The 72,089-nt window shown below is 38.2% G+C and overlaps 3 protein-coding genes across 3 annotated transcripts; 2 read left to right on the top strand and 1 right to left on the bottom strand.

Moving 5' to 3' along the window:
• Positions 1-15,194: 15,194 nt before the first annotated feature.
• LOC139696117 (U11/U12 small nuclear ribonucleoprotein 48 kDa protein-like) lies at positions 15,195-21,096 on the top strand. The gene is made up of 6 exons (XM_071594719.1): positions 15,195-15,449; positions 15,521-15,680; positions 15,864-15,929; positions 17,487-17,655; positions 17,748-17,871; positions 20,229-21,096. The coding sequence occupies exons 1-6, from the start codon at positions 15,300-15,302 to the stop codon at positions 20,958-20,960; spliced, it is 1,401 nt and encodes a 466-aa protein (XP_071450820.1). The 5' UTR covers positions 15,195-15,299; the 3' UTR covers positions 20,961-21,096.
• Positions 21,097-23,813: 2,717 nt separating this feature from the next.
• Positions 23,814-37,796, top strand: fu (STKc_STK36 domain-containing protein fused). The gene is made up of 11 exons (XM_071594711.1): positions 23,814-24,022; positions 24,142-24,255; positions 24,341-24,486; positions 24,593-24,775; positions 26,701-26,845; positions 27,786-27,885; positions 29,586-29,682; positions 30,684-31,807; positions 33,416-33,609; positions 34,497-34,582; positions 35,868-37,796. The coding sequence occupies exons 1-10, from the start codon at positions 23,912-23,914 to the stop codon at positions 34,554-34,556; spliced, it is 2,274 nt and encodes a 757-aa protein (XP_071450812.1). The 5' UTR covers positions 23,814-23,911; the 3' UTR covers positions 34,557-34,582; positions 35,868-37,796.
• LOC139696119 (hatching enzyme 1.2) lies at positions 34,737-51,365 on the bottom strand. Its single transcript, XM_071594720.1, has 7 exons — positions 51,328-51,365; positions 49,880-50,037; positions 44,172-44,351; positions 40,175-40,432; positions 39,860-40,015; positions 39,360-39,493; positions 34,737-34,823 (listed from the first exon to the last, which is right to left on the bottom strand). The coding sequence occupies exons 1-7, from the start codon at positions 51,363-51,365 to the stop codon at positions 34,737-34,739; spliced, it is 1,011 nt and encodes a 336-aa protein (XP_071450821.1).
• Positions 51,366-72,089: the final 20,724 nt, after the last annotated feature.

Below are 72,089 nucleotides of genomic sequence, written 5' to 3'. Positions count from 1 at the left end.
AAAGGAGCTACTCGAAGGACGATGTAATTCATCGAAACTCTGTGGATATGATTAAATAATGTGGAAAAATTTCTACTTATCTCCGACTATTAAGTGAACCCTTTGACCTATCTCATCACGTAAATATGTATCCTTTTCATGGGCTTGGATGAGATGAGACAACTGAGTTGAAAGTATGTAAGAGGTACATTTGTTTCATGAAAAAAAGGGAAGCTAGAATGAGACACCGCTCGCTCTTACTACGATCTTTTAAAAAACCATGACACAGCGAGGTAAATATGTTTGCAGAAATATGTGCCATTTTGGTTATATATGTACATATATTTCCCTTCCTTCAATGACTCAGGTCTGTTTCCCCACAAATTGCCACTACGTGCGTCAAGCGCGTTCAGGTTGCTGGGAGACCAAACTCGTGGTTTGCGCACCCCGCAGGTCTACATGGCGGTGATTCACGCGGTTCTTCCGAGGGCCATTTGCGCGCGTCGCATTGCCGTCAGCATTAAGTGAAGTCAACGGCAATGACCCCTTTCCCTCGTGCATTCTCCCATTATCTCTCCCCTCTTCGACTCGGGAATTCCAAAAAGAAAAAGCACCTTCGGAAATACTCCCACAGGAGGAGGACCTCGAGGCTCGCCGGTGGACGCGGACGTGTGAAAAAATGCAGCTGCTTCCTTGGTTAATATCCAGCACTGATAAGGGGCGGGCGTCTCCGGGCCGTCCGCTGTTTCCTATTGGTCGCGCTCCGCTGAACCAAAGCTTCCAACCGCTCCTGCAGCCAAGAGCGTCCCTTTTGGTCGCGTTCGACTTGGGGCACGAAAGACCCGAAACAGTCGCACTTTCCACCACGTATTAAATGAAATGTAAGGAAGGGCGAGGGACTGCATACACCTACGCATAGCCCTCACAACGCTCCCTTTCGGAGAGGGGACGTCCGAAATACCAGAATTACTTATACATTTCATTTCTACGTAGATTCTCTTCGGCCATTAAACTTTCTCTGCCCAGCTTTTCGTCGTCTCAAACAAACCCCTCCTCTTAGCTCTCGTTCTCTTAAATAAACAAATATACATACATCTATATAAGAATGGAATGGAGAAGGATGGAATAAATGAAATGGGAAAAAAGGAAAACGAACAATTAAGTTAAGTTCTGGGAATGATAATGGAAAAGAGCAATGGTAATGGAAGAGAGGTCGGTGGGAAAAATTCGAACAGGCAGAACAATTGGATGCAGGAAATTCTGAGAAGCAATGGGATGCTGTAGACAGTAAGTAATTATGATTATAATATTGATTAATATAGGGAAAAATGGTGGGAAAGGGAGAGGTAGGGGAAGGAAGAGAATATGAATTTTGGATAAAATTAAGGGAAGTAGAAATTATGTAGAGCTAAAGAATGAGCTAATTTAATGTGGGATGTAAGGATATTTTGCTTAATGTTAGTAAGGGTTTTAGGAGTACGAGTGTGCCCAGTTTCAGGGTTCATCAAAACCTTCCCCAACGCGCTTTATTACTTTTATTAATAATAATGCAAATATTAATTGTTTGAAACACTAAATCAACCACCTGCCGGAATTTCGCACCTCCTTATCCATCCTACCATTTTACGAAAACATTCTTCTTAGATACCAAGAAACCATCCACTTGTTCAATCGTATCGCCATTTATACTCGCTATGCAATATTTATTCCCATCTCTTCACATAATGCAACTTTTTCAGACGCATTGATCCTCCAGTTTATTTACTGTTACCTCCCTGGGGCTGTACAGAGCATCCTGTGGATTTTTCGGCTCGCATTCAGCAATGCTGCACATCCTCGGTGCATAAGACGGTTCCAGTTGCATTTCCGATCCCAAAACCTACGTGAAAATTGAAAACAGCCTCCCCGATGATATGCCTGTAGCCTCAACTACGAGGGTAGGCTGAAAACTAATGCACACATGTTTGTAGACCACAAACAAAATGATCTATAGAAGCACTTCTGGTGGTATGTGGAAGTAACATTCCCCCTCAACACGCATGCGCAAGTTGGAAGTCGTTACATTCATCCAGAACATTTGGAGAAATGGAAGTATGGAGACGTGTTCTACTGTCAACGCTAGTGAAACAGCGTGCTATTTTTTCATTTTTTACTGCTGACAAAGTGACTCCTACTGAGATTCATCGTCGTTTAAAGGCTGTTTATGTTGAAGATGCTGCAAACTCGTGGAAGATTCGATTCAAAGTGACCAGCGAATCACTCAAAGGTTAATCGCAAACCATATTGGAATATCCGAGGAAGAAGTTGGTCGTGTTAAAGGCAGCCTGGCGCCAATAATCTTGCAACTTGACAACGCTCGTCCACACATCTCGCGCGCAACTGGAGAGACTATGCGAAACCTGAAATCCGAACCGATTCCACTCCCTCCTTGTTCCCCCGATTTTTTCCTCTACTCAGGAGACACCTCAAAGGTAATCATTACACATCGGACGATGAGGTGAAGGCATCTGTCAAGTCCTGGATTCGAGAAAAGTCGGAAGAGTTTTTCAGTGACGGAGTGAAAAAAACTTGTTTACACGTTGGGAGAAATGTGTTAGCCTTAACGGTGACCATGTTGAAATATAAATATATGATTTTTAAACTTAAGAATTGTACTTCAATTGACTTTTCACCCCATCTTGCTATTGGTTTTTGTATGTGGTCTTCAAGCATGTTTGCATTACTTTTTAACCTACCCTCGTATTTTGCAAACTTTAATTAGTCGATCACTGAAGACTATACGGTGAATTATGTCAGTCATTTTGGAGGAAGTCACTTCCACGGGATATTCCGAACGATATTCACCATTTTCTGATGTACGGTCATGTTTAAAATGATTAAAACAATTATAAACAGTCGCATACACAGGATCAGATGTTCCATTAACTTCAACCAACTCGACTTTGATCTCTCTCGAGGCTGAGAATTTTTAAATATAAGCGTTCATTCACCGCACGAGACTAATTTTTTTTCCTATAAATAATGAAATAAACAAAGGTTTGTTCCTACAAAATCGACACTGAAAATGAAACCAAGAGATGGATATAGCTTAAACTTTAAAGTACAGTCTAGTGAGAGACGATACTCATCAAAAGCAAACCTTTTCCGATATTACGGGCACTATTTCTTGGAGTTTCTAAAGAATTATTGAACGACCCACGTTGATGAATCACAGTAATTGAAAGTTCCACGACGCACGTGTCATGTCCATCATCCATCTCTCAGAGATTCAATAATAAGACATCTTAACAAAACCGAGGATTTGCGATCGAAAAGACGTTGGACTTCAAGTGCACGCATTCTTGCTGATGACGATTCCTCAAACCCAAGTTTGTGGTCAATGCGCCAACCCACCGAGGGGCAGTGGGAAATACTCGCAGTATTACCGCCATTCGGAAGGATCGCTGAATAAACTACACGGTTACTTTTTACTCTCTTTTTCGATAGTGCACTCTTTACCTGTCAAGGATTCTTCCACTGGCAGAATGTTTTTCATGCTCATAGATTGTCAGTGAGTTTATTTGCATGTTTGGCATCGGGCCGCGCAACTGATGGAGCTCTCGATCGCTTCTTTTCCTAAAGTCACGATAACGGAATGCACTCTGGGAGGAGTAATTGCGTGCATACGTCTCCTCACCTGTCACCTTGGAGATTACGGAAAGAGATAAACCGGAAACGGGGGAGGCAGTGATTTAAAGTCAGAAATAAATTACGCACCAGTTATTCGGAATATTGTTCGCTCGTACGTTGTGGGTTTTTCCGATATATATATATATATATATATATATATATATATATATATATATATATATATGTATGTATATATATATATGTATTTATATATATATATATATATATATATATATATATATATACATACATTCACACCAACACACATACATATATTTACAACTAGTCAAAAGTATTGTGGACGAAGTTAGATGTACGCATGCAATATCGAGCAGAAGAATGGAACTAGGGGTGTCTCTCTCGTGATCCGCTAATGAACCGGAATACAGAGTCAATGTGAGTGAATTTAGAGGCAAGATTAGTTAAGAATTGAGACAGCTAACATTTTTCCACGCAATAAAATCACACTTAGACAGCAAGCGGCTCCTTGGTCCAGACCGCAAACTTAAAAACTTTGTTCGGAAGGGTAAGAAATTCTTACCTTTGACCACCATTAACACCAGCGTCGGCGCTTTCTAACTGACGCACCAAGGAAGTCGTAAGTAAGACATGGGAGGAAGCGGTGGCAGGAATTGAATTTGGCAGTGCGCTGGTTTATTCAGTTAGATTTTGGAATGATAATGAATTAATTATCCAGTCACCAAAGGGATTGAGGTCAATTTTTTTTATGACTGAATCAGCGTGAGAAAAAGGGAATGGAGATAAATCTTAAGAAAACGAAAATAGTGAGCTTCTCAAGATAATGAGAAGGATGTGCAGAATATTGAAATAGGAAGGGCATAAATTAGAGAGTGTGGGACAGTTCATGTGTGTGTGTGAATATATATATATATATATAATAAATACAAATATAGATAAATAAATAAATACATACATATACATGCATATATATATATATATATATATATATATATATATATATATATATATATATATAGGGAGAGATGATTTCGTCGAAGCAACACGGAATTGTAGAATAAAATACTTGGACAGCTGCAAACAATATAAGAACACATAAAAAGAAATAACGTGTGATTGCTCTTATTATGTGTTCTTATATTATTTGTTGCTGTCCAAGTTTTTATGTATATATATATAATAATATATTAATGATAATTCTGATGATGACGGCCGTGCCGTCGAAACGTCCAAACTACATATGTATATGAGTGTCCTTTCTTTGTGTTTCTATGTTTTCAAAATCTATATGAGTGTTAATATATTTTGTATATGCATATATATATATACATATATACATATATATATATATATATATATATATATATATATATATATATATATATATATATACTTTGCACACACACACACAAACATACACACATGCATACATACACACGCAGACACACAAAAAGTTATAGGAATACATTTACGAAAAAGACGAGCAGATGAAAGGCGGGGAAGGCGGAATCGAGCAGATCACAAGCGCAAAAATATTTCCTTGACTCGGATTTGATCCACGGTTCTTTTGACTTGCCGGGCGGATACTCGAGCATCAGAAATATAGAATTAACAGAGGGGAGGCCACGGGTGGCTGGTACTCTCTCGTATAGATGGAAAGAAAATACACATTAATAAAGATTTTGATGAGCAGCGTATCGTTGCGTGGCTCCTTAATAAGGGAAAAGAGAATGCGCCTGAATTGGTGGCTTTTGAGACGCATGGAGAGAGAGAAAAAAACGAGTAAATGAGCTGTATGGAGAGAAAGATGGACGAGGAAGTGTTACACATGGCTGGAGACGAGATGACCAAGGGGAAATCCGAAGCTGAAAAATGTGAATGGAGGAGATATCGAGAAGTAGCGGGATTTTGAACGCTGTAATGGAAGGGAGAATGCTATATAATCAAGGGAGATGGGGTAAAAGTACAGGAATCTTGAACGGGAATGAGAAAATGTTCTAGGTTTCGTAATCTTAAGAAAAAAAATCGAAGTAACATTCGCACTTGCATTTGAAGCACGCGGTGTGCTTTCTTTTACTTAAAGGGCTATAGATGATCTGTTCTTCCTTTCCAAAATGAACTACCATTTTGTCCTGCAGTAGCCATTTGCTAATCTTACCGTCTACCTTAATACGTAATACGATTCTAACACACGTAAAGCAGAAATCTTCGCGCGGATATTTTCAAATTATCTTTTCGGAACAATGAGTAAAATTTAAATGTGTCGTGTTGAATCAATTAACATTGCGTATTTATTTTCTGTCAAACATGTCATTGAGAATTTTAACGTAGAATTCTTTTTCTAATTTCTGCTGATAATAAATTATGGATAAAGGATAGGCATGTATGATAATATTCGAATAAATTATTTTATTTCCTCGGACAAATTGTTTAAAGATTTCCCCAAAATCGTATGAAAATAAGTTTTATTAAGTCTAAAAAATACATGTTATTACATATTTCAAACGGAGGAATTGAATTCCTACAGCATTGGCCGGATAGAATTTTGCGTAACCTCACTACATGCCTTTTTCAGTGGTTTGATTTTGACCGAAATATAATTATTTCTTCCTTCTCCTCAAGGAAATCATCGTTTTGATTACATTAATGATTTAGAATTATTCGCACTCACATCTCTTAGTGACATGCACAAACACGAACTGATATGATCGAGAATAGAGTGGAGGCTTGCTTACAGGAATTTAAAACAAGAATGTCCGTTGAAAATCCATACGACGAGTTATTTCTTGAGAAAAATTCTTTGAGAAAGGTTCTCGGACAATATTAATTCAGGGGAATTCAGACTAAATGTGATTGCCTTGGGGGAAGGGAGTTAAAATCAAACTTCAGAGTGTGCGTAATACGCAAGGGGTAGAATCCATTTCCCTCTGTCACACATGATGAAATTGTGACATATTTAACATAAATGTTGAACGACTAAAACTAGCTAATTCTCTAATGCCTATAACTCGCGAAGGCATGACTCAAGCTACGTCCAATGACGCCTCGGTCGTAGTCAAATGTTTCATCAGTCCAACTTCTTATTCATTTGAAATGAAATGCATGCAGACAATTTCATTTTAAGAATTAGTAAATCCCTTAAACAATTACGTAATGTTATCTCCGAGTTCCTAAAATTATCACAAAAATCTCCCGATGAAATACGTAAAACATTGAATGGGGAAGTATTTTTCTGCGCAAATTTTGTTAAATAAAATTTAGCCTTTTTCAAATAAATAGACTACATTTGTGTTGTAGAAAAAATGACAACAAGGAGCATAGAATAAAAGTTTAAGGGAGACTCGAGTAGGGAATCAGTTCAATGTTCGAGGTGAGGAAAGATTTATAAATTGAAGAGGTTGCTTCCGACCGAAAAACGGCGAATGGATTCTTACATAATGCATTTGGAGAGTTAATATTAAAATCTTCAGGGTCTTAATGTCAATTCAAATAAGTTCAAAATGTAGTTGTAGTCAAAGAAATATTCTGTGATCGTAGTTCCGTTGAACAAGAAACAGGTGAATATATTTGTTTATTCTTACGGTTTATCTTTTTTTGCCCTCGGAGGAAATAAACTGTAAAAATCTCCTACAAACGCCTCTCTAATCTATCTCCTTATTTACAAAAACCGATGTCTCAGTCACATAAATTTTGCATAAAAACTGAAAAACTGGATTGATGTGAAAATAAATAGATGACCAATAATCGTAGCAATGAATTATTGAGAAATTCATGCGGAGGCTACGGACTAGGGACGTCCTATTTTACATTATTTCGGAAATCAAACCACGTGGTGGTCGAAAAAAAGTCAGTGTCGATTAAGTCTTCAGTCTATTCATCTAAATTGGATTCTGTCACAAAATTTCGGGATTGAGAGTTCGCACATGCAGTTTTCATTATGACAAAATTCACAAATTTCCCATTAGGGTGAACAACTCTTTAGAAGGGGAGTTGACGTAGCATTTGGCGTTAGGGGAACATTTCGGTAATTTATGCTGGCAGTGCTCCAGCGTCCGTTTTTAGAGGTTTGTGGACACCCCGTGTTCCCTTCGCTCTCGACGGCGTCCACATATCGTAAACGGGGCGCGCTAACTAAAACCAGTACGTGCTTACCATCTCTTCCCCGAAAAACCGGTTTTTCAAACACCCAATACAGTTAATCATCGAAAATTTTATCGTCGGAAATTTTTAGCACCCCTGAAAGTCGCCTGAATTTGATGGCGCCGAAGTCAGCCTACTTCGAGAGTGGCGCCCCCCCCCCCCACTGCATCCTCCCCACTTATTCCTAAAGATAAGTACAGACGGCCACCCCCGAACATATATTTTCATCGTAATGTGATAAAACTGTTACACATAAAGGAATAAAGCAATACGATTAATTCTTCATGATTATAAATTCACGTTATAATTTCAACCGTGTGAAAAACGCTTAATGTGAAATATTTTTCTCACGTCGTGGGCATTTAGAATGTTTGAATTTGAAGTAATGCCAGAAAATACGTATGCACGTATTTTCTAGCATTTCAAATGAAGACGCATGAATGTCCAAATTGGAGGTTCTTTGAATACAAAAGGTGTTGTACTATCAAGGTCAAATAAATCTGGTAGGTTATCCCTTTGAAAAGAGTGGAATTCCGGAAAATTTTGAATAATAATGGATTGTTGGAAGTCTCCAGATCCGTTTTCATGATCCAAAACCGTTAATTTGGTAATAATTTCAACGCTAGAATTAGGAAGTGTTTACTGTATCAATGATTTAACAGGTACATTTTGGAATGGCCCTCGGCAGAAGATTAAGATTTTTACGAGGTCTTAAATTAATTTCAACCATGTCGAAGGAGTTTTTTTATTGATGACTGAAATATACCTTTAAACCACAAATTTTCACTCCTGGACCGATAGGCATATTCCTTTTCTTACCTCTCGACTTCTTAGTTCTATCTTGAATGCTCAAAAATTATATATATATTTTTTATTTATTTTTATTTATTCAGTATGAGTCCGAAAACAGCACATTTTGGCCTTTACATCGAACTATTAACAACGATAACAATAGTCACATTTACAAACACGCAAGCCCTCGGTGGAGGAAAACTCACCCAGGCGGGAATCGAACCCGCGACCCTTGGAATGGGTCGCGGGTTCGATCTCCCCGGACTACAACCTTGACGTGGTGGAAGGGCTTGTGCGTTCTGATGACCCCTAGAGCTGTGCTGGCGGGAGTAATAATAATTGCTCCTGGTAGGGTCACCCATGCCAGATAGGTCGAAGGTTAGGAGCCAGACGAAAGGTAGTCCACGCAGCGTCTGTTCCTCAGTGAGGCGGCTGCAATGGCGTCTGGCCCCAGTGGGGCGGCTAGTAAGTGATGATGTCACGTTAAAAACACTATTGAGGAAGGCAACGGGAAACCACCTCAATTATCATTCCCTAGATTAACATGATGGACTATACAGAGATTTTGAGTCCTGGCAACTACGGGGCTCGGCCCAATCGGCCGTGTGTCGTGCCCGGCAGCGGGGGAGGCAAGGCTTCCGCGGTCGTCATCCCACGAAACCCTTGCAAGGGAAAACCAGCAGCAGTAGGACAGAAGACGCAGGAAAAGAAGACCAAAGTAGTTAGAATAGGAACGTGGAATGTTAGGACAATGATGAGGACAGGGAAATTGGAGAATGTTAAGCGAGAGATGGAAAGGAGAAATCTAGATATTTTAGGTCTCTGCGAGGTGAGATGGAAGGATAGCGGGGATTACTGAAGTGATAATTATAGAATAATATACAGCGGTGGGGACTAGAGCCAACGAGGGGTTGCCATAGTATTAAATGAAAAGGTAGGAAGAAGCGTAGTTTACATAGAGCAGGTAACGGATAGATTATTACTAGTAGTGATAAAAGCAGAACCGACGAATTTGGTTATTATTCAGTTATACATGCCACCGAGCAACCATAAGGAAGAAGAGGTCGATGGGATATACGATCAGTTAGAGGACATAATCGGGTGTGTTCCTGCAGGGAAACATTTGATAGTGATGGTGGATTGGAATGCGAAGGTAGGCGAAGGAAGAGATGGTGATGAGGTCGGGGACTACAGTTTAAGCACGAGGAATGACCGTGGGGAGAAAGCAGTTGCATTCTGCAGGAGACAGGGATGGCTTAGTCATCACCAACACTTGGTTTAGACACCACAAAAGGGGCAGGTATACATGGAAAATGCTAGGTAACTCAGAAAGGTATCAGCTAGATTATATCCTGGTTAGACACAGGTTTAGGAACAGTGTGATAAATTCACACAGCTTCCCGGGAGCGGATGCGGACTCTGACCACAATTTAGTTGTTATGAAGTGTAGTTTCCGTTTCAAAAGGATAAGGCAGGGGCGGCAGGTTAGAAACATTGAAATCATTTAAATCATTTCAACATTCAAATCATTTAATGTAGAAACATTAAATGATTTGAAAGGAAGGTATATAAGCAGGTGGTAGAGGAAATTATGGAGGATGGTAAAGAGCTAAGTACTATCGAAGAAAAATGGGAAAGGATCAAGAAAGGTTTATCGAAAGCCGCAAAGGACACTATTGGAACCGTTAACGGTAAAAGGGCTAGGAAACCATGGATCACGGATGAGATGATTACAAAGATGGATGAGCGGAGAAAATGGAAGAATGTAAATACAGAGTTAGGAAAAATGAAGTACATAGAGTTAAACAATAAATTGAGGCGGGCAACAAATAAAGCAAAAGAAGCATGGTGGAGGACGCAGTGTGAGGACATGGAATGTCTGCAGAGAAATTGGTGCGCTGTACAGAAAAGTTAAATCTTTATCGGGAAATAAGAAAGGAAGAGCTATACTAATAGTTAGAGATAAGGCGGGTAAGGTAATAGTTGACACAGGAAAGATCCAAGAGAGATGGAAGGAGTATATAGAAGAAATGTATAGTAAAGACGTTCGACCAACAAAGTTAGACATTAAAAAGAATATGACGTACAGGAAGATAGCTTAGGTCCAGGCATACTAGACGGTGATATAGAAAGGGCATTAATGGAGATGAAACTAAAAAAGGCCGTGGGGTGGATAACATTCCCGCGGAACTCTTGAAATGTTTAGGAAAATGTGGGAGGAAGAGGCTATATGGGCTGATTCGTAGTATTTATGAGGAAGGAATCTGGCCGGAAGACTTAGTGAGATCAGTTTTAGTTCCTATTCCGAAAAAGGTAAAGGCTACATCATGTGAGGACTACAGGACGATAAGTTTGATATTTCACGCAGCTTAAGTTGTTCTCAGGATCATAAACAAAATGATAGAGAGAAGGGCAAATGATTACTTAGGGGATGATCGGTTTGGGTTTAGGAAGAGGAGAGGTACGCGTGATGCCAGGGCAGTAATGAGATTATTAATCGAGGAGAATATAGAACACAACCAGGAGGTTGTTTCGTAGATTTCGAAAAAGCATTTGATAGAGTGAATTGGGAAAAACTAATGAGTATTTTGCAGAAAATAGGAATAAATTGGAGGGAAAGGAGGCTAATCCGCAACCTGTGCACGTCTCAGAATGCTCAGGTACGAGTGGGGAACGGGGAGTCCGGTTGGGCAGTATTAGGAAGAGGTGTAAGGCAGGGTTGCCCATTATCAACCATGCTGTTCAATCTGTATGCAGAGGAAATAATTAAAGAGGCATGGGAAGAACTGGAGTTAGGAATGAAAGTGGGCGGGGAATTCGTAAAATCAGTTAGGTTTGCTGATGACCAAGCTTTAGTTTGTCAGTCAGCCAAGGGGTTGCAAGCATTGCTTAGTGAATTGGAAATTCAGTGCGACATGTATGGGATGAAAATCAATATTAATAAAACCAAGGTTGTGCGATATTCTAGAAGGAAAAAGGCTACGCTAATCATTAAAATAGGAGGGCAAAAACTAGAGCAGGCAGAACTGTTTACGTATCTCGGAAGTGTTTTGGATCAACACGGTCAAAGTAGTAGGGACGTAAGGAGAAGTATTGCGCCAGGCAAAGAGGCTTTCACAAGGAGGAGGGAGTTGATGACATAGAAGTTATGGATGTTAAGAAAAGACTCGTAAAAACTTTTATATGGAGCATAGCTATGTACGGTGCGGAAACGTGGTCATTGAAGCAGGAGGATAGACGTAGATTGGAGGCTTTTGAAATGTGGGTGTGGGGAAGAATGGAGAAGGTGAAATGGACCGAGAAGAAAACAAACGAGGAAGTACTTTGTATGGTGGGCGAAGAGAGGGGTTTGTTGGGAGAAATCATATGGAGGCAGGAAAAGTGGGTGAAGGGGGTATTGACCGGCAATGGGATGTTGAAGACTGTGATAGAGGGGAGAACGTTGGGCAAACGAGGAAAGGGAAGGAACAGGATAGGGATGTTGGACGGGATGAAGGGAGGAAGGCAGTACTCGGAGCTGAAGAGGGACCTGACGTAGAGTAGGATTTTGTCTTTTGCTAGGGGTCACAAATTATTTCATTAGTAATTATGTCCATCCAAAAACCTACCTTAACCGGTAGATTACCTAATAATAATAATTCTATATTCGTCACCGCAAAATTGATGAGCCAATGATTTTAAAATTTTTACATTTTTAAAGCAAAATCGGGAGTTATAGAATAAAAAACCCACACTTAAATCTCTGACTGCAGTGTGACCTCCATCCTTGTAGTTGTATTAATTAATAGTTTATGCATTAATGATGTTCCGTCGTTCAGGGTAGATTTTGGTTGGACACACTTCTAAGCCTCACTTTGTATGACGCATCATAAAACCATTTACTACAGTTAACCCATCTTCGATTCTGCACACTGATTCCTCCCTTAATTCCGTCCAGCATACGCGTACCTATTCTCCCCCGCCCTTCCTCGTTTACCCAACATTCTCACCTCCATGCCTCATTCTATCGCCGATCAAAATCCTCTCCATCCATCTTCCTTGCCTTCTTTGGATTTCTCCCAACAATCCTCTCTCCCCCCACTTCCCCCCCCCATACCATGCTTAGTAGTACATCTTCGCTTGTATCCCACCTCTTTCATTTTACCCTTTCCATCCTCCAAACCCGCATCTCTAAAGCCTCCAATGCATCATAAACTATTGCCTCAACGACCAAATTTCCGAACTTTACGGGAAGACTCTCCATCATAGCTTTCACTTATATTTTCTACGGATCCTTCCTCAAGTCCCTTGCCATCAACTCCATTGTTATTCTTTGCCAACTACAATTACGAAAATGCTTCTTCCCTACCAATACCTGATCGTCATCGTTCAAAATACTTCCCATGAAGGTGCGAAGGTGCGAGTGCGCTTCCCACGAATCCCATATGCTTTAGTTGACCCCATATATTGTTAGCATGCTTCTAATTGATTCATGGGCTAGTTTTACACCTGATCTCTGACTCAATTCCTCGAGCAAAAAAATTTCAATGGAATTTCTATTTATATTCCAATTTTATAAATAGATTTCACCAGCAACACATGGAAATGTCATTTTCTGTTGGTAAACACATTTCCCCTTCCGATCGAATGGACGTAGTTTTTTTATAAGGTAATTGAATTCCGGTGCGTTTGTTATGCTATTAATTCTGAAGCGTTATTTGCGACGTAATCAGGTGAACTTGCAAAGGGAAATGCCTACGGATGCAGTCATGGTCTCGCCTAAGGTGACCACCCTCTACAAGTTATGACGCGCCATTAATGTCTCCGGAGAATTTGTTAATAGCGCAATTGTCTGAATAGAGAATAGAATGATTTTGACGGGAAAAAACAAACGAGGGGTATATGCTGAAATTATATATAGTATAGTATATATTGAAATTTTAAAAGAGTTTCAAAATTTAACAAATTACCAGTGACAGCGAACTTCACTGTTCAATTGCCGACTGTCATGAGATATAATGTTACGAGTGAAAAGGGTTTTTAGACAGGAAGGATGTTTCGAATGTAAAATTAACATTGAGCAGAATAACAGTTATGTTCGGCCAAAATACACGCTTCTTAGTTTGGAGAGGGTTCCGAACTGAAAAAAATCCTTTGTAATGTTAAAAGCTATGATGTGTTTATTTTTTCTGTTGATTTTGACACTGGGGTTTCATGGTTCAGTTTATTATTACACGTGAAATGAAATACTGCATATCCAGCAGACATTATGATAAGTACAAAATTGATTGAATAGGTTAACACAACTGAAACATATTGTCACAAGTGCCGAGGATATGTCTGGATGAATATTTTTTGTAATATTGATTAACTTCAAGTAAAGTAAATCGGGCAATGGTTCTTTAAAATGGGGCGAAATTGTCGTTTCCTCATTTTAAAATATTTTCCTGTCGTTTGTGTCTTCACCAATCACCTAGGAATTCAACGTGAGTATTATCCTTTCTTTCTAGACACATGACTGGAAAAATTGGGCTAAGATGATCTAACAATGAAGGCTAACGCGAACGCAACAGTGAAGTTGCGGCAAGGAAAACTTTGTCCAAATGAATACTTGATAAACTAAAAAGCAATACAAAATGATTAAAATTTTGAATAATGAATTATGTCCATGCATTCAGATGGCTTCAGTTACATCCCATTTAAATGTATCCTTTCATTCAGCTTTTCTAAGAATGTTAATCCATATACCCTGGGAATTCCATTGGAGATGGCATGTTCAGCTTACCCTTAAACACAATTTCATAATTCATATGACAAACTTACCGAAGTGACTGGGATTAGTTGTCGGAGAATTTTTCCACTGTCAGGGATCGAGTATCCAAAAAGAGCCGTTTCAAAATTCCTCTTGAAGTATGATATTATCAATGAAGCACATTTTAGCACAGCGGGATTTACCAGACCTTCCTGCACTGCTGAAAATTATTTCACGTGAAAACTTCAGTATCACTGTGATAAATACTAACTGCAGAGTCGATACTCTCGTCTGCTGACCATAAACGACGTGCGTCGCGCCCGAAGGATTGCCGCAGACTGACGAGGACTCCCGCGTGCTCTCTCCGATTCCCACCAACCTCCCTCCACCGCCCAAGTTCACATGCGACAGACCTCCAGCGGAAGATGGTACAATAACAAACCTGTTTTGGAGTATTAGCTCGTCAGCTCGTTGTCTAATATCATCAGATAAATAAGAGCATGTAGGTGAAAACATTTTATGCTTGTTTATTTTTTCCAGTTTTCCATTTTGAATTTATGCGCGATCAACATTAATTACACTAATATATTGGATTCGCAAATATCATATTTGAGACAACAAATTGAATTTAAAATTATTATAAATTTTGTTTCCTTTACATCGAATGGAGACACCATATTGGGCGCTGATTAGGTGTTTTATCAAAAAAGATTTAATTAAAATTTAATCTCCGTACTTTTGGCGGGTGATGCATACGTATTAGTTCAAAATTTTCACTCTAGGTAGTCTCTGCCGTGAACGGCACGATGAGCGTGAAGAACACCACATTGCACAAGTTAATTTTTCTTGCTACAGATGTCGCATGCGAATTGTTCACAATGCGCAGTGCTATCTACTTTTTCAAAACAAGACGATTGCGATTTTATGTTCATTTGGTTTCATTTTCATTAATTTGTGGTACGTGGGCAATGGATAATATGTAAAGTATCGGGCATAAGATACGAGATAGATGACTTCTCTTTCCGATATGAATATTGACTTGGAAAAAAGGAAGGCGCAGCTGAAAATTCTGAATCGATATATTAGCGACGCACGGGGTATAGTATTTGATGTTACCAAACAACTTCAGTGGGATGTCAAGTCTTTGGATCAAAAACAGGTCAGCCTGATGATTTTATAATTTCTTATGTTCATTGCTGATGGATTTATTGATTCATCATCTTTTTGCAGGAAATGGTTTGCTGTCCATTTGATGATGGTCATGTCGTACCAAAGTCGAGTCTTCAAAGGCATGTTGAATGTTGCAAACTGAGCAAACAATGCTATCATCCGGAGGACATCCCTTTCCCTCCCGTGCCAGTTGATTTAAATGCTTCAAGTGTTTTAAAAGGTGATATAATTTCACGATTGACTCGTGCAAATTTCAGGGCTCTCCGAAACTTCTGCCATGACAATACTCAAAGATATCTACAAAACTGAGAATGATAATTGTTTCATAATGAAAGTATTTATTGAATTACTATTGCCCTGGATTTCCTGTATTAAAGTATGCTATTGTTTTCAAATTATGCAGTGGACAAGGATCTTCAGGTATCGATCTTGAGGCAAGCAAAGGAAAAAAATCCAGCGATGCTTATAGGTATGTGTTTTAACATTCATTTTAGGTTTGTCAATGCCATTCTATTCTGGAATGAATGATTAAACTGTATACTTAACCGGGATGTTATCCAGCTGTATAATTCTTTTGATTTTCAGCCAACCTCCTGTGAGTACATTTGGCCATATCTCGATATTTCTGGAGTTTGCGTGATATATCCTTTGAAAATTTAATTTTAAGATTACTGTGCTTATCATCTATCAAAACTGGGTTGTAAGAGGTTTTTGTTTTAAAAGATGATTTCAAAATATTGTAGTTACTCTAATTTTATGACTAAACTTTTTAATATCAAACTTAGGAATTGGCTTAAGATTTCATTGGTGTGAATCCTTGATAATAACGTAAGATAAGCTATGAAAGGTGTTGCTGGTTCATGGAGGCAAAGGAGGCGCCTCTCATGTATCCTTTGTTAAAGAGTTATATCATAGGATATTTATGTTTCTCACAAGTGAACTGGTCCAGTGATAAAATTTATTTATTTTTTTAACGGGCAACTTGATTGATGAGGTCGGATATTATATCCGTTAGGGACCATTATTTGGGTGTTCTACTAGAACTAAACTGTATGCTTAATCCTGTGAATGGGCCACTGTTGGACCAATTTAATTCCCCATGATTCACGATTAACTTGTTCATCAATCTCTACTGAAAGCTTAACATATGTTTAACACCCGTTTCACTGCATTGGCGAGGTTTCTATCCACTCAAAAGAAGTGATGGAGCAAATAAAATTTTCTTATGAATTTTGGTCATGCTCCTCATCAGGGTGGACAATTTTCTTAAGGGACACCTGAGAATAATGCAAAAATGGTTTTTCCATTCCTAGAGTGAATAGATAGAACATTTCAAAGAGCTCCATCTGCTTTTTTCTCAACCAGTGTGCCTTGCAAGCCAAATGGGTGGTACTTGACTGAACTATGACTGTTGCTGTAAACCTAACTTAACTATGGAGCCTAATTACCCATTAGTAAAAATGATGTCCTCTTCATTCTAAATCTGGCGTTTGATGGCTTTACATTTTAAAAAATAAAGTGTCAATCGAATTTCTGTTCCGTTGGAACTTCACCTTTCTTCTTAAAACTTTCCCTTGTATCTTAATTTTCGTTCATCAAGGCCCAAACTGCAAGTGAAAACCTGTGATCATCTGAGAATTTACTTAAGAGACCACCTTTCAACCTGTGAGAGATCAGTGTTTTGAATTCCATCTGGGGAAAATATTGTGTTATATCATTAGTGCAGAAACCTGAATATTGTTTCAGAAAGAAACCTAATTAAAATGAGTGTGATGAGATTTTCTGATTTGAATGGAGAAAAATCTTTGGCGTGACATTTACATTGCAATCAAAGGCTAGAAAATATTTTTTTTCAGCAGTAATCAGGCAATATTCTTATCGGTTGGTCTGTGCCAGGAAAACTTGAATGCAATTCATACCCACTCTGTTATCCATGTGGGTTGTATGAAGCTGGATTTTTCCCTTTTTTTAAAGGCTGTGTTACCATATTGATGCATAATATTTGTATTAAATTGGCCATTTGTAGGATTTCCTGGTGCTGTGGATGACAGAGATGTAGCCATGACTTCTGATAGATTCATGTCCTCGCTGACTTCTGATGAAAGATCAGCCATCCATTCATATGTGATTTCAAAGACTGTCAGCCCAAATGAAGGCAAAGACATATCTCTGCTGGAACAAGATTTGGAAAAAAAGTAAGTCCGTTGCACAAGGATAATCCTCGCCAGATGGTATAGTACCCTTAGCTCTGCCTGACTAGAGACATTGTTTTGTCTTCATTCTTTAGTTTCAAGAATAAGAAAGAGGAAACGAGAGACAAGACACCTTTGGAAAGGCTGATTGAAGAGAGAGATGCAAAGCGGCGAAAAGAAGGGAAAAAGGTTCATATAAACAGGAAGAGTCACACCGAGGTAATGATTCAGACAGATTTTTACCAACCTGTCCAATGCCCCTTTAACTGTGTAACTCTTACCATTAGTACCTGTGCAGAGAGTTGCATGTCTCGGATAGCATATGATTGAACTTGTGAGGCTATTCAACCTTGATTTTATTTTCAGAAGAATGGTCATGTTGGTGGACTAATTGGAGATTAATAATGTTTTATGCTATGAGTTTGCAAATATTTTGATTAGTATAACTGAGCTGCTCAAAAATTGTGACGTTTCTTTTTTCAACACTTAACCACCGATATTTCATTTATGAAATAATAGATATTGGTAATTATGGAGTGGGTCATGGTAGTCCAGTAGGTAGAGCATTGGACTGCTGACTGGAGGGTCCTGGGTTCGATTCCTGGGCAAGGCACCCTGGGCACCTGCAGCTCCACCCAAGCTAAAGTGATTTTTCGGGTACCAGATCCTCCTGGGAAACCATAACCGGCACAGGGAAAGGAACTGGCCACCCTATCCTGACGTGTGAATTTCACACGCCGCATAGGGCTTAGTACTGGGTGAACTCTACCATCACCTACTAAACCGACCCTCGGGTTGATTACTGAGTTTATGGTTTTTTTTTTTTAATGGGGATCGAGATGGTGCAGGGGCTAACGTACTGGCTTCCCACCCTGAGGGCGCGGGTTCAAATCCCAGCGGTGTTGAATATTTTTCAGAGGTATCTCGATCCCTACGTGAGGTGCTTTGTGGAGGGCACTTTGAGGGAGTACGCCGTCCGTCGGATGGGACGTTAAACTGCGGACCCCTTTGCGCCTTTCTTAAAGAGTAGGCTAATGCCGACGCCGGGTTTCTCTCCACCCTTCATCCTTTCCTGTCCATCCCCTATGGCGCAAATGACCATAGCTGTCGGTCGCCTCCCCTCAAAACTACTACTACTATGGTTTTTTTATGGTAATTATTGGTAATCTACCGGTTAAGGTATGCTTAGAATGGGCCCAAGCTACCAAGTGATACAGCAACGATTCCCTTGTCCCCCCAAACAAAACTTAATCCAACATCCTACTCTGCGACAAGCCCCTCTTCATCTCCATATACTTCCTACCACCCTTCATTCCACCCAACATCCCTATCCTATTTTTGCTCTTTCCTTTTGTCTAACGTTCTCCCCTCTATCACCATACTCAACATCCCAATGCCAATCAATGTGCTTTTCATCCATATTTCCTATCTCCTTTGGATTTCTCCCAGCAATCGCCTTTCCTCCCCCACTGTACCTCACGCTTCCTTGTTTGTTTTACTTTCTGTCCACCTTCTGTACAACTACATTTCAAAAGCGACCAATCTATGCTTAATGTCCTGCTTCTATTACTGTGATTTAGTACCATGCATAACTACGCTCCATATCTAAGTTTTAATGAGCCTTTTCTTAACATTCTAACTCAATGTTCCTGTCATTAATGCCTTCCTCCTTGTGAAAGCTCCTTTGCCTAAAACAATTCTCCTAATATCCTTAGAAAGGAAGTGAATTGAATGGGTGCTTTTTTAGCTTTGGATGTGTTGGAGTCAGGTTTTGTTTTTGTTAGGAGAGGCCAGGAAAGTGTTGTATCATTATATAGGCTACTTAGTAGATAACCAATAATAATCGTGAATAAAGAAGTGATAAAGTTTGAATGACTGGTAAATCATGGAAGCCTCCAGTTAGAATTATGATAGTTAATTTTATCTGTCTACTATTAGGAAGAAATGGTAATCTGCGTATGGATTCCTTCTCTAGATGATTTTATTTTTCTTTAAGTCCATATTGATGGGCTGAGGTTCTATGGTTACAGGATGCTTCCATGTTGTTAAGTTGAACAACAAATCTTGTAGGTCCATACATGACATTTCTCCGGTAATGTTTTTGTTAATGGACCTAGTTTTCTTGAGTTTGAAATATAATTTCAAATGGGGGTTTTCAGGACAAGGCATGTATTTATGAAGGAATGCAAAGGATTAACTATTTCAAAGCATGTCTCCAATCATCTCAGGACAGTTCATTTGTTACACAATGTTACTGAACAGAGCCACACTGTTAACTGTACTATTATTTCAATGGTATGTTGAGGAGTTCAATTTAATTTTATGTTTAAGATCCATGATAAAGTTCATCATTTATTTTGTATGATTTTTAAACTACATGTAAAATATTTATAGTTGGTATTTTTCAAGTAATATTATACGTATCATAAATTTCTTTGGTAAAGCTTGTGAGTTGTGGATTTATTTGATATTTGCAGTTTAACAACCATGAAATCTAGTGTAAAATAATATGCATAGGCTTAGTTTTTGTGGTTAAAAAATTTATTTTGATGAATTTCATTTCTATTTCCAATTAGATCATCCGGGAAGTCATTGAAAACCAAATGGAGGTGTATGTGGAGTGGTTGAAAGATGAGAAAATAATAAAAAGGGAAGAGGCTGAGCCTGCTCAGTTGGTAGAATCTGATAACCATTCCGAGGGAGAAATAATTGAACCTCCTATAAAACAGGAGTGCATCTCTGGAAGTGGTTTCTCTGATAATATGAAGTCATTCGATTGGAATGAGAGACAAAGGAAGCCCCGAGATTCCAGCGACAGGAAGAGAAGTTATCAGAGAAGGGAGCTTTATGAATCTTCTGATGGCTGGAGGCAGAGTGACCAGCACAAATTCCAAGAGTCTCATTCTAGATCCCATCATTCAAGGGATTCTGGAAGTAAAAATTATTGGGACTCTGAAAGTACATCGTGTAGAGAGAGTGAGAGAAGGAATTATAAAGAGCATGATTATAAAAAGTTCAGCAGCAAGTATAGTGCTGATGAGAAAGGGAGTTCCCAAGGTATGAAACATAGTAGTGAGAAGTACTGGGATGGTGGTACCCATGTTGTGAAAGAGCATGCTTCGAGTGGTGAGGAGGTTGAGACTGAGAGCAAAGGGAGGAAGAGACGTAGGGAGAAGACGGACAGTGGGAAAAAGCAAGAAAGAGAGAAGAGGCACCATAAAAGTAGAAGACGACATCATAGTATCGAATCGGATGGAGATGATAGAACAAAGTACTGCAAAGAAAAGGACCGCAGGAGATATAAATAAAATTTTGTTTGATTTCTTGGCAAAAAAAAGAAATAGCCTTCTCTCAGGGTGTGGTTTTGTCCTATTGGTATAGGCATATGCCGATCCTATATGAATACATTACCTGGTATATACAAATAAAGCATTTTGATTTATATTCAGCATTTATTTTTATTTTTTCCCTAAGAATTTTGAATTGCATGTTTTCACATGTTGGGTTTTTACCATTGGAAATTTTTCCTTTGAGATGTGGATAGCTAATCTTTACAGAAAAATTCTTGATTTCTAACAATAGGACTTTTCAAGGTATTTTTTTGGGCATTACCAGGGTAATACCAAAAGTAAGATGTACATTTTTTTTGGAAATAGAAGCAAGAGTTTGTTTTCAATGATAGATGCATCATTATAAAGCTTGAGAATTTTATATTTTTTCTCGTAATTTCCATTTTGGATGGTGCATTTTTGTTGATGCTGGGGCAGTTTCTGATTGCCCTATGTCGTACGTGCTCACTGTCATGTTGTAAAGGAAGTGTTGGACCTCATCTTGCACTGAGTCATCACCACCGAAGCGACTGTTGGCCTAATATTTTTTTAACTTGGGACACAAGTGGTGGTCACTGGGTGCTAAGTCTGGACTAGAGGGTGGGTAGGTGGGTGATCCAGTCCTGTGGGGTTGAGGTTTGTTGTGGAAAAGGCTTATGCCCTTGCTCTACATTCCTCTTCTCCAGTTCTGAATAACCCAGATGAGTTGTTTGTGTCTCAATACCTATCTGCATTTATTAGGCCCCAAGTGCCATAACGTTGATCTACAAAACCTTGTTTCAATCCTATAATACAGTTTCAATGATTTAGTTGGCAGATTGTTTGAATTTTCGCGACTTGGGCAAAAGGTAATGCTACCACTCATGTCATTACTGTTTAGTCTCTGGTGTGGTTTCACACCTGAGACACCCAGGTTTCATCACTTGTCACAAGCAATGATAAGGAGGTGAAAGATAAGGCCCAATGCTTCTTCAATGACATGGTGGTGAGCTGGTATGACATGGACAATCAAAAACTGCCCCAGCACCTCCTAAAATGCATTGAAAAAAATAGCAATTATTTAGATGATTAGAGGAATGTTCAAGATTTAAAATAATGTATAATTAATTTTAATGAAATGTTTCCATTTCAAACAAAATGTTGACCTTAATTTTAGGATTACCCTTGTTATCAAAGTAATTCTTTGTCTAATTCGCTAATGTGAAAGTTGCATTTGGCTCATTTACTCAATAGATAAAATATCGTATGCTCTGCAATTAATGCCATTGGGGAAAACAAAAAACTCTGGTAACGGAAGGCACCTTAATATGCCTAGTTGGCCTTCATTTTTGGAGGTGAGGGAAGTAGTAGTATGATCTCCACTTTCAACTCCTATGAATATATTCCTATTATCCTGAATGAAGTATGGAAACTTCAAGAGCTTATGATGATTAATATAGATTTTCAGTGTTTCCACTGCTTTATCCATTTTGTGGACAATATTTGTGAGTTGCCTCTTTAGCTTCTATGGACTCAAAAAGAAGCTAGTGAATTATTGTTCAAGGTAGAACAACGACCTGGTGGAAACATCATAAGCAGGAAATTTTTGTTCTTTAATGACTACTTTGAAGCCTTTCTTTAATTTTTCATTTTGTTTGATACTAGCTGGCATGTATCATTTTTTTTAATAGCCCCTTCACAACCACCTTACAGTTCAAAACGTCAATACTCCCCCATCAATGAAATTTTTCCCATTTGTGCATACCCATTCCAAAATATTTTATATGCCCTGTTGGTTTGGTACCTCTATTATTTCTTTTATCGATAATTGCATTTCATTCATCAAATTAGATTTATTGTATGACATCTCTTCCATTCCATACTTATCTGCATCACTCCCAATTTTCCCTTAATGATAGTGGGCCAATCCGGTAGGAATATTAGCTGATATGTCTAAAATTAGCCTAGTAATTCATTATTTCTTTTATATATTTTCGCTCAGCCATATAAATGAATATATCTGAATGCAAATATTCTAAAAGAGGAGTTGAGTCAGAACACCCTAATAAAATTAATTATTTATTATCAATTTTACTTCTTGAATAAGTGTAATAGATCTCTTATTTTATAAATTGATCTTATATGTCTCTAGAAAATTATGAAAAATCTGGTGGAACCTTATTTGCAACCACAGTCGACTTAAGGTAAGCACAGATTACTGTTCTAATTTCATTAAGGGCTTATTCTTTATGGGAAACTACATTAACATGGAGGCCAATCTCAAGAAAGTAAATGAATCTCCAAAAGGTCAAATATAAATCATATGCTTTCTGCAAATCGGACGACGAACGAAAATAATTCATAATGTGACATTTTAATCTATTGGCTGGATTTTCATTCAAGTCCGATGCTCCTAGCAAAATCATTTCATATTTTGATGAGTGAATGTACATTATTCTGGGGAAAATTATAATTTTTCCTATTAAAATATTGAGAACGGTAAAATTTCGGGATTAGAATCTGGGCCTGAGAATACTTAGTTTTGAATATGCCTATGTTGAAGGTGGTGCCCAATTATGCTCAAAGCAAGGTTCGGTCCATGTGTGCACTGAATTTGCCGGAATAGTTAAACAAGATAATAAATTTCAGAATGATATGTTATTAAGGATTATAATAGCTTAGAAGTTTTTCTTTGGATTAAATATTAAGTCCGTCGGCCAATAAGTGTTGGCTTGTACACTATTACTATCCTGCGTATTTTAAATGAAGCGGTAGGTTGAAGTTAACCTGATTGGTCCGAATACTTTATTAAGACATGAGCATCTAGAACGTGAACAATCGACTGCGGTTCTAAATAGCGGCATTGTAAAGTAGTATGCAAGGTATCGCTTACTTTGAAAGGTTGACTTAAAAGGGGGGAAATATGGTATGTTTGGATTGATGCGAGCAGAATGGAGAAATATAAAGTCATTAAAGTAGTCGGGGAAGGATCTTTTGGACGAGTGTTTAAAGCCGAGGAGAAGAAAACTTCCCGCATCGTTGCTTTTAAAGTCATCAGCAAGGTATGCTCGTATTTTATTGACTAACATGTTATGCTAATGTATTCGCGTTGATTTTTCTCTCATTGTTACGTATTTTTCGAAATATTTTCATCAGTTTTATTTGTCTATCCGCAATTTAGCATGGACGAAGTGAGAAAGAACTTAGGAGTTTGCGGCAGGAATGTGAGATACAGCGACATTTACATCACCCTAATATTATTCAGATGCTGGATTCTTTTGAAACAGAAAGCGAGGTATGCTATTATACTCTTTGAAAAGAATTACGTTGATATGTAAAAATGTGACTACCTCTTAATGTAATATTTTTCCCTTGGGCAGATAGTTGTCGTGACTGAGTTTGCTGGAAAGGAATTGTATACCATTTTGGGAAAGGAAGGTTATTTGCCAGAGCATCGAGTTAGAGAAATAGCATGTGATTTGGTGTCGGCTCTTTACTATCTTCATTCGCATAGGGTACTGCACAGGTATGCACAGCATTGATTATATTTCTTGATGTCAGATATTATTTTATAGTGATCCATCTTGGTGTTGTGCCTTGAAAAAATATGTTTTCGAATTCATTTTATACAGGGATTTGAAGCCGCAAAATGTTTTGCTACATTCGGAGGATGGTGGCGCCAAGCTATGCGACTTCGGATTTGCTCGAAATATGACAACTGGAACTCATGTGCTTACTTCGATTAAGGGGACTCCTCTCTATATGGCTCCAGAATTGATTGATGAACGACCATATGATCATAATGCAGACCTATGGTAATATTAGTATTGTGGTTATACTAATCGAGTACTCATATATAAAGGAGTTCTAATTGAGTGACCTATAGCTAAATTCTACCAAACATTCTTAAACCTAAGTGAAGCACTAAGGCATTTAGTAATAGTGTATTGATTTCAGTACTTAGTTGAAATCAGTACACTATTCCCATAAAGCTTAAGTTTTTCATTTAGAAAATACCTGTGTATTGGCCACCGTCAATGGTAATAAATGATTGCCATGCCAAAAATTGTATGCATATTACATTTTGAGTGCTAAACAAACATTCTAAATTTAGTAAATGCCAACAAAAGATTAGTTAGAAAGGTAAATAACCTTGAAACCATTTGTCGTCATTGCCGTCTTTTGACAGCACCCAGGATTATACCATCCTAGGTACTAATAACTCAGTTAAGCTTGTCTTATTTCTTTGGGTAACATGAAGAATCTTTGGACTTAAATAAAGTACCGCACAAGTGATGTGAGACTGAATGTAATTAGTTCTGTATTTCTCTGCAAGTTAACCACACAATCAGATATGGTTTGCATATTACCATATATAACAAATAATGGATAAGAAGGGTCATATGTATTTTTTAGAAGTTATACTTCTAATTATCCTTTTAATTGATGAATTATTGCTTGCAAAATGTACACACACTACCTTAAAAAGCAAGTTTGTAACAGTTGACTGAAGAAATGCATAAACTTTCTCCAAGGACAATTTACCCTTGTTATGAGTGAAGTAGAATTTTGATTAACAATATCTGGAAAAAATGGAAACTACTGTGGCAATATGTTAATTCCATTTCATTGAGTTTACTCCCAAATACTTTATATTAATATCTCTCTGAATTTTTAAATAATTTCGTACATTTTTGTGTAGAGTGATAGACCACTTTTATATTATATGAGCACTGACATTTATCTATTGAAGCATATATACTTGTTTTTCTATTTTGCATAACTCCAGGACATAACATGCAAACAGATTGTGTAAAAAGGCAGATTGTCTTGAATATTGTCACCAAATTTATTCCCAATTGATTCCATCATATAACAATGCTAAACCATAAGCAAAGGATGGTAAATGTCCTTCGGATTGATGATTACACTAGCCATTGATGCATGTACTAGAGAAATAAGATTAGTCCAGAAAACCAAACCTTTAGGCTCTCATGTTTTGATTAAATTATATTCAATGTAGCTATTTTAATACATTGCATCCTGAGATTGCCAAGAAAGGTGAGTTTAAAACCATTTTGATCGAATTCCATGAGTTGTCATGATTGATATTTGCTCTTCTCATTTGGTTAAATATACTAAAAGAGTGTGGCTCGCGGTAGTCCAGTGGGTAGAGCGTTGGACTGTTGATCAGAGGGTCCCGGGTTCGATTCCTAGGCAAGGCACTCTGGGCACCTGCAGCTTCACCCAAGCTATGTGATTTTTCGGGTACCAGATCTTCCTGGGAAACCATAACCGGCACAGGGAAAGGAACTGGCCCCCCCTACCCTGATGTGTGAATTTCACACGCCGTCGGGCTTAGTACTGGGTGAACTCTACCGTCGCCTACCAAACCGACCTTTGGGTTGATTACTGTGTGTATGGTGTTTTTACGAAATGGGTGTCACTTGGACCTGGTGATTGCACACATTAGGTTTTTATGACCAAAGTGTTTGAAAAATTGGTTTGATATTGTTTAATGCGTTTATGGCCAGAGCTATCTTATTAGATGGCACCAGAGCTATTGGTGCAAATGCGATAATTCACTTCATGAAGCTAATAATGTGACAAAATGATGTTTCACAATACATATTCATTGTTTTGGTGGCAAGTGATGTTTAAGTTCTATGTGAAAACCATAAGGAGATTGGCATATGTGCATATTTTTATATCCCATTTTCCTCTTATTTTATATGTTCAGGTCCTTGGGCTGCATCATATACGAGCTGCTTGTTGGCTCACCGCCATTTTGCACCACCTCGATTCTTCACTTGGTTCGTCTAGTCTGTCATGGTGCCATCAATTGGCCTGATTTTATATCAGAGACCTGCAAAGACTTCCTACAGGTAAATGCATAATTGAGAATAGATTTGAATTCCATATAGATAAAGGACTTGAAGAACTGTGAACTTAAGTTGTTAATGGAACATTTTGGATTACTTTACATCAGAACAGCTTTTCAATCTGTTATTTCTGATAGCTATTAGTTACATGTGATTATTGTTTATCTAATCTTTTATCTTATTAGAATAATTATAGATGTGATTATCCTTCATATTCCAATATGCTTACTTCATACTATGTAATTCATTGAAGTCAGTCCAATGACTAAGTTGACATTGAAGTTGGTATTGTGTCCAAGGTCATGTTAAGTGATGCCATCTAATGGGGAATAATTTCTTTCTTTAATATGCTAACCTTAATCATCAAGGATTCTTATGTAATGCGTTAACAGAGGTAAGTACATATTTACTGCATCATTCGGTGCATATGCTGAATCAAATTATTGTTATGTAGACATTTTGAAGTTATTTTCAATTTCGTTAAACAATTAAAAATGAATAGTTGAATGAATCATTTTTGTTTCCTTTGAAGGATAAAATCTGTGAATCATATAGGGGTCTGTAATTGCTTAGGGTGAAAATATTAGATATAAATTTTTAGCAGTTAAATTTGTTTCTGTCATGACCAAATAATCTGCCTAAAAATAAAATTGAGTGCATGCTTATTATAAGCATTCGTTAGTCATACTGGTAGCATCCAGAGTGATGCACTAAGACATTTGGGTTTTTGGTTTACTTTCACATTTTTCCGTCTGGTTGCACGACGGTTTCCTTGGCATTACAATCAGCATGTTCATGGCTGTAGTCTACCTGATAATGCTGAATCCAACACTAGTGAAACCATAGTCCAGCTGAATGGAATAATGTGTGAGCAATCTGACAGCCCGTGCATCATTCCAGGTATAATAGTAGTAATAACAATTCTTGGGGTTGTATGTTTCAGGGGCTTCTTCAGAAGGATCCAAAAAAGAGGTTAACATGGCCAGAACTCCTGGATCATCCCTTCGTTAAAGGGAGAGTGATTATTGCAGAGAATGAAGAAGGTTAGTGAAAGATTGTGATCAATGCAGGTAGAAATTGGAAAAAACTATTATTTCGTATGAATCTACATTTCAATGATGGTTTAAATAATTACTGTACAATTTTAGAGGCTAGCTGATGTATTTTTTATACTTTTAACTGTGGGTAGCCTCATAATTGGTGGTTGAGTTTGGATGGGACATGATAACGATTACAGAAGACTTTCTATTTCTAAAGAATGTTTGTGTGAAGTATTGCTCAATTTAAATATGTTGAAAATGTCACTTCTTTCCCCATTCCTCTATGCTCAACCTGCGTTCTTCTTTCGAATACGGCTTTGATTTTCTTATAATATAATATTCCAACCACATTTTTTGCCATCTTTAAGTTTTTGGTGAAAAGTTCTGTTCACCCATAACGTTTTCAATTTGTGTCCTCTATGCACAGATTATTTGTTTTCATATCCAAATGGCAGCAGATTTTATGGTGATATGATTTCCTAGGTTTTTAAACGAAAAACAGTAGGCTCCACATCTGCGTTAATAATGTTTTGTTGATGTTTTCTTCTGTCTTTCGTGTCAGCCTGTCTCGCCTATTTCCCTATAATGCTGGACATTCTTTCTGGTAATGCAACTCTTATTCTAATTCCCATGGTACTAAACATTCTCATCCACTGATTTCTTTCTCACTTGCTTTCAATTTATGCCCTTAATCTTATTACTTTCGGTGTCAGGGGTAGGTCACTTTTCAGATACACACTAAACATATCAAAATGTCTAGGTTTATTCTATATCCCTTCCTATGAATGTTCTTGATCCTGAAATCAAATATAGTGGAAGTTCATGTAACAAGCACGTTGCATAGTGCGCAGTGAGCATATAGAGAAAATGACTCGTTTAACAAGCAACTTTTCGCATCAAGAGTGACAAGGATAGGGGGATTCCTGGAATGATTGTGAATCTGCTGCTTCCGTTTATGTTAAGCACACGTTAGTATCATAGTGTTGCTAGTGATCACACATTTTTTCAAACTTGAGTTCAGACAGTGGAGTTGTTAGGAGGAATCTAAAGGAGGCAGGAAAGATGGACGCAGAGGCTTCTGATTGGAAAAAGGATGTTGAAGACTGTGATAGAGGGTAGAACGTTAGGCAAGTGAGGGAGGGTCAGGAATAAGGTAGGGATGCTGGATGGAATGAAAGGAGGAATGAAGAATGTGGCATTGAATTGGGGCTTATTGTAGTGTTGGATGTTGTGTTTTGTTAGGAGAAACAAGGGAATTGTCGCTGTACAGTTTGGTAGGTTATGTCCATCCAAAACCTACCTTAACCAGTAGATAACCTATAATAATAATGATCCCAATCAATCCTTTTGTTTTGATCCATGCTCGACCACGTAAAATGCCACTGTTGAGCCATTTGCCATTTTTTTGAGCCATTTCCTTCTCTCTGTTTCGCCCTCTTCTTCACTTCAGTCACTCATCTGCAGTGGCAGGAAGTATCATCAGGTAGCAGGCTCTTAAAACTCTCATTAGAGCCCTGAAGAACAAAAAATGGAATAGATTGTTTGCATGATTACATTTGTATGTGTTCAAGGTTTATCCATGTATTGATTATATAGCACACTAACTCCTTGAAAATGTGTTAATAACTCAGTCTGATGGGTGTTAAGCATGGCACGTGCATTGTTTCTTCTTCTCCTGAATCCTGTTGTGTTCTTGTTTTCAGCATTTTCTTTGACTCTTCGTTTGACAACATCCCAAGAAATGGAGAAGGAAAGGCAGAAAGAAGGACTCCAGAAACAGCAGCAATCGGGTCAACCCAAGTGAGTCATTGTTCTTTTTATCTGAAGGACCTGTAATTTCAAGTTAATCATTTACTAAATTCTAAACTGGTTTAGCTTAAATTTTATGAAAATTCATTTCAGTTTATGGTATAGTCCAAATCAAAATTTCCTTAACATGAATTTAATCGGCTAGTTTTTCAGCGATGGAAAGTCATAGTCCAGCCATGGAACCGGCTTATTTTTGATAAATTTATATTATGACTGTTACTGCTTTAATTTCATCAATTTTATCCCAGTGTTTATGTTCTGGAGATTTCATAAAGTATAAATATTGTTTTTACCATTATTTACAATAATTGTTTTCTTGCCTGCAATCTTTGAGTGAGATCTATGTCTGGCTGTATTTAATAAAACGATAATTTTAGGTTAAGATGATGACCCTGCTTTAAAGTTATAAATGTAGAGTTTGTTCATTTACAACACAGCATTCAATCTGTAGGATTTAACTTCCCTCGTGTGAATTATCATACCTTCCATTCAACTCTTGCTTAAATGAGTTAGTTCATAATGATATTTAGAATCACTCATTGGAATGGAGAAAGTACATATAAATGTGTGTGAGATTGTTATATCTGTTTCTAATTAAATTTCATTCATATCAAAACATCCCATTGAGTTTTTAAGTTTAGGTACAAGTGTGGTAAAGTACTAGAAGTAGAAATTGAAAACGGAAATATTGTCATTTGTTTGATAGAAAATATCGTTGATTAGATTTTGCTTTTGTTATTGTTGTGGTTTTCTATTTTATTTTCAAATTAAGCTTGTTGCACAGTACATTTTTATTATTTATCAACCAGTTTACATTGGATTAGATTTGTTTGCAGGCAATATGGGGTGTTGCTGTAAAAGCTCAGCATTGTTAAAAATCAACATTTGTAATTTGATGGTTTTTCATTCTACCAGAAATCTTCATTTTCAAATGGCGGCCACTTTTACAAATCTGTTTTTTATGTAATACATATATTTTGCATCTTTTTCAGTGCTCTGGTGGAGGCTGTGAAGAAGATTGAAATGCACGGCAAAATTGGCGAAAAAGCTGTAGTTGGAGCAGTGGATGAGGTGACTCCCAAGCCAGCAACGTCAAGCCTCAAAGAATTGCGATTTAAACCGCTAACATCATCAGATGATACAAAAAAATTTAGGACAGTGAATTCGGACAACATAACTGATTCCAAAAACGGTACACGTGGGAGCGTAGATGGGTTAAAGAAACCCAGTGGCCAAGTGAGATTTATGAAAATGGATGAAGGTGAGAGGAAGGGCAAATGGAATTCAAAAAATCCCCCCCATGACGTGCACACGGAAAGAGATCAAAAGAGTGTCACCAATGAGGAGAAAATGAGGAATGAGACTCACCCGTCTTCCCCGAAATCACTGGCCGAAAGTATACCCGGTTGTCATGTCAAGCCGTCGTCATTGTTTCCATTGGACGAAGATCCTCGACCGATTGAAAGCGATGAGTGGTTGGCGTTTTTGCAGTCGTCCATGGAAGAAGTCATGAGTGGAGATTGCTCATCGCTCTTACAAACTGGGTTTATTGCAGTTGCCACGACCCCATTGCGCCACCCGCATGCCTCTTCCCGTGTGGTCGAATATGTGTCTTGCTATCTCTCTCTCCCTTTATCATCTCCCGAACTACTTTCCAAAGAGGAAGACAAGAGGAAATATTTGCATAAGAGATTATTGGCTGTATATCTCGAGGCAAAGATCGTTCCCAACTTAGTGTATGCCGCTCGACTGTTAGCTGGGCGGAGGAGTGGTGGTAGGTCTACAAATTCATCGTGCACTCTTTCAGACAAAGAATGCTCAGCTGGCGAAGGGGAAGGTGATCTCGGGGCAGAAACCCTGCAGGCTTTGGAATGTGTGTGGTTATTGGTTTGCCACCTAGTGCATGCTGGAGAAGGTTTCTTGCAGCAATGGATGGACTCTGTTGGAATTGTTCTTGGGCCCTTGCCATCGGCAGCTGCGCTCTTCCTCCAGAGGCAGTTACAGTTGGAAAGAAGGAAAGCTCGTATAGCTGCTGACCTTCTTGCCATATTGGCCCACACGTTGAGGGTTCTCCCGGAAAATGCACCATTTGTGGAAGAGGTTGTGTTTGGGAAAGGTAATTTGAATTCTTTTATAAATTATGGTAATATTTGTATAATAAATAGGTGCGTTGCGATAAAGGGATTTTAATGCACAGTTGAGGTTCAAAGTTCTTTGTTACCAAAAAGATTATTTGAGTCATAGAGATAATTATTATAAAGATTCTTTGAGTTATAGACATATTATTAGTCTCTGTTATCTGTGGCACAACACTGTGTGTTAAAAATGCTGGGTCATTTCACGTAGTAGAATGGTTCTTCAAATCATGCAGCCACTGAATTTCAAATGTTCTTGACACAGATAATATGTCTTGAAAACATTTTTATCCAAGGAATCACATAAAAAACTATTCACTAAGCCATCATGTTAGATTTTAGAGAATTTTTTGACTTGGAAAAATACATTCATAAACATGCATACATTGTTTTGAGGGATGTGGTTGTCTGAGAAAGTTTTGTCAGGAATGAAACAGCATAGAAACCTGTCGACAAATGTGTGGGAATTTTGAGGATAAAAAGAGAAAAAAAACTGTTGAAGTGCAGTTGATTATTTTGTGACACTACTCTGGCCAACAAATGCACAAACCCTGGCCATAAAAACTTTATTTTGCAAAATTTAGTCTGCATCGATTTTCTCCCTTCAAAGTACTCTCCATTTGTAGGCAATGTATTTATTCCATCTTCTTTTCCACTGTTTTAAGCACCCTTGGAAGTTCTTGGCAGTTAGGCTTTTTAGTTTTCTCGTCGTTTCTTGCGTTATTGTGTCCACATCTTCCCAATGATGTCCCCTCGTCATATTTTTCTATTTTGGGAACAGGGAAAGGTTACAGGGGGCGAGATCTGGCGAATAAGGAGGATGATCAAGGGTGGTGATTGAATTTTTTGCCAGAAACTGGCGAACAATCAATGCTGAGTGTGCATTGTCACGGGGAAGGATAAATCCATCATGTTCGGTTAAAATAATGTGCAGTGTTGATTTTCTTAAATTCAGTTCATCGGTTTCAGTAATTTCTTGATAAATTTTACCGCGCTTCACCAATAACTTGATGTTTATTTGTTCCTCCGTGATTTCATCAATTTCCATTTTCGACAAACAGTAAAATCAAGGACCAAAGAAACTAACGTAACTGGCACCATACACACAGCTCAACGATCCGCCAAGCACAGATGGCTCATTGGGTCTCAGACAAGTAGCACCGCTAGTGGGTGGGGCTGCTATAGTTGGCGTCATGGCTGCCAGATTACATCAGTTCATGCATTTATTGCACAGACTATGCCTCTGTTAGAAATATCATTCCTCCAAGTTTGTTGTTCTTGCATCACATTTTATTTGTTGAAATGGTCATGGTGTAATGGGCACAGGCTAAGGGTTATCTGTCGCACATTGGTGAAATAATCATATTTGATATGGCGAAAAATCCAAGGTAAATGTTTCAAGTTGCAGAACAAATTTGGTGTGTAAAATATTGGGAAGTTTGACTGAAGCCATTTTTAATTGCTCCTCTTCCACTTGAAATTTATGAAATTTTACATGTGTATTTAATGGAACACTCAACGGCTATAATGTGTTTTGCTCCTAAGGTTGTTGCCTCATGAGTGATCAAAAATCTTCTTTCACTTGACAGGGGAAAACAGTGGATCTGGTATAGAGCTGAGTAGGTTTCTATGTCACCGAAATCCTGTGTTGCGCTTGCGGTGCTGTGTGCTGCTGCATTTGTTAGCTCGCTTCTCATGCCATGCCCTTCAAACCGCATGGTCCACACGGTTGAATTCGGATATTGAAGCTTTGACCTGTGACTCTGTGGACAATGTTCGCAAGGTTGGTTGTATTGCTTAATGGAAATTAAGTGTGCGTTATTAGTTCTAGGCTTTTATCAGTTCCTCCTTTTATCTTTTTATTCGATGAAAGAATGTTGCTTTTATTTTCTTTGATCAAGACCAAGTTTATTTTCTTTTCATTGCTATAAATTTAATTGGGGTTATCTATATGCTTAGAATAAACTGCAGTAAACCCTCGAATATCCACGGGTGGATATTAGTTTTGGCATTTTTCCATGTTTCTCTCTTCCCAGCATATCAAAATTTAAATAAAATTATAATAGCAAAGATTGGCTTGAAATTTTGATATAACTTTTGAAAAATTCAATCAGTCTTCTTTAGATAGTTGTGACAATGTTGAATTATTTTTCAAGGGAGATTTGTCCTGGAAATTTTTCAAAATCAGTCTCAAACTAAGCATTGTATTCATGTGTGCATACAAACAATGACTTATGTTAATAACCTGATTTCATTTTGCCTTTTATAACATAGAGATATACTATTAATATTGGTCTTCAAACGGTCTGTACAGCAGTGGAATATTTCTGTAAATTGACTGATAAATCCTTCTCTCAAGTTTAAGCCAATAATTTCACCACTTCTCTTTATTGGTACCGATAGGTAAGGCTTTTGAAATTCACTAAAGATTGTCTCGTGGCATTGAGGCACAGAATGATATTTATAAATCTACGTGCTTCATCACCCCAAAAGAAGACATCTGCTCATTATATAGCCATATTATGTGATCAGTTGACATTAGTAATTTTGGGGTGCCTGTGGGCTTGCCTGTGTTTCAATTAATGCTGACTTTTGTGTCTGCTTATCTATTGCTGCTGAATGTACGACTTTGGTAAACTTATTTCACTTTTCTGATTCTCTCTTCTACAGGCTGCTTTAGTTGCTGTTTCAGAATTGAAGAAACTTCCTTACTACAGTCAAAAAACATGAAGATAGTGCAGGATTTTGACTATCTTGTGAGTATGGTTTATTAATCTGTTAATAATGAAATTATCAAAGTTTTAGCAATGTAATTCAGTTAAAATGGTTTATAGATGATAAATTGTCATTAACATTCCCTGGTAGTAGTTAAAAGGATATCTTGGAGGTCAGTCATGTCTTGTGGCAGTCTTATTTCTGTTCACAGTAGCTACGCATCAGTTTAGCCAAATCCTTTTCACTCATTTTTTTCCTCTGGCCAATTTTTGCATCCTTATCCTGCGGACAAAAATAAAAACAACATGTTAATGCCAATTCATATGTCAGCAATTCTTCAGAAAGTGAGTTATGTCTAGTGTGCTTTAATGTATAGTAAGTGAATACAGAAATCAAATCTTTTAGTTGTTCGAAAGGTATAGGAATATGGATAAATTTTCCTACTTGCAGCCGATGCAATTTTAAAATTAAACCACAAATTGGCTAGTTTCTTTTTCACAACTTGATCCTGAGATTCAACAATCCTTTTTTCTAAAGACTTCTTATTTATAAATATTATGATTCATTTTCATATTTGTTATTATTTCTTTATTGTATATGAGAATATTTTTTACCCTTTTCAGTTTTTGAATTGTCAAGTTTGATTTTGCACTTGAATTGTCATATTTAAAGAAAGAAAAGTTAACCATAATTGTTTTTAGAGTTGTGGATAGGGTTCAGGGCCAGAAGCTAGAGGAGAAGGAGGTATGAGGGTAATGTGCCCTGGCATTCTGGTGGCAATATAATTGTTATATTATGCTTAAATGTTTCTTGGCACTTATAGTAATTCCCACAATAGAGTGGAAATGCACTAGGAATCACTGGGATCATATGTTTATGCTGTGTGAAGGAGAAACTAATTATGGCTCTAGCCGCATGTTTAGATTGAATCAATGGTCCATTCACCTCAGTTGAAGCTATCCTGAGAACCATGCTTGCAAAGCTGTTTTTTTTTTGCTGCTTGATTTCTGCTCAGTTAGGTCTGTTCAGTCACACTGACTGATCTAATTAAACAAATTCCAAAGAGATGCCGCAACAGTAACTTTTAACGGAGTCATCCACTAAAATGCATTCCAATGCAACAATTTCAGAGTGTAAAAATCATTTGCCTTGACCAGGATTCGAGCCTGGATCCCGGTCAAGGTGAATGATTTTCACACTCTGATATTGTCGCATTGATCTAATTAGTATTATAATTACCGCTTATTAATGAATATAAAATTATGATTACCTATACAAGGTCCATTCCTTTCACACCTAATATTTATGTGAATACTTTATTTTTAGGTATATTTATGTGAACTACAAAAGGCCCTGTTGTACAGCTGCCTAGTGTACTGAATATGTGGCTGTGACCCAAGAGGTCTGGGTTCAAATCTGGGTAATAATAGCTATGGTCTCTAAGGCTAAACCCAAGTACTGTGATTTTGCAGGTACCAGGGCATTCTCAAAAATGGCAGGTGCCGTATGGAAAGAAATGGGGCTCTCCACACAGAATTAATGCATTTGACATGTTGTAGGGCTTAATACGAGATGAGCTCTTTACTCACACTCATCGGACCTATTTTCTGGCTGATAACTTGAGGTCTTTCATGAAAAGATATCGTTGGGTTTTAATTTGTTTGTTTTTCTGCTTATGTAGCAAATTCCTTGGATTCATGGTAGCATGAACATTTTTCCAAGTGAACAGTTCTAGTTCTGTCCTTGTCCAAATATTTATTGGCTTAAGCAGGTACAAACAAAAGCTTCACATATGGTGATTTGAGACTGCATTTAAGCTATCCTGATAGATGGTTAGGAGAGTCCCAATTCATCTCAAGAATTCCACCTGGTTCTTCACACCCAACTCCATTAAATATATGTGTATGAATTCAGGTGGGTGTGGTCGCACAATTGTCTGGGTGGAAAACATACTGTTTCAAAATGATAATTTGAAACATAGAGATGTGTGAAAATTGTTTAAACAATTGAGCCTTCTAGTTACTCCTTGGTTAAGCATCAAGATAGTAGCAAAGGTGTCTTTGCTATCAGGGTACTTCCTCATGTATGGATTTTGCCTAATAGCAATGTTTATTCCATTTATCATTTGAATTCTCTGTAATTTTATACTAACAATTAATGGACTGGGATATTGAAATATGAAATGCCTACAATGAAACATACGCAAGAGGAATTGAAAGATTGAGCATAAGTTTTCCACGTACGTAATTGCTGCTACCCAGTTTTTTACTGGTGAGAAATTAAAAAAAAACATAAATATTCTAAATACTAACAGAGTAAAAAGCATGTGTAATATTCTCTGCTTCCATGTAAGTAAATTAACAAGTCTATAGTAATTAGTGATTTTGTAGTTGTTTGGTACGTTTTCATTGTCTCGAATAGTTTTTTGTCTTTTCCTGAATCCAGGCAAATAATTATCTGTGTTACAATATCTCTATTTTTAATTTTGGTGGCATTTATGCCCTAAATTCTAGTCATTGAGGCATGTCCTCCATTTCATGCTACTCTGTTAAAAGTAACCACTGTTGTTAATTTAAATTATTATGCATTGAAGACATGCTGAATAAGTGCAGATGAGTCTTAACTGTTTTTTTTTCATTCGTTCCTTTGCATTCTTTGATGACGTATCAGTTATATAAAGAACACATATGGTGTTCCTTGAAATTTGGCATTTGAAGTATTCTCGCTGAAAATTATTTTCAGTTTGTAGAGTTCATGTGAAAATAGTAGAATCTCTCTTTAAACTGTTGGTCTTAGCTATAATTGTAGCGAGTTCTGTGGCATTATGAAAAGTAGCCTACATAATTATTTCTAAATCTGATTAATACAATTTTATTGTTGGAAAAATCTGTAGAATGTTTGAACAATTATTTAGTGTATGGCAAGTTATGGGTGTTTATTGTATTAATGTGAATTTAAGTGGTGGAGTTATCAAAAAGCATTAATATTTTGATTTATTAATTTGTTTAGAAATGAATTTTTAAAAAAGATGCAATTATGTTTTCATGACATTGAAACGTGAGAGGAATTGTTGAAGGCAAAATATTGAAAACTGGAACTTTTCTATAAATGTTTGTGTACATAACTTGCTATATTATTGCATTGTTTTTTATGCTCATGATTGAATTTGGAAATTATGTTGAAAATTTTGTAAATTTTTGAGGGCTGAATTAGAATTCATGCGTGAGATTTAGGGTAGATTCCTAAATCATGACATTCTAGTAACTTTTATCATGCTTATGCATGTCTGGGTGATTTCCTAGATCATGCTGTTCTAGTCATTTTATGTATAATGTTTACATTTAAGCAGTTCTCCATTGCTGTTGACTGCCACTCATGAATAAGAAAAGTACTAACGTTTATTTTAGTTGTCCAATGTGTATTGATTCCTTCTGTACTTTCATGGTAGAGCTCCCCAACATCCATCTGTAATAACTGATTTACTTTACCCCTAATAAGTTTTCCCGCCCAAAATTTTCCCTTTGTAAAACATTCAATCGTTACTTAAGGGATAATGTAAAATAAAGCTTTCAAAAATATTTAAAATATGAAGTGCATGGAATTAATGCTAAGCTCAAAAGCATCTTCATTATTGCTTTTTGTTGAAATATTGTTTGTTAGGGCTCATTTTTTCTCGCAATACTTGATTGTTCTTAAATTATTCATTTGATCAGTAGATGGGAGAGAATTTCAAGAATCTGAGATTTTTTAAGCTTCACTTTAATCACATATGCCAATGAGACATGGAAGCTCTTCACCTTCATTTTTAAGCATAATTTTCATGCTTCTGTCAACATTTTTTCATATCTACTGAATGATTTTTATGGTTTTATTAGTTTATTAGTTTTTATGGTTTCCAATGCATTGGAATTGCAACAATGACAATGTTCTATTTACCTTTGTTCCTTCATGCTGCTCAATAATTTATAAAACCATTGTGAAAAATAAGGATATCCCTTTGATTGAAGCGTAAAGGCTTGTAACAGATATAATGGATGTCATTATCATTTGAATAACTGATTGCAGCTCTTTTCCGCTTGATAATCCATTTTCCACTTGATTTTCCGCTTATCAAGTGCTTCGATCAGTTATTCAGTGTGTTCGACTTCCACCACATTACGCCTGAAGCTACTCAATTTGTTCATTATCATTTAATATTTTTGCTGAATAAATTCATGTAATTTTCATTCAAGGTATTCAACATAATTAACTGTAGGTTTTCTGCTGCGCATAATGACTATTATTTTCTAAATATCACGAGAACTTTCCTTTGTTTGTCGTACATTATTGCCGACCTCTGTCCTTTGTATGTTCAACCTGCCTTCATCTTGTCTAAAGGAGGAGCCTACTCTCTCCTGTCCTTGACCCTGATTACCCAACATTCTCCCTTCTATCACAGCCTTCTAAACTGCCCACAGTATTTCCTCCACTCCTTTTTTTCTGCCTTTTCTATGTTTCCGTTAGAAATTTCTATGTCATAGAAACCCAATTTTTTGTAGTGTGTACATAACAAAAAAAATCAATTGCATAAATAAATGATTTAACTAATTTAAATGTAAAAGTCAGTGCATTCATTGTTAAAACGTAAAAACTTGAAATTATTAGATTACATGTTAATTGAATCCAACTTACTATTTTCATGTAAAAGGGTTCTATATAAATTGCATAAACAGCTTCAACATGTTAATCTATAAGGAGATTGTGGTAACTGCTACTTAGAGAGAACATTATTGAACAAAATAATTTTGTTTTCAGTAACTTTTGAGCCAAGGTACTTACCTTTGGCACTATGGTATCACTTCCATCGTTTGAAAAAGCAGTGCGCCCATAATGCATCACACTAGAATAATCATATTCTACGCCAAAGTCTGTGACTAGGGATGAATTGTACTTATGAAAGTTGCTTTCTTTGCCTGAGTATAAAATAATTAACAATCATTAATCTTACTATTATCATAAGTAGATGTATTATATATATATATGTTTATATATATATATATATACATATATACATATACATATATATATATATATATATATATATATATATATATATATATATATATATATATATATATATATATATATATACATAAATGATATATTATATATCCTAAGTATTTGTTAATAAAATAACCTCATAGTAGTTTCATGGAAATTTGAAGACTAGATAACCTAATATCAGTAAAACTAATGTTTGTGATGCATTAAATCTATAGGAAATTCAAGTTTGAGTTAATTCATTAGGGTGTATTTCAGAGTACTCTGGAGACTTGTACCTTTTTCAATTTTGTCCCATATGATATCCACGTAATCATCCCGGTTATAAGCGCTCTGTTGGTGGAAGAATCCAAGAGCATGCAGGACTTCGTGCACAATAACTCCATGGTGGACACACCCAGGTCGTTGCAAGTTCACCACTTGCCCTCCGGGCCCTGGGCCCTTATCTGCTGTTATAAAGCCCAGGCTTAGGAATTCCAGCAAACTCCTCTTCTTTATCTTCCTACTCCTCTTGGCAATGGAATGATCTGGCTCCACGCTATCCAAGTTATCCTCCTTATTGTCGTCATCTGGAATGGTTGAGAGTCCTTCACCCTTTTGCCTTCCCACCATTGACCAGCAACCTGTTGGCTCCCCTTGAATCCATATGTAAGATGCTGGCTCTTTTTTAGAGGCGAAAAGTCTGGACTCATCCTCATCGCCACTGGCAGGAAGTGAACGTGTAATTGAGAGTGAATCTATCAATGATTTGTCCTTTTTTTCATCATTAGCTGTGTATGGAACTAGTCTCATGCATGAAGTTTGATTGAATTCCGCCAGTGCTCCCATGATGATTTCCCGCTCTCCTTCTGCTGAGTAAAGGAAATGAGTAATAGTGAAAAAAATCTTAATGCATTTTCATTAGTTTCATCATTTATTGTTAAAATCCATGCAATAGAGGAGGAGATGATAAAATTGTTTTTTGACAAACTTGGACTCTGGAAATATAGCTCTGGAGTTATACATATAAATATATGGAGTTATTCTAGAGAAATATGCTCTTGGTTTTAATTTGTCTGTTCTTTTAAGATTGATGGGCAGTATGTGGCCACTGTTGTTTAGCGAACGAACAATGGGAAGTTGTCTTTAATTAGTTCTCGTGCTCAATCTAGCAGCATGTACAAATAATTAAATAAGTTCAATGTATACATTTAAGACCCTTCTGATTCCCCCCAAAATTGCTCTATGAGGATTAGTTCACCTCAAATTAGATACCCCTGTTTACCGAAACACTGTTTATTTTGGCTGATTGATGTGATGATATAGCTTTTTCTCATTTTGCCAAAAATTGGTGCTTCAAATGTAGTTGAAGTTGCACAATTTGAATTGAACTTGCAAACATGCGCTGAGATTGAAGGTTACCTGTTGACTCAGGATGGGGAGTGGAATGTTAGTCACAGATGTGTCATCAAGCATGACAAGGTTTGGATGACCCGCAATTGCAAGAAGAGATACTGAGGAGAGGTTGAGCAGAGCACTTAAAAGTGAGATGGTTATTTCTCCTCTTGTGCTCTAATTCCTTGCCACAATGTAACCTACACAGTGTGTTGCCCTGAAGATAGGCAAAGAAAGAGAGCGTAATGAGGTGTGGGACTACATTTTAGGAACAAGGAATGACCGAGGAGAGAGTGCAATCCTGCATGGGAAAGAGTCTTGCATGAGATGTGTCAATCATCAACAACACTTGGTTTAGACACCACAAAAGCCATAGGTATACACGGGAAATGACAGGGGGTACGGAAAGGTATCAGACTATATTATGGTTAGGCACCGATTTAGGAATAGTGTAAACAATTTGCAATTTTCCGGGATTGGATGCAGTTCACTAATAAGTAATTATGAAATGAAGGATGCGATTCAAAACGATAAAACTGGGAAGATGGTAAAAACAAGAGAGATGGTTTAAGGAATGGAGCAAAGAAGCATTAACCAAATCAACAAGGAAGCCAATTGGCAGATTGTAGAGCCAGGAAAGGGAACTGGGCACTACAGAGGAAAAATCACAGCATATCAAAGACGTGACAACGGAAGCCGCAAAAGAAACATTAGGAAAAGGACAAGGAAATCATGAATCATGGACAAGATAATTATAAAGACTGAAAAGAGAATGGAAGACTGTAAATACAGACTTAGGTGGAAGATAGTATAAAAAGTTCAATAATTAACTGATGGCTGAAATAAATAGGGGAAAAGAAGTGTGGTGGAAGACGGTGCAAGGATATGGCCTGTTTGCAGATTAAGGGTGGATGAAAGAATCATTTAGAGTAACTATATGGTAAAGACATTAGGCCAGCAAGCTTAGACATACGATGGTGGTCTGAAAAGTTTCCGACCCAACAAAGATACAAGACACATTTTCTGAGGTTGTAAAGTTTTCAGACCACCCTCGTAGAAAGAAAATTTGACATAAGTGATGGCGTAGGGCCAGGCTTACTCGATGGTGAGGTAGAAAGAATATTAAGGGAATAGAAATCAAGTAAGGCTGTGGGGGAAGACAACATTTTTATGGAACTAGTCTTAAGTTTAGGAAAAGGTGGGAGGAGTTTTTATGGACTAATTTGTGGCATTTACGAGAGAGAGAGAGATTTGGTGGGAAGATTTCATAAGATCAGTCAGTATTGGTTCCTATTCCAAGAAAGGTAAAGCTGCAATATGTGAGGACTACCGAGCAATAGGTTCACTTCACATGCACTTGTAGTTGTTTCTTAGAATCATCAACAAGAGGATGAGAGCAGGGCAAATGATTACTTGGGAGATGATCATCAAAGGGTAAGACATGCGTGATGCCATTGCAGTGGTGAGGTCACTAATAGATAGAAACATGCGTAGAATACAATCAGGGTGCATCTGTATGTTTTGTAGATTTTGAAAAGGTTGTTTGATAGACTGAATTGGGAAAAACTGATGAATATATTGCAGAAAATAAGAATGGACTGGAGGGAGTAATCCACAACTTGTACATGTGTCAGACTACTTAGGTGTGAGTGAGGGATGGAGAGTTCAGATGTGCAATGCTAGGAAGAGAGGTAAGACAGCGGTCTCCATTATCACCTGTACTGTTCAACTTATATATAAAGGAAATGTTTGAAGAGACATCGGAAGAACTGCAGGTAAGAATGAAAGTCAAGTCACCAGATGCTCAAGCTTTAGATTGTCAGTCAGCCAAGGGGTTGCAAAACTGCTGAGTGCATTGGAAGGTCAGTGGGATAGGTAAGGAGTGAGAAAAAATTAAAAAAAAGTTTTTGAACTTTTCCAGAAATAGGAAGGCCAAGTTAAATGTTGAACTAGGCTTGAGAAAACTAGATCAGGTGAAACAGTTCACCTGCTCTTCAAAGTATTTTGGATCAAAATGATAAAACTAGTGGGGGGACGAGAAGAAAAATTGCATAATGCAAAGAAGCTTCCACGAGGAGGAGAGATTTGATGACAGGGATGTGGAGTAAGGAAGTTGAGAAAAGGCTTGTCAAAACTTTGATGTGGAGGATAGTTTTGTACAGCACAGAAACATCGTCATTGAAGCAGTTTGAAAGGTGTAGATCAAAAGTTGAAGTGGACCGAAAGGAAAAGAAAAGGGAAGTGCAATTGGGAGAAATCATAAGGAGGCAGATGAAATGGATGCGAGACATATTGATTAGGGATGGCATATTAAAGACTTTAATAGAAGGGAGAATGATAGGCAAACGAGAAAGGGGCAGGAATAGGATAGGGATGTTGGGCACAATTAAGGGAGGGAGGATGTTTACAGAGATGAAGAGGACCTTAGTGTAGTGGAGGACCTAAGGCTTTGTTTTGTCAAGAGGGCCTAGGAAATTGTTGCTGTATCATTTGGTAGCTTCTGTCCATCCGAAACCTACCTTATTTGGTAGATTGCCAATAGAAATATTGTATAAAATAATTCTTTAGGCATAAAAGGCAATAATCATTTCTCAATATCCATTTGCCATAGCAAAACCTCATTTAGAGTCTATGAGTCTATCATTGGGTTTAGACGTTATGTCGGTTAGTGGTTGAGTTGGAGATAATATTGCTGAAATTGTGAAAATGTAAACAGTCACATAAATCAACCAAAAAAGTTCAAATAGATGTATGTGCATACGAGCACTGTTAAGATATGGCTTAGTATTTTGAAAAACTTGGAAGAATACTGGTGCCAAATGCTATAATGTCTTCTCAAACTGATAGTTAACTTTAGCCTCTGGTTTTGGCCAAAACTCCATTTTATAACCTCCACCCAAGTTTAAAACTGACTGTTAAACAGCTCAATAACTGACAGACCACGTTATGGTGACAGTATTTACATTCACTTATAAGAAAATATTTGTTTATAAAATTAGATTTGTCCGTAATCTCCATGCTGAGCTAATGTTTGCATTCACTAATGATTGAATTTAATGTGACATTAAGAAATGGGACCTGATTGGAACTATTAAAAAATTTAACTCAGTCATATCAGGGTTATGGCTATAAAATTTCCTTTGACTGTAGCCAGAGTGAAGCTCTTAAAGCTCGTGCACCCTGGCAAATGCACGGCCAAGGATTATGGTGACTTACAGAACACTGGATCAATGTAGTAGGGAAGAGTAGCATTCGGCCAACGTGTATCTTCATTGATGATTATATTTCTTGAAGATCCAGCCTGGTCAGGCAAGAGCATGATGTCCCCTTCAAATTGACCACTAAGCTCCCATACGTTTTCCGGTTTATCAGGTGACCATGCTGCAATCTTGGTTGCTGTACAATTGGAAAAGAATTATTTTCTCGTCTGAAGTATTTTGCTGCTTTTGTTGTTTAGATTCACAAGTAATTAGATGTAAAGAAAAGGGACAGGAACATATATTAAGGACGAAAACAGGAGAGGCGGGGAAGGTGGAATCAGGCAAACCACAAGCATAAAAATATTTCTTTGACTGGGATATATATATATATATGTATGTATATATATATATATATGTATGTATGTATATATATATATATGTATGTGTATATATATATGTATGTGTATATATATATATATATATATATAAAAGTATGTATATGTATGTATATATATATTTATATATATTTATATATATATATGTATTTATATATAGTCATTCACATGGAACTCGACGTAAGGAAAAGGGATAGGAACACATGTATGCACACATGTTAGTCAAACTGGCCTAAAAATTAAGGTGGGAACAAAAGAACAAAGTTATATGAGTAATTATCACCCAACTCATCACTGGCTACCCTCCAATGTGTGTTGGCAAGTCATCTCTCTATATCTCGTCTTTCTTTACTCATCCTCTCCTGAACTATCAAATTGTAAATTCAGATTTTGGATGGTCCCTACTCATCCTCGAATTATCTCCCCTCTACTATGACTCACTCAAACGTAGCCCCCACTCCTAATGAGAGCAAACATTCAAGATTGCTCATCTGATTGTATAACTTCATTATGGCACACTGTGCTGAAATCGTGGCTGTTTCATTAAGAGAGGAGTGGAAATTTACCTGGCGATTTTAATGTGTCATAAGTAAGGTAAGACATTTCATGCTGATAACTTTTCTTATATATTGGACATGGTACACAGACAGGGTCAGTCAGGTATCATGGCCAGCAGTGGAGGGGACAAGGCCTTGGTGGCCATGATCACGGGAAATCCTTGCACAAATGAGTGGACAGCACCAGGACCTCAATGGTTAAGATGGGCACATTGGGATGATTTGAAGGGCAGCAAAGTTAGGAAATATAAAGATAGGAATGAAGAAAGACAGTATAGCTCTTAGGTGTATGTGAGGGGATGGAGAAGGAATGGTAATTACTGGAGAATTATTTATGGAGTGAAATTTAAATGGTGGAGAGGAGAGAAAGTAGCCATAGTACTGAAGGTGAAACTGTTGTGAATGTTGGAGAATGTTGAGCAGATGAGTATTTAATGAGATAAAATCAAACCCAAGGAATCTAAAGAATAAAAGATATATGTTCCCAATGGTGGTCCCTAGGGGAAAAAGTGGGCAGTTGGTGAGGTCAAATGGAAGAAATAACTGGAAACATGCCACGGAGGAAACATCTAATGTTGATGAGGGGCTGGAAGGAATGCAGAGGTGGGGAGGAGGTAAGAGTATGGGTGAAGTAAATAAAATTAGGAGAAGAGGTAAAGTGTGTGTTAGGAATGAGGAATGATCGTGGAGATAAAGAAATCGATTTCTATATGATGAAGAGTTTGACCAACACCTTGTTCTAACACCAATCGAAAGTCATGGAAGGAAATGTAGAATGAGTAACATACGTCACACTAGGTTTAACAGAATAAGGAGCAGCGCCATTTACACTTAGTGTCACGGGTTTGGATATAGATCATAGTTTAGGTGAAATGACAATTACATGAAATACTGCCAAAAATGGCAGGGAGCGAGAGGGATAGGAGAGTGTCTAGTTGCAACGCTTAAGTTTTAAGGGAAGGAAAAAGGAAGGAGTTACAAGAACATCAAAATATCTAATTGTGGATGAGGGGATAAGAAATGTTGAGATAAATGTGAGAAATAGGAAAATTGGAGTTGTAACACTGAGAATTAAGAAGTCTTTGATTACAGGAGGTGTGATAAAAAAATAAATGAGAGAAGGAAATAGAAGATTATTAACGTGGCAATGTAGAGAAGGATCTACAGAGAGCTAAATAAAAATCTTAGTAGAGATATTAATGGGGCCAAAGGAATTAGTGGGAAGAGCAGTGCAAGGAAATGGAGAAATTTGAGATACTGGAAAAATTGAAGGGCTGTACACGAAAGTAAGAGAATTGTCAGGATGTATCAAGGGAAAAAATATGCCTATTATAAGATATGTGACAGGGAAATTAATAGGAACGGAAGAGAGTCTGGGAAGGTTATAAGAATATGCAGAAGAACTTTGTGGGCAGTCAGTTCAAAAATAGGGAATGCGACATAGGCAAGGATAGCTTGAGACTGGTAATACTAGACAGTGAGGTAGAAATAGCGTCGATAGAAGGGAGAATATCAGTGCAAATGGGGAGAGGAAGGCAAGGAATCGGATTTTACACAGCACCAACGGTAGCAGTTATGACTAATTGAAGAAGGAAAGAAAGGACCGTATCCTCCTGTAAGCGTCACATGCGAATTATTCCTGTTGGGAGTCTGGCAACGAGAACACCAAAGTTATTTTGTGGTAAAGAAAACGTTTCGTTGAGGAAAACGAAAGCGTGGAAAGAAACTATTGGCCTACTCATGAATGGTCTCAATGTCCATTAATTTGGTAAATGGTGCACGACTCTTCGATTGCTCCTCTTTCAAGCGGTGGCCACTGTAATACCGTCGAGTTTTTCAGCCGATTACCACGAGACCCCTTGTTTTTCCCCAGGTATTATTTTTCTTCGTCTTCGTTTCACCTGACAACTATTTAAGCTACATATTCCAACGTTTCGACTACTTTCTGTGTAATCTCATAAATGATTCCTGGAGATGTAAACAAGCTGTCGACTCCATATGAAATAGTAATTCAGGTGCTAAAAATACTAATATTCTAGTGGTGTTCGCCAGTTTCCCTTTGGGCGAGGGTTTCATTTGCCAACGTTTCGATGGTTATCTTCGCCATCATCCCAAGGATGGTCGTAGTTAGTCATCGAAACGTCGTCAGCTGAGAAACTAACTGAACGGAAAACTCGCGAAGATTTCATTTGGATCAAACACCGGAAGAACGCTAAATCTTACGATACTACTGGTATTGGTATACCTTGCTTACAAAAACAGCGAATTTCAGGGTATTTTGATATCCTATCATTGATGTACCAACACGATATTTAGAAATAAAATGCTATTTACTTTGCTTAAGCGTTTTTATCGCCCGCAATAGCTGTATTTTTCGTGTCCAGGGTTTATATTAAACTTTTATAGTCGCAGACCCATTATTAATGCCTACCATAAATGGATAGATAAATAGAACCTAGGGCCACAGACTTGTATCCAATAAACTCAGAGCCTATGTTTTACGCCATACCGACTCTGTAAGGGAAATGTCTTTTTGGGATTAATCAAAGACATCAATGCCAATCGAATTGATAAAACAATACGCAATAGCGGTGTTATTAAAAATTATTGAAGTTCCCCGAGTTTAGTGGGCTCCAGTCAACGAACGCATCTCTCTAGCAGGATTGCAGTTTTATATTTCTTGAGCATTCACTTTTTCGGTCGTCCTTCAAATATGCGTTGGAATGGCCGTGCTGAGACACCACTTGTCCGAGGGTGTAAACTGTTCGCTTTCCAGTCGTCTAAATTCCCACCCCCGTGCCGATTCGTGGTTCAAGGAAGAGCCCGTTGACACTTGGAATTTTGCGAGTGTCCATCTCTCCAGAAACTTCTACTCCCTGTGTCGCATGAGAATTTAAACTGAGCATGTGATTGCTATAGATTGACTCTGTGACAAAGGAAATACGAAGGGTCGCGGTAAATGTTGTAGGTTGGAAATACTCGTGCTGGAAAGTGGCGGAAAAATTATAATGATTGTTAGAAGAATGTAAGGTATCTAGTGAAGTACGTTCGCATTCCACTCCATCAATAGTTTAAGTTAACACCTGGAAAAGGATTCTAAGCCAATACATTTAACACCATAAAGGAAACTTGGGCGATTTGGTACTAAATCAGAGGGAAGTTTGTACGACATTAGTACATTTATTGTGATGATAAGCTGATACGTTTTTACTTATTTAAGGTGTGTTTTTCCTGTGAAGCCGTTATTTTTCATTATTACACCTGCGGCATGGATCGTTAAGCAAAAAACCCTTAGCAAGTGAAAATAATCGTCCTTGGCATGATTTTATAAATGTTGACGTTCCCCAGATAATAAGTAATTATTCAAGGGACATTGATTAATATATCGTAATTATCACTATTCAGGTCATGGAACTAGGTAGGGAATGGAGGCCCATCGCGCGTACTTCATTTCAATTATTATTTTCCACACGTTTCTCGTTTCAGTACTTATTAAAGTTGTGTGGTTATATTATCAAATTGTATTACAATGATGAAATTTCTGGTTAAGTCGTTTATAATTTTTTCGAAGCTATCAAAGAACCCCTTTTATTTTTTTAATTAATGAGTCTTCGATGCACGGGATTTTCCCATGACAATTAAAACAAGCAAAAGTAGTGCCCGTATGCAAAAACCGTGACTGTGTTAATGATTTGACAACTGCAGACCGATAGCATTCCAAAATACATTAGCTGAAGTATATGAAAAGGCATTGTATATGCAAATAGTATCTTACCTCGAAAAAGGTTACTTATTTTCCAATTCTCAGCATGGATTTAGATGTGAATGATTTGCTGCGGCTGCCATATATGAGGCAATCGACAGCATACTTAACTCATTAGATGCTAAATAGCCGGCCTCGGTGGCGGCGGGGTAACGTCCTCGCCTACCAACCCAGAGGTCGTGGGTTCGATTTCCACCTAGGTGGATTTCCCTCCATCTAGGGCTTGGTTGTATGTGATTGTCGTCAAATGTCTGTATTGTAGGGTTAGGTGGAAGAAGGGACTATTAGTCCCAACCTCGCCCAATTAAGTCGATAAGTCGATAATAAAACGCAAAATTCTTGGGCTGTTTGTTGATCTGTCAAAGGTTTTTGATCGTGTAAACCACAATAGACTTTTAATTAAACTCAAAAGGTTTGGGGTTGGAGGCATTCATCTAAATTGGATTAAGTCCTACGAGTATATCCACAATCGTACCTTGAAGGTAGTGATGTCAGTAGATAGGTTAAGACATCCATCCGAAGTGTGCCCATAGCTTGCCACAGGGGTCAACCCTGGGGTAACTCCTTTTCCTGGTATATGTTAATGACCTACCTAACCGCTTAAAGTATTATGTGGGTGGTAATACGTATACTATACGAAATGTACGAGTGTATATCTATTTTGCTGCTGTTGATTATCCGAATGTATGACAAGAGATCAGTAGGAAGACCTCGACAGCGTTGGGAGGTGACGTACAAGTTGAGGTCTGTGACATTTTAGGCTTACGACTCTGGAGGAGAACGGCGATAATTGGAAAAATTTTGAAGCAGAAGTTAAGGGTCAATCTCGACTATAGCTTCATAAGAGAGTTGTTATTTCTATTGTCACTATCGTTGTATTTGAAATGATCGTTACAGCTTATTTTATAATAACTAAGGACCTCCCCACTGTACACCAGGAGAATGTTTGAGTTCTTGGTTAAAACAATTGGGTATTCCATGGTTTCATTAAGCTGCAGTAAATACGTACCGACTTCTTGGAAAGGGAATCCTTCTCTAAAATATCCCACGAAAGTTGGACCAAATGGCAATCCCGATGCCGTTGCCAGGAGGAGCAGGAAGATCTCTGGATGATCCATGAAGAGCTCCGATCTTGAAGGAAACCACCACAGGCGGGACAAATTTCCACTGTCCTTAGAAAAATGCAGAATCACTCTTTTTATATGGAACATGCAATCGCCTCGGCCGCGATTTTGTGGGAGGTAACGCGCGGGGGAGAGATTTCTCGGTTTGGTCGTGGTGCGTGCGTGGTGACTTGGAGATATGAGAAAAGAGAAAAAAACAACCGAAGCTCACGTAAAATGTGCGCCATAAAAACCTTGCGATTTTTTGACAGGATAAGGAATTTATTTTAGAAATTTTTTTAACCAACCTGAAGGTTTGGTTTAAGGGCTCCCCTCTTACGTACAAACCCCATACGGTGCGTGAAATTCCCACACAAACGTGGGGAGGCCAACTCCTTATCTCCTTCGCCACCTGCGGGTTTCTCAGAAAGATATGGGAACCTAAAAGAAACACCCTGGGTGAAGCAGCAGGTGCACAAAGTCCCTGGGAGTGGTACTATGGCCCCTCAGTCAGGAGCTGAATTTTGATTTTTGTTATTATTATTGGTACAATATTATTATTGGTGTTTATTTATATAACATTTACAGTATTATTGGTATAATGTAAGGTTTGCATGGACACATGCCATGCGACCGTACAAAAATATATTCATGTGCCTCTCCTAACAAAAGCACAACCTGAAATCAGGCACTAGGATAATCCTGTCTTCAATTCTACATACTTCTTTCCTCCCTTCATTCCATGCAATATGCCTATCCTGTTCCTACCCCTTTCTCGCTTGCCTAACAGTCTCCCCTCTATTACAGTCTTCAGCATTTCTTCGCCAATCAAAACGCTCTGAATCCATCTTTCCTGCCTCCTTTAGATTTCTTGAACAATCGTTTGCCCTCCATCACCATGCCTAGCACTTCCATGTTTGTTTTCCTTTCTGCTGTTGATTTTTGAAGAAAAACCTTCTGAGTGGTGTGGCTTGATGCGATGATAATTCTTCAAGTCTTCTTCTATAATCAAGAATTGGTCTTCTTTATTGGAAATATCTCTTAATAATGGCATATTCTTAAATACGTAATATTATCTACTTTTGTGAAACCATTACCATGTATACCCTAACATGCAAAGCAGACATCTCATTCTTGTTACCTTGAGTTATCACGGCCAATATTTCCTCATTTTGCTTTGAAAATTAGAACATTTGCAAAATTAAGACATCACTAACGGTTTGGATTGATATCCTTATACATTTATTCTTTTACTATTGGCACCATTGATTACTCTTTGGTGTTTCTTGTCCAACAGTTTGGCAGTCTAAGGAGAAGGGTGTTGGTGAGTACTGAGCGATTGTTACCCACCCACCTGGCTTTGCCACTGCTCACCATATCAGCTAAATCCATGTTACAATTTCTGTTAACTTCTTGGGCTTTCTGAGAAACCACATAATAGATGGAATTAAATTGGCCATACTATCCTTAATGTGCAGATTTAATGTGCTGTAGCATTTAGTACTGGCAGGAGATCTATCTCTTATACGAGTATGAGCCCAACCCTCTGATTTTAATTCTGCTTGGTGGTACTTGTCATATCCCTACATGAATTCACAACCACTTTTAACTTGAAAGTCTATTCGATCAGTGAGAGAAGAGCTAACCTAGTACTTGACTGACATATGTGAGAAATTCACATCTTAAGGCAAAGCTGTATTAGTTCTGAAGTGGGGCATTATTATTAAAAACAATAAATCAAAAAATAATTAAATCAATTAGTCTTACCAAACAGCAAGTTAAAAATTTCAAGATTTTCAATCTTTAATTGGTTATTCTTTGGCTAAGGATATTCACAACCCATACTGTTCAGAGTTTTATTTTATAAGTTTTATTTATCATCAGTTATTTTGGGTAGCCAGTGAATCAAGAATTTACCATCATTGCTGAGTATATTAGAAAATCAGTATGATAGGCATGTGATAAAAATCAATGCCAGCAAAAGAGGTTACGAGGGATTTAAGAAGGAGGAAGGCTAAGTTAAATATTAACTTTAAGGGCAAAAAAATAGAGTATATAATATAGTTCACCCATCTTGGGAGAGTCTTGAACTAAAATGGTCAGAGAAATAGGGACATATGAAGAAGTGTTGCCAGACGTAAAGATGATTTCACAAGGGAAAGAGAACTGATGACAGGGACATTGAGTAAGAATGTTAAGAAAAAACTCGTAAAAACTTTAATATGGAATGTGATTTTGTGTGGCACAAACACATGGTCATTGAAACAGGTTGATAGGAGTAAATTGGAGGATATTGAAACTTAGGCGTGTAGAAGGATAGAGAATGTGAAGTGGACAGAAAGGAAAACAAATGAGGAGGTGCTAGGTATGGTGGGGAGGAGGGGGGATTGCTGTGAGAAATCCTTAGGAGACAGGAAAAATGGATGCAAGGCATATTGTTTGACATTGGGATATCGAAGACTGTGAAAGGGTGGAACATTTTAGACAAACAAGGAAAGGGCTGGAATAGGATAGGATTGTTGGACCGGATGAGGGGAGGAAGGGAGTACTCAGAGATGAAGAGGGATCTGATGTAGACTAGGTCACTGGATTGTGTTTTGTTAGGAGTCACAAATTATTTATTTGGTAGTTGTGTCCATCCAAAAATATACCTTAACCGGTAGATTACCTTATTATAATAATAATTATTAATATATATTTTCACACACCTCCAGAGCTTCTTCACCTTTAGCCACATTTATCCTCCTATATTACACTTTCTTTTTACTAAGAGAATCTTTTACTTCTTCATTCTGTCAATCATGACCTTTACTTCTCCTGACCACACCATTTCCGCACACACCTCCAATATATTCAATGAATGCTTCTTTGAAACTCTCTCGAGAATCTCCGACACTTTCGGTATGTATTTTTCCCTTTCTAGCAAATTTGGGTTCATTTTATCGGCAATGATTTAATACTGCATCTGTACTTTTTTTCTTTCAGGTTTCTCAATTTAATCTCATTTGCTTTTACGCCAAAATCCTCCTCGGTACCCATTTTCTCCACAAATCTACAGTCGTCATCACCAAATGGTGGTCAGTGGTCCATTACTCATTCCCTACCTATCATGTTACTCAAGTTTTTTGCTGACATTCTCAGACTAAGCATTAACAATGAAATCAGTCATACTTGTAATATGGCTGTTTTAAAAACCCTTTGCTATCTGTACATATTAATGGAACTATGCTTAAATTATATTTTCAAGACACGCCATCTTTTTTTCTATGTATACAATGAACTTCACCATCTTAGGGGGTTGCCCAAAGGCCCAGAAGGGTCTCTTCTAATGTCAGCCTAACCACTATGTGATCCAGTAATCTCCTACGGTTATTCTTTTACAAGGATCACACTCATTAAGTATCTCTCGATGCACTGTAACTTAATGCTTTCACTTTTGCCAGCCACAGATGCATAGCAAGAGATAACCACAATTTATCAAATGCCAATTTTTGTAAGAATCAAGAGAAAACCTTGGGGCATTAAATTGTATTCCCTGACATACACAATTTAGAAAAAAATCTGCATCCGACAGTCATGAATACTATCATCAATTCTCGAAAATATTGCCTAATCCCTGTCATTAATTAAACCAAAATGTCGTTTTCACATACAATTTCTTGTCTCCACAAGACAACTTTGCTATAATTTCCGTTACCAACTCTTGTTTAAAATTTTGTTTAGATCGAAAGCAGTGGAGGATTTTCCTTTTGACACGCCTATTACTCGCAAACATAACTTAATTTTGGGATTACTCTTTAATATCTAGGCAAAATATCCGACAAATAAATCTTTCGCACTTAATTAGATCTAGGGAATGCTGTCCTACAAAATTAAGCAGCGAACAATATCTGCAGTTTTTACATTTAATGTTGGACGGTGGGTAATTTGGTATGGATAGGAAGTTGAGGAAGGGTGGAGAAAAACTCGGCGTTGGTATTAGTCTACTCTTTCAATGAAAGACGCCAAGAGGTCCAGAGATGAGCGTCCCATTTGACGTACTTGAAATGCTTTCCAAATGGCACCCTGGTAGGGTTCTGTATTCCTATGAATAGTAATAAAACCGTCGGGATTTGAACCTAGGCCATGAGGGTTGGAAGCCAGTACCCAAGACACCACTACAACTATCTCAGTACTTCTTTGTCCATCTTCCAAAGAACTTTATAATAGGTGAACTGTTATACCTGCTCTTACCGGTGCCCCAAACTTTAATGGCCATATTAGACATCCTATTTCTCGAAATCTTCTTTTTTTCATTTTTTCAACTTGATTCTTATCCCTTTCTTATCACAGATTCTGTAATGCGGTCTGAAATAATTACAAATCCCTTGGCTAACTTACTAAACAATGCTTGATCATCCGCAAATGTAACTATCTCGATTAGTTCGTCACATTCCCATGCCTCATTAACCATTTCCTCCACACATACTATACTTTGAGATAAGCACAGGTGATAATGGACAACCCTCTTGCTCACGCTGCCATCTCGACTCTCCATTCACTTCCCCCAACTGTGAAGTCCGACCAATGTACATGTTTCGGATAAGCCCTTTTATCACCCAAATTTACTCCTCTTTTCTGTGATACGTTCATTAATTTGCTTTTGTCTCACATCTATTCCTCTTGTGTAGTATGTATGTATGTGCATTGTAAGAGTGACCGTTGACCAGACTTGACCGTTATCACCAGGACAATTGCCCAATTGCAACGAGATTTATTTAATTATAATAATTACATCGGATTATTTCTATCAAACGACTTCTCGTTATTCAGGAAACAAGCGAAGAACTCCCGGTTGTATTTGATGTACCAGGTTACTGATATGACGTACCCCTAACCTTTCTGCCACGCGTATCCCTACCCTTTCTATGCCCAAACCTACTAGTAACTTAATTCCATGAAGTCTACCTCAGTGCTGCCGCCAAGATACCATTTGTTCCCTTCTCCATCCTTTTGTTCATGACTCAAAATACTATCTCAAACTACGCGGGAAATAATACTATACATGTAACTTAAATGTTTGAATTAAATGTTAAAAAATTAAAAATGTATTGTTTTAAGCCCTTACAGTTTGCCTTTCCTTTTTTTAGTGTTGAGGATGTCTTCAGGCCAACTTCATTTCTCAAATATATTAAGAATGAGTCCATACAAACGTGTCCTTCCAGTTTTCATAGACTTAAATTATTTCTACAGGGATTATATATATTCACAGCATTGTTCCTTTTCCTTCCCGTTTCTTTTAATTTCCCTTAATTCCTTCTCTTTCTCGCTGTCAAGTACGTCTCGACCTAAGCTATCCTCTTCGACTTCATATTCTATTTCAAGAACATTTTGCGACACATGAATTCCATCCATCTTGGCTGAATCTCTTCTGCTTCCATAAACACTTTTCCTGTCAGATCTCTCTTAGTGCGGATTAATTTTCCCTTCTGGCTTCCCGATAGTGCTTTCACTTCCCTGTATAGCGCACTCATTTCACCATCACTCTGTAAACTCTCCTATCCTCGCACTGTGTCTTCCACAGCACTTATTTCGCTCGTTCTGTTTCATTCCGCTGATTATTAGAGATTGTTTCATGTAGAAATATTATTCGAATATGTATTCGAACGAAGGTATTGGAAATATTATTGTATGATTTTTCAAATTTTCAAGTTATTAACGCCCGTTAATAGGTGGTACACCCATCACCCATCCGTTGGATTCTTTAAGGGATTCCAGTCCAACAAGGAACTTCCCGTATGCTTAATTCGACATTTCAATAATATGTTAAAATTTCCGACTGACTCAAAATAAAAAAATCTATTATATGCATTGGCGTGCGATTAACTTGAATGCCCCTCGTACCTTTTTGAGGACAGAGTAAATAAAAGTTTAAAAATCCAAATGTCGAGTTACTGGTAAATGACGCCATCTACGAGTATACGTAACTTTCATTCCTACCTCCAGTTCTTTCCATGCCTCTTTAATCATTTCCTCCACATATACGATAAACAGCACCGGTGACAATGGGCAACCCCCATTGCTTCTTCATAGATGCTACGAATCAGTCCATACATGCAGTCTCTTCGTACCACACTTTCATGAACCTTTTAGTAGTTCCGCAGGAATTTTGTCCACCACCACGCCCTTATTTGATTTAATCTCCCTTAATGCCCTTTCTATCTCATCTTCGAGTATGCCTGAACCTAAGCTATCTTCTTCTACGTCACGTTCTCTTTCTAAGTCTAACCTTGTTGGCCTAAGTTCTTTACCTTACAGTTCTTCTATATATCCCTTCCATCTCTCTTGGGTCTTTTCTATGCCGACAATTATCGTAGCTGACTAATTTCTAACTGTTAGCATAGATCTTCCCTTCTTACTTCCCGATAAAGATTTAACCTTGTTGCATTGCCAATTTCAACCACCTTCTGCAAACTTTCAATATCCTCACACTGCGTCTTCCACCATTTTTCTTTTGCTTTATTTTCTCAATTTTTATTTAACTCTTCGTACTTCCTTCAGGCTAACTCTGTTTTACATTCTTCCATTTTCTTCTTTCATCCATCTTTGTAATCATCTCTTCCGTGATCCGTGGTTTTCTTAACCTTTTCCCATTAGCGGTTCCTATAGTGTCTTTTGCAGCTTTCGATATGCATTTTTGATAGATTTATATTTTTCTTCGACAGTACGCTGCTCTTTTCCTTCGTTCATGATCACCTCTATAGCCTGCTGGTACTCCTTCCTTTTCAATCCATTTAATGCTTTTACATTCCCTTTCATTCCTTGTCTTTTTGTAACGGATTATAAACTTCATAACAACTAAATTGTGGTCAGAGTATCCGCATCCGGTCCCGCGGAGCTGTGCGAATTGATTACACTGTTCCTAAATCTGTGCATAACCATAATATAATCTAACTAATACCTTTTTGAGTCACCTGGCATTTTCCATGTATACCTGCGCCTTTTGTGGTGTCTAAATTAAGTGTTGCTGATGCCCAATCCCCCATCACTATCAAATATTCCCCTGCAGGAACACACGCGATTATGTCCTCTAATTGATCGTATACCCTATCGACCTCTTCCTCCGCATGGTTGCTCGGTGGCATGTACAGGGTCGCACCCAAAAGTGGTAGGACTGATTTTTTCTGGCGCCAACGGAGCGGTGGAGGGGGGTCTGCTTGGCAGGGTAAGGAGGATGGGGGCTCTTAGCAACAGAACGACACCAACCTTAGTCGCCTGCGGGCTGTCGTTGAGTGAGGACACCGTTTTTAGTGAAGCAAGTTTTTTGTCCGCGTCGAAAAACAAAATGAATCTGAATTTTGAGCAACGTTATTCCGTGAAGTTTTGTGCGAAACTCGGGAAGACGGCAACTGAGACCCTCGATATGATCAAGCAGGCTTATGGGGACACTGCCTTGATCCGTTTCACAGTAATAGAGTGGCACAAGTTGTTTAAAGAGGGTAGGGAGCTCGTTGAAGACGACCATCGCTCCGGACGGCCGTCGACGGCAAGAACCGACACGAATGTGGTTTGTCCAACCAGGGGAGACTGTGAATGCGAACTTATACATGCAGGTGCTCACTCGCCTCCGAGAACGCGTGAAAAGAGTCCGACCGGCCATCGCAAACTGCTGGGTGCTTCATCATGACAACGCGCGTGCCATGGCGCGCTCGTCGTCAGACAGCTCCTGGCCAAATACGGCGTTGCCACGTTGCCGCACCCGCCCTATTCTCCCGATCTGGCACCACCGGACTTCTTCTTCTTCCCGCTGATGAAAAGACAGCTCAAGGGACGACGTTTTGACTCGATGAAGGTCGTTCAAGAGGCTTCTACGGCATCCCCAAAGAAAATTTCCAGCGGGCGTACGGGGAATGGGAGCAACGTTATACTAAGTGTGTAGCAGCTCAAGCAGCATACTTTGAAGATTATTAGGTCGATGTAAGTATATCGTCAATAAAATTCTTGTAAAAAAATCAGTCCTACCACTTTTGGGTGCGACCCTGTATACCTGAAAAATGACCAAGTTCGTCGGCTCTGCTCTTATCTCTACTAGCAATATTCTATCTGTTGCTTGCTCTATATTGACTACGTTTTTTCCTACCTTTTTATTCAATATTATGAAAACTCCTCGCTGGACTTCGTCCGGTCCGCTGTACATCACTTTATTACTCTATAAATATCACGCCAGTAATCCCCGCTATCCTTCCATCTCACCTTACCTAGACCTTAAATGTCTATATTTCCTCATTCCATCGCTCGCTTTATGTTCTCTAATTTGCTTGTCCTCAACGTTGTCCTAGAATTTCAAGTTCCTATTTTAAGTATTTCGTTCATCTTTCTTGCTACTAATGTCAATTTCGCTTGGAAATAGTTTCGTGAAATGACGACCGTGCAAACATTGCCTCCCCCGTCGCCGGGCACGACACACGGCCGATTGGGCCGAGTCCCGTAGTTACCAGGACTCATTCTCTCTGTATGATCCATTATGATAATCTTGATATTTATAATTAAGGGGGTTTCCCGTTGCTTCCTCAATAGTGTTTTTAACGTGACACCATCACTTACTGGCCGCCCCACTGGGGTCAGACGCCATTGCAGCCGCCTCACTGAGGAACAGACGCTGCGTGGACTACCTTTCGTCTGGCTCCTAACCTTCGACCTATCTGGCATGGGTGACCCTACCAGGAGCAATAATTATTACTCCCGCCAGCACAGCTCTAGGGGTCATCGGAACGTACAAGCCCTTCCACCACGTCCAGGTTGTATTCCGTGGGTGGGACAGGTTCGGTTTAGCATCGGGAACAATGATTATGGCTTTTAACGTGAATATTTTCACGATATGTTCTTGATTAAGATGATGGGAAAAAAACGAAATTGGCAGGACTACCAACGTGCTAAAATTTAAATAATAAAATCTTTTACAATATCTAGTATCAACCCTGAAGTTACAACAGTTTATTTGCATTGAAGTAACTAACTGATATGGAGAGTTTATTATTGTTACGATACTCACATTGAAAATAATCAATACTTCAACTAATTGACGGCTGGCGAATTTTCGAATTCTTAAGTAACAAAATGCAAATCCTTTGAAATTGTAAGGCAGCTCCACAGTTACCGAACAAGTGCAAAAGTACAGAATAAAAGCCATTCGAAGGTTGAATATTTAAAATGTTATTATTTTGCTGTTTCAAAGCAGTTAAACAGTAGTGGTTTAAATAAATCAGGTAGAAAATGTTGAATATTATGTAAATCGATTGTACATGGATAATGAGTAACGTTTGCGAAATAATCTTTTGCATCAATTGGATATTTGGGATTTTGATTATATTGAATATCATATAATTCTTAATGATCGAAAAATCAACATTTTTCACGTGATAGAGTCAACCACGAATCGCTTGAGTACGGCGTGAACTTTTGAAGTATATTTTTCGTCTTTACTTTTATTTATTTATTGATTAATGTACCCTGCAAGCCACCGCTAGGGTGTGTGGCAGAGGGTGAATACACACCAGAATAATATTTTACCCGAACATGACCCTACCGCGGTCGGATAATGTTATTCTGATCCCCTATTATTCTTAGAAAAAATGTAAACATCTTAAATCTATCTGTTCTACACTTAATCTCTCTACTTATACTAGCATGATCTCTCCTACCGTGGTGCAGCTTGACACATCCTCCGCTTATATCAAAGACTGCAATCGGATTCTTAATTAAAAAGTAAAATTAACGTTTTATTTTGCTTATCGCTAGATGAAAATGACGATTAAGGTCATAGGTAATATAAGTTATCATGAGAAAGTGAGTTTGTTCTTCCACTCGAGTTTTCCTTGAACTAGAAAATTGCACCATTTGCCTACTTTTTTCCTAAGGTTCGTCGATTTCATGTTACTTACGTTGACCTTAGTGATAAATTCACGTACCTTAGTAGTGCTGATTACTTTCCGAGAATATTTGTCATTTTCTCTGCTGTGGACTACGGGCCAGTTGTTGGAATTGATAAATCTGTTTATAAATAGCACTGTTTCTCTCAGAGTGTATGAGCCTGGTTGCGAAACTGGTAGTATTTCGTATTATTCTAGCCGTTAAATATTTCCGGCATTAAACTAATCTATCATAAATTAAATATTTTTATGGGTCGCGGTAGTCCAGGGGTAGAGCGTTGGACTGCTGACCGGAGGGCCTGGGCTCGATTCCCGGGTGAATTCTCTGGTCACCTGCAGCTCCACCCAAGCTAAAGTGATTTTTCGGCTACCAGATCTTCCTAGGAAACCATAACCGGCACAGGGAAAGGAACTGTCCCCCCTACCCTGATGTGTGAATTTCACACGCCGTATATGGCTTAATATTGGCTGAACTCTACCGTCACCTACCAAACCGACCTTCGGGTTGATTACTGTGTTTATGGTTGGTTTTATGAGTGTATTCCTAAAATTTAGTTTTTACATTATATACAGGGCGTGGTAATCAAGTGGGCGTTATGCGTGGCATCGGAGGACACGAGGTCAAATCAAGGTGATTCTGGTCACCCTTAGTGTTACATACTCTGAACTGCGTATATTTACAGATCTCTTGAAATGCACATAAGCGGATGACTCCGTTAAAAGTTACTGCTGTGGCAACTCCCGTCGTTTCTTTGAAACTTCCTTGGAAACTTCAGGTGGCTTAGGGTAAGTGTAGGCTGTTCCCCTATTCTTATTTAGGAATAATTTTCACACGCTACAGGGCTTTTCGCGAAAGGAGGTTCACTTTCGTTCATCAAACCCATAACTGGGCTAATTATTCTAATAAATATTACCTAAAATCGACCTCATTGCACTTGGTGCGCGCGGATGAAGATGTGAGAGGATAGAGGATAATGTAATCACTATTAAATTAAATTAAAAGGATTAATAAACACGGATTTTATATTTAAGTATACTTGCTTAATGTGAAATTGACGCAAGTACATACAATTAAACATCACAATTTATCTAATTTTTCATTCGTGAAATTACTATCTTGCTCATTTTAACTCTAGAAAAAATAGTGTGGGTTTCGTTTGTCGTTGCATTAGTAAGTAGGTTTCATTACTTATTATAATTACCAGATTTTACTTATAAATTGATACTTATGGTGTTAAAACAAAATTTAACTCATTGCGCATGCGGTTTAACAAGAAAATGTGAATCTTAGAGACATATCCCATTATCAATTTTAATGGTAGACTTTATGGGCGCTCTGTTCGCTGAGTTTTTGAATTAATGAGCCGTAATAGTCAACAGAAAATATTATTTTGGCAACTTTTTCCAGAGAATGAACAAGGAAGTTATTCGGGAAATGATATTGTTTTTATAGCGACGTATTAATCCTCGCTTCTGTTCCATCACACTATATTCCGTAGCCAAAGCTGCGGTTGGCTGACTTTGAAAGTTTAGTTTGAAGAACGATCCAATCCTCCCCCAAATTATAATAATTTCCGTCGTATTCTATGCAATCTTTAATATTCTTCCCTTTCCAGAGATCGCTCCTGAATTTGAAAGAGGATATGTCTGTAAATTTGTAGTAACTGTCAAACGCATACTAATTATTTTTTGAACTGAGGCAACTCATCAAGATAACTCGTAGGGTGCAATTACCATTTTAATTGGTAATCTTTGAGATTGCCGTGATTCCTATAGCATGGCATCGTTTGTCTTGGCAACCTTTCACAAAGGACCGCTACGTTCAGTGCTCCCTTGTACATAAAAAATAAATTAATATTTTTATGTTTGTATTTTTACCGGATACCTAAAAAAATCGTGGATTTCCGTTGGACAGCAATGCCACTTATAACTTCATCATTTCTCTTGATTTTTGTCTTATTAGCAATCAAAAGTAAATCTATTATTTCACTACATGTCTAAGCTTTAATCTCTTCTCAAAAGGCGTGATATTCACTAAGTTGTCTGGAGGACACGTCTTACGCAAGGAGAGCACACTAGTTCACTGCACAGCAAGTGGTGCAAAGAGTGGCGTTAATCATGAGTGCCAGCTTTATATTTCCATAGCTTGCGCATCACCACAGGAATACGTGCTAGGAAGAATAAGGACACCATTCATCAAGGAAAATTTACATTACTGACCTCGTTGAATTTGTAATGCGGAGAAGAAAGTTGAGAAAGGAACGATTGAAGGAGCCAACATTTAATTTTACGATGATAAATGAAAAATTGTCGGATTCTCTTTTTATCTAGTACGCATGGTGTGCTTTTTATTATTATTCGGTCATTTTACTTTTTAATGTAATTTTTTCATATAATTCTGTTATTTTTCCAAATTGCAAAAAAACAAATCCCGTGATACTTTATTCGTTTGATTGAGTTTTTTGACTGTCTCACCAATTGTTATGTGTCAGTGAGTCGACCGTAGATTTGGTTTGATAATTTTGATGGCGCGCAGTTTTCTCGCTCGGAATCCGATTTTTGACCAAATTCGAAAGTGCCTATTTTCATTTAACCATCCCGTGCTGCTTGCATTCGTAGGGGTTGGTTGGCCTCTGGATGGTCGCGGCCGTAGAGCGAGGGCACCCACAACTCTTAGAAAGGGCACAACCTCCTCTCTGGTCCGTTATTACTCTCCTTTCCTTACAACTCTCTTCCGAACTTTCCCCCGCCTCTCACACCCCTCCACTCTTCGACGAGGTTAACTAACGAAACTGGCGCCCAACTGACGCCGCTTGAAAACCTGGGCGCCGCCCGCTCTCGGGTGGACACTGGTCTTCTGAAACATTGTTGAGCTCTCTTGCGAGCACTCGTGGAAGCGTGAAGGAAAAAGAGAGAGAGAGGGTAGGGAGTGAGGGCTATATCTCTCTCTCTCTTGCTGTCTACTTCTCTCTCTCCCTGGGTTCAACGACCGCTAGACATAAGCAAACATTTAACGAGGCGAGAAGGGGAGGAAGGGAGGAGAGGCCAGGGAGAAGAAATATAAGAGGTGGCGAGGGAAGGGATGGGTGGGGGGCAATTTCACGTAGCTTGGTGAGGGTTGGGATGGGTGGAAACGGTAAGGGAAAAGGAGGGAAGAAGGGGACACCATGGGACGTCAGAGGTGGGAGGGTGGGAGTGGGACTGGTGCCCCAGAAACCTCTCTTGTGGTAGTGGAGGGAGGGGGGGTGCTAGGGGATTGGGTGAGGTAGAGGTGGTCGAGGGGGGGATCGGTGCAGTGTGGGGGCGGGAAACGGGCGGAAGGGGGAGGGGGCGTGAAAAAAAAGGTGGGCAGAGGTGCTCGTTCCTCCGGTGGTGCCTTCGCGGGCCGAGCGCCGGTACCGAGCATCGGCGGCGCCCATGGCAGCAGCAGCGTTGACGGAAGTGGAGGTTTCAACTTGATCCTTGGTGTCTGGGGGGTGGGGGGAGGAGTCGAGGGGATGGTGGGTGTGTGGGGTACGGGATTGAGGGAAGGAGGTCGGGGAGGAAAGCGAGGTGGTGGTGGGGGGGAGGGGTGGGTGATGATGGGTTACCGTGGAATGAAGGATCTAGGGGTGGGGTTGATCAAAAACCTCATGCGGTTTCCTCATGACTATGTGAACCGAACGATGGGAGTCACAATCGTGTTGATCGGGGATGCTCAACCAATGGCACTGCGGGTGGGGAGCACCTACCGTCTTTGACCCGGAGATTGCGGGTCCGGAGATCATTCCCGGGTCTGAGAGCTTTGGGTGAATGGGTATTTGGGTCGGTCAGTTTTTCTAACAAAGACGCCAAGTTCCGAGCCATTTCTGATTTCAGGAATATCGCTCTGTCCGACGCAAAGTCTCCGAAACGCGATAATCGGCAGAAATTTCGTATGCGGAGACCTTTTCCTTGTGTGCCAATATTTTTCGACCAATTCTCCTTTGACCGATCTCTCCTTTGAATCCGACCGATCTCTCCTTTGAGTAATCTGGAGGAAACAAGCACAACATTCCGTCCTTACGTCTGGACAAACTCCGTGTCTCTCCTCCTATGCTCTATTAAGAGTTAACTCAACCAAGATTTTTGTCCTTCATACTCCCTTTATGCGACGATCATCATGTCCAAATACATTCAACTCTGTAAGTGTTCCTTGCGATAGAAAACATTGAAATTAATAACTCGTCTCATATTTGAGCTAAAATGAAATGGTGTCTAACGAAATCTATCAACATAAAATGCATCAAAAAGTTCTCTATAATCACCGCCATGTTTTAAAGCAGGTATCACAGCTGCTTCCTTGACAGTTTCTCTTTTTGTTTTCTTTTGTCTAGTCAGCTCTTTACAGGTAAAGTTAATCGGTGGCACCGGGAGGATACCGATTAAAGTTCCTCAGAATTTTTACAATTCGAAGTTTTGCGTAATTACTTCCATTGTTCCACTTTGAACTAGTTTGACACACAGTTCAATAAGTTTCCACACTTTTTTCTGTTATGAGCTGATTTACACTTCTTTAGATAATTTTTTCTCACTTCTTCCCTGGATGTTTTTTTTTGTCTTACAGCTGAACGCAGTTGTAGTCATTATGCTTCTTCTTGTATATTTTTGAATTCACCCCTATTTTAATCAGATCCAATACACTTACCCCGAGATCCACGAGTTCATCTTTAAAATCTTCTTTTTGTCTTCCGATTTTTTCGCTGTCTTTAATATTCTTTGTCTTTCCATCTGAGTATCTCTGGTTGAGTGTATTCTATATCGAAATGCTTCCTCCTCATTATAACTGCATGGTGCAACCGGTGTGGAAAACGGTATGTTTGGTTGGCAATAGGGTAATAAATCAGTCGGTATCGACTCGGAAACTACTTAGATAATAACACTATTTCGAGAAATCTTTGGAATGCATCGAAACTCTTAGATTACCAAAATCCAGATTAACGCTATGAAATGCGCAAAATCAGGATGTTTTAAGTCATGAGATGTTTGCTATTTGATAGTAACATACATACAGGTATGTTACACGTTAAAGAAATAAACGTGTTATTGAAAGACTAAAATAGTGATTATTAAATGAAAAGGTCTAGAAATTTACGTCCATTAGTTGTCCGCATCGCCATTATTTAATGGCATACAGGTACCTTAAAGACTTGAACGCTGCGTCGCGCTCATGCCAATAATTTTTGTTTTCTTCTCGAAAGAATGCATAGTTGAAGACGTCATTTGAATTTATTTTGGGAATATTGGATACTCGTATTCATACTTAAAATTTAATTTCTACATTTCACAGTTTTAACTTGATTGAACACATTTCGATAGTAAAATATTATTGAAATTACAATCAAGGTGGCTGTAAAATCGAGTGTGTATTTTTGCATTGATTGTTGGTCAGAGGCAGTGGATTGCGCCCGACGAAGTCATTGGAAAGAGTATACTATGCTTGTAATAGAAAATGAGAATCCATATGTTTAAGGTAAAGTAGCTTTCCTGAAGTAACAGTTTATATTTTCATTTAGTTGTCTTTCTGCAGAGAAATCGGTATTGGTTTTTAATCTCGAATTTCGCTAGGTACTATAAATACACTTATGCCCTTTTTCAGCTTTTCCATTAAGTTTTACTCTATGCTTTTAATAAAACCTTCGGAAATTTCTTTAAACTTGATCCGCATGTATTGAGGAAGTATATTTCTAGTACTTATATTATTACTATTATATTTCCCGCATGTTTAATTTATTTTTGCACTTGTATAGAAATGTTTAACGGACTGCATGGCTATTTTTGGAGAGAGAAGTCCTGGAATTCGAAAGAGAAATGTAAAGAGGAGGGAATGAATCAAGGTACATAGGGATATTTTAAATGTCGTTCGAAGTTAAAAAAAAGTCAATTCAGTTAATGTATCGTGCGGTGAGGAAATGCGACAAATATGAAGAATATCTGTATGTATGTAGAATAAAAATTGAACTAAATTCATTATAATAGATACCATAAGGTATTTTTAGGGTATACGTCCTAGTGTAGCCTTTGCTTAGCCTGTTATACTCTACATATTACCATGCAAGACTCCATAGGAATGGTTGATAGAAAATGTTAGGATACCAGCTGTTTAGATTAGGAAAATTTGTTCTGACATAAAACTTTGGAACCGATTAGTTTTTAGTTTCGTTTTATATTTGTTTGAACAATGTTGACTAATGTTTTATAATCTTGTAAATGCATCACGTGTTTGGATAAAGGGATGACTGTTATTGGTTGGTTCAATTATTTATCATTTGTCATATCTGTCTTGCCTACCGGTGTGATTGCTTGGAATCATTCATTCAGGGCAAATTAAACTTTTTACGATATTGTTATATTTTCTCGATGATTAAGTTTTCAATGTAGTAATTTCACTTCAAGAATTCCCATAATAATTTCCATTCAATTTTTATGTCAATTATTTTTAAAATAATTATTGCATTACCTTCTGTGCATCCATTATTACATGTTTTGTTAAATCCAGTGCGCTCCGTCTTGAGGCTCATTTTAATTCAGAAGTTATAAATTTCTGGCATCAGTGTCAAATTCTCGAGGTTTATTTAAGTCGAATACAAGGTAATCTGAAGTTGCATTTGTCCTCAAAACTTTAACATCCGAATATTATCCTATTTATCTCCATCTACTTGGGCAGCAGCATAACGTAATTTGGAAGAAGTTCGACCGAAATCAATCGAAGTATAACTCAATCTAAGAAGGCATTTATGAATAATACATAACTAGTAGGTTCAAAGGAACGTGAGATTGCAAACAAGGAATTAGTTGGTCAAGAAGTTTGATCGACATCAATCGAAATATAACTCAAGCTAAGGAGGCGTTCATGAATAAAAAATAACAAATATGTTCAAAGGAACCTCAGGTTGCAAACAAGGGATCAGTTTGTCCAGGCGTTCGTTTGGAACGTGGAACTCTTCGGATCAATGACACGGAACATTGGGAATTTGGAGCTGCGGAGATAGAAACTTTGAAGCATGGTGCTGAAGATGAGAACGCCAGAGATTAAGTAAAATGCCCAAATGAGGAGCGAGGAAGCATAGAGAAGAACAGAAGTAGAAAGGGTCAAATGGGGAGGACTCTGGCGGACAGGAAGAAGGTCTGGATGGAATGGACACGCCATGAGGCGCGGCGGATTAATTGGAAACATAACAGAATGAAACATTGAAGGTAAGTTCCCGTGAGGAAGACCAAGAGATAAGTACATGGGACAAATTGAGAAAGACATAAGGCAAAAAAGCTATCAGGGGGGGGGGGGAGGGGGAATGGACACTGTTTAGTAAGAAGAATGGTTGGCTGCAGTAAACCAATCTTAGAGATTGAAATACTGGTGATGATGATTGTAATATTTCGTTGAAATCACGTATCTTTTGTAAAACTATGTGCTGGAAAATTGTTTTCGCATGTCGTTAGATGCGGAGCTGGACTGAGATCTAGCTATTTTACGTAAATCAATACATTGGCATCCTCCGCTTTGAGAGGGTTAGGATCTGCGCAATTTACTGATCTGATGAGAGGGTGGAGGTTTTTGCCGTGAAACATTCGCACAATACCCAAATAGTCACCAGGTGGTACATCAGATGAAATCAACACGATCGTTTCGCCCCGGAAAAGAAAATGCCCGCTATCATTTCTTGGAATCCAAGAGTATGAACACTGCGATTGAACATCGCTTCGACTGACTCGGTGGAAATCAAACATCATTTGTATGTGCGTAACATTAATTTTGCATTAACTGATCCCATAAAGAAGATGACTCTTGTACAACATTTGATTTTGGCTTCGTCGGAGAAAATATTTGTTGTGATTTTTTCCGCTTTGGCATTGGGCAGGATTCATGATCGTATCATCCGAATTCAAGACTTTTCAGGATCGTAATCTCATGAATGATGTAATTATTGACTCTGGCCATTACCACTTTTCCTTCCTCCCCCCCCTCCTCTATCCCCGCACGGTTGACTTATCCAAGGTCATTTTCCACTCATTCTATGCTACTCAAGTCCTCCCGCTACCCCCTCAGACTTCAGCGACAGGATGCACCGTCAACCGGCGATTAACACGTCTCCTTGCCTGCATGACTCCTATCAAACAATGTTACGGCCTTCGGAATGGTGAGCACTCAAGCGCCCATCGCGGAATATCTTCGGCTCGCTCGTATTTTTTCTTTCCTCCCTTCCGCTCTTCGCGAGGAGTCATCATTTTCCCAGCGTTTAGCGCAATCCTCCTCCGTCTTTGCAAGAAGTGTACGCGTTTCTGGTTCGTTGCGCCGATGGAATAAATGGGCGGCCTGTCTGTATCGCTCTTTATCGCTCACGTAGCCTTGAATCGGAGATGCATTTTTGGTTATCGTTGACGCGCTAAGGTGAAAAGTAAACGCCATTTCGCATGCAGGGTATTAATTATCTTTTTTTTTACTGGGTAGCTGTAAAACTTTGGCTTCTAGGAATCCGAGATATGTTTTCTGGTGAAGGACGATTTTACGTTAATTTGAATTTGAGTTAATTGAAGAGTGTGTCTATGCTGCTATCAGTTTGATGGTGAAACATGTAGTTCAATTTGGATTCATATGGAATGACAGTGGATAAAAATTTGCTGGATTATAATTACATAAGTGTATGTAGATTTGTATTTATATACACATAAAATGTATAAATACAATACGTTTTAAATATAGAAACATAGATAAAACATAGAAGATGGACACTTTCATATGCACATATTGGGACTTATCTTCGTCTAATGAAAGTGATATGACTGGTAAAACATTAAAAATATTTTGCAGGTGTTTACTTTCTTTATATTAACTATATTTAAATCTTGGTGCGATGTAACAAAAGGTCATCGCCCTTAAGCGTTCTTTGAAGAGTGTTTGTTTCTATATATAGTTCGAAGAAACTTGATTAATCTCTATGTATATATATATATATATATATATATATATATATATATATATATATATATATATATATATGTATGTGTGCAAGGAAGTATGTTTAATAAATATATAAATAAATGCATAAAGAAATAAAATTATATATATCTGCATATATATATCATTTGGACGACACAATATAAATAGAGAACACATTAAAGGACACTCACATTTCCGAATATAAATAATATAATTATATTTATATACATATATAATTTTCATCCTACAGAAATTCTACCCTCTTGGTGAGCAAAATATATTCATTAACCCCCTTCCTACTTGAAATTTATGAGACAAAGCGTTCCACCGGGTAGCGGCATCATCAGGTACATTTGTACCTGATGATGCCGCTGTGGTGATGCCAAGTCGGTGAAATGCGTTGTATCTTAAAAATAAAGTCTGTGGAAAAGTACCAAATCTTTCGATGTGGATATCAAATACTTCCACGTCGTGAAGCCAGAAACCGTAGAGTATATTACATCTACATACATATGTGTTACTTGCTTCTTTTGTTCGCTCGCTCAGATCAGTCGTACTCTCGATATTTGTCACATGCTTTTGATAGAACCCGTGAGACTTTCTCTCGGAAGTGCCGACGATTAGGCAACATGGTTTTTTTCCCATTCAAACACATCCTCATCCGTGCGTTCGCACTTAACTCCCAAGTTGTCTCATCCGAAGTGGTCAAAATGTCGTCCAATCATTTCAAGCTTTTGCACATTGCATTTTTTGTTTTCACTTATGGTTTAAATATATGGTAATGCTACCTAATAAACTGCAATGTTTGGCTTACTCAAGCCATTAGGTAATTCCTGTCTCTTAAAGTGTGTATGCGTAGTGTCTGTGTGTGTTTATGTATGTATTCATATGGGACTGAATATTTGTTCGCCATATGGCGTGCTTTCGTGTTTGAGCGTGTATATATATATATATATATATATAAACACGTTCAAAAACATATACATATATATATATATGTATATAAGCTACTTTTCTGTGTAATAATCAGTGTAATGACTGGGGCTTCAATCTTTCTTTCTGGAAACGATAAACGTTTCGAGCACATTGAAGATTTTGGCGCCAGAGGGTCACTGCTGTTAGGGTTTTAGATCCGCGAATGTTTTCGATTTTTTATCATATTATTTTATATGGTCTTTTTATTGGCTAAAAATATCGTAGTATTTTTTTGGAGGAGATCGTAAGGAAGAAAAATAGAATGCCATCAAATGAAATGACCGCTAGATAAAGGCCTGACCACCAGGTATTCATTTCACAAAGCCTACAGCTAAATTTTAAAAGTCCTCCGGAAAGATTCTTAAATCTAGGATAAAAAGTTCTATTTCACATAATGTGCGATTGATGCTGATATCATTATCAATTAGTGCTAATCCATTCATCAACATCAGCGCTCTCCGAATCCGCAAATTCCGAGGACCTTTTAAACTGACTCGTGGATATGAGAAACGTGACCCTGGTCACGTCATCCCGTGGTCAATCTAATTTTGGTTGGTGTACAGCATTGACCTAATTGACCTAATGTTTCGGTCATAATTTCACAGAACTCCTCCAAATTAGACAAAAAAATTGAAGCGAGTGTGGCAACCCATATGTTGATGTTTTGCTTTCGCTGAAACTTCAACTCCACCTCAACTACCTTTTGGTTCAATGAGGAGCTTATAATGTTGGAAAAGCTTCTTTAATAAACTCTTTCGAAGCGAGCCGTAACTGGGAGGAGCTGGAAGTGGGCTATCGGGGCGGGGTTGGCTCAGTGGGAGAGAGAGAGAGATGAGAAACAGAGGGGATAGAGAGAGAGAGAGAGGGGGGGGGAATGAAAGAGGGTGGGGTAGGGGATAATGGCCACACTACACAATCTCTTCTCCCCCTTCCTCCCCCCTCCCCATCAACCCTTCTCACTCCTCGTGCCACACGACACACTCTTACGTTTCATCCACCCCTCTCCATTCCCTTTCCCCACCCCAACTCTCTCCCTCCCAACTCTCTTCCCCCCCTTACTCCCTGCCCGCTTCTTCGCGACCTTGCAGTTCATTGACACCGGCGCTTCGAGAGACACTCATCTGTCCTAGTCTTCGTCGTAAATGGCATGGTTGTAGCACTACGGAAGCCCGTGGCTCCCCATTGTTGCGTCAGGGCAGGCCCAGAAAGCTCACAGGCACGCCACTTTCGTCCATTCCTCCGAGAAGGTGCATTTAGGTATTAGAAAAAATTGTTTTCTATGCACGACTGAAGGCGATGCGATAGTTCTCACCAGATGGAAGAATTAACCCATTTATGAAGAGGGACCTTTCTGCTTCACTTGAGGTCTCTCGTCCTGGATTTGCAGCCAGAGTTGGATTTTATCAAGATTCGGTGGCTGAATCTTTTCAAAATTATTCACTACTTTTTCGTTCCATAAATATGTATTGTTTTGCGAGGGGAACTGGGATAATAAACTCAATAAAATTTAAATTACACGTGTAGTCAGATTTATTTTTTATATGCCATGTAACGCGATATTTTTATTTCCTTGGGCTCGATTATAGGGCGACTTTGTAAGGTCTATCAAGTAATCATATACCAGCATAGATGTCATGAATATCTTATTATCAATATTTGTCTCTTTCCTAAGATTCTTTTGTGTTCAGTAGTTATGTCAGAGAACACTTCCCATTTCTCCTTCCAATTGAGGCACCGCGGATTCCAGACAAACTTAGGAGGCGTTAGGATCACACTCGCTACCTTAGTTACTAGTGAGGTTAATAAACTCTCGCACTAATGACATTTGCGCGACCTTTTTTTACTCTCCACAGATGTAAGGGACAGTGTCAAAAGAAACTTTCGCAACTTTTTCCTTCTGACCAGATTCCAATTTCTTATTTTTCGGTTGCTTGTCGAAACTTTTCGCGACTCTACACCTATACTCGCTTGACTGCATATTTCGAACGACTGTTTTTATTAAAAAAATGTCTTGCGTGATGGAGGCCGTCATATGATATTTAAATAAGATAGTATAATCTTGCTTTGTTCTCTTTGATTTTGCGTGTGGAAAATCAATAAGAAAATATTCCTTTGACTTTTAAGAAGAGGTATTTCAAATATTTCTGTTTAAAAAAAGAGAAATCAAAAGTTGTAATTTCATTAATCCATTCCGTTTTTTTTGTTGTTTTTAAGATTGTTTTACTAAAATATTTTCCAATTGTCTTAGTATTCGGATAAATGGGTTATCAGGTGCGC

This window comes from Hetaerina americana, unplaced genomic scaffold (assembly GCF_022747635.1).
Source record: "Hetaerina americana unplaced genomic scaffold, ioHetAmer1.1.p SCAF_68, whole genome shotgun sequence".
Lineage (NCBI taxonomy): Eukaryota > Metazoa > Arthropoda > Insecta > Odonata > Calopterygidae > Hetaerina > Hetaerina americana.
The sequence above is the reverse complement of the archived record's forward strand: the minus strand, read 5'-3'. Positions and strand labels throughout refer to the sequence as shown.

Excerpts from the sequence above, each read along its gene's own strand:
- LOC139696117 (XM_071594719.1), top strand. The coding sequence starts at position 15,300 with ATGACTTCTCTTTCCGATATGAATATTGACTTGGAAAAAAGGAAGGCG. Across the intron at positions 15,450-15,520 it reads AGTCTTTGGATCAAAAACAG|GAAATGGTTTGCTGTCCATT; the intron begins GTCAGCCTGATG and ends ATCTTTTTGCAG. Across the intron at positions 17,872-20,228 it reads ACAGGAAGAGTCACACCGAG|ATCATCCGGGAAGTCATTGA; the intron begins GTAATGATTCAG and ends ATTTCCAATTAG.
- fu (XM_071594711.1), top strand. The coding sequence starts at position 23,912 with ATGGAGAAATATAAAGTCATTAAAGTAGTCGGGGAAGGATCTTTTGGA. Across the intron at positions 24,023-24,141 it reads CTTTTAAAGTCATCAGCAAG|CATGGACGAAGTGAGAAAGA; the intron begins GTATGCTCGTAT and ends TCCGCAATTTAG. Across the intron at positions 31,808-33,415 it reads AGAGGTTGTGTTTGGGAAAG|GGGAAAACAGTGGATCTGGT; the intron begins GTAATTTGAATT and ends TTCACTTGACAG.
- LOC139696119 (XM_071594720.1), bottom strand. The coding sequence starts at position 51,365 with ATGGATTTAGCTGATATGGTGAGCAGTGGCAAAGCCAG. Across the intron at positions 40,016-40,174 it reads AATGGTGGGAAGGCAAAAGG|GGCCCGGAGGGCAAGTGGTG; the intron begins GTGAAGGACTCT and ends ATAAGGGCCCAG. Across the intron at positions 39,494-39,859 it reads ATGGGACAAAATTGAAAAAG|GCAAAGAAAGCAACTTTCAT; the intron begins GTACAAGTCTCC and ends TTTTATACTCAG.